We start from the raw sequence: 72,089 nt of genomic DNA, 5'->3' as shown, positions 1-72,089 counted from the left end.
ACTAGAAAAAAAAATAAGTATACATGCTATGCTAAGAAAAGAGAGAAAATGAAATCACCTAAAATAGCTGATTAAACCCACAAAAGGCCAAAAAAAAAAAAAAAAAGTTTGGAAGACAAAAATAAAAACGAGGGCAACAAACAAAAAACAGTAACAAATATAGTAGATGTTAATAAAACTACATCCATAATCACTATAAATGTCAAGGGTTTAAACGTACCAATTAATACACAGATTGCCAATGGATGAAAAATAAGACCCAACTATATGTTGACAAAAAATAACCCTTTTTATAAATACAATGACGCACATAGATTAAAGGTAAAGTGATGGAGAGAACTACACCACGCTAAAACTTATCAAAAGAAAGCAGGAGTAGCTATATTAATTTCAGACAGAATCAACTTCAGAGCAAGGAAAGTTCTCATGGATAAATAGGGGCACTGGATAAAGGAGTCTATTCTTTAAGACGACATAGCAATCCTTACTATGAACACAGCTAACAACACAGCATCAAATTGCATAAGGCAAAAACTGATACTTTTGCAAGGAGACATAGATGAAGCCACTATTATTGTTGGAGATTTCAACATCCCTATATCATAAACAGATCCAGCAGGCCGAAAAACAGTAAGTCATAGTTGAACTCAATAAAATCATCCATCAACTGCATGTAATTGGCATTTATAGATGACTTTACCCAACACCAGTAGAATACACATTCTTCTCAAGTTCACACGGAATATTCACTAAGACAGAACACTTTCTGGGCTATAAAGCACACCATGAAAAATTCGAAAGAATAGAAATGATTCATGCATTCAGATGACAATGAAATTACACTACAAATCAGTAACTTTTAAAAAGAGCTGAAAAAACAGCTACTGAGCGATGTTGATGGTGGGGGAGGCTGTGTATACTCAGAGCAGGGAGTATATGGGAACTCTGCTTTTGGTTCAGTTTTGCTGTGAACCTAAAACTGCTATAAAAAATAAAGTCTATTTAGGTAGAGTTAGAAATTAAGAGTCAGGAATTAACCAACACAGAGGCAAAAATTTAATAGAAACATTGTCAATAAAACCAATACTTTTAAAGTGGCAAGTGTGATCAGAAATTAGATGAAAAAAGACTTCTGAAACTTCTAAAAATGACTAACCTTATAAACATATTTATATCAAGCATGTCTGCCATTATTCAGTCCAGAAATAGTGCCATTTAAGCAAAGTAAGCAGAGAAAGAGCTGTAGTGCCAGATTCTGATGAAGAATACAATGACAGAATTGTCTTATAATTTGAAACATTTGGAGAAAAAAAAGCCTATTGGAATTAAATGTATTCAATATACTGGAGTCAAAATCATTGAACGATTTAGTTTTAAAAGTTTGGTGGAAAAATGAAGTGCAATTTAAAATTCTTTATTTTAACTGAGTGTTTCCAGAAACAGTTCTCTCTCTCCTCACAAAAAGAACTCTAAGATAATCTCATCTCTAAGCGCTAAAATGATTTTATAAGCAAAAATATAAAAATAAATAATTTTAAAGCCTTCACTCCGCCTCACAGACTTTTTGTGGCATCCTCACTTTATCTGTAATGCCTGTATTCGACTCCCCCGCCCCACAAAAAAACCACTTCTCTTTAAAAAAATAAAAGCATCTTTCAAAAGATAAAAACCTAACAGGAAGGAAGGAAGCAATCCTCCTCCAAAATGTGAAGTCAGTTTTGCTTCCATCTTCTCCACCTCCAGCCAAATCAACTTCTGTGGGTGCTGAACTATAATTTGGCCCTAGAGGACTGTTGTGAGGTCTGTTTGTTGACTTCAGTGTACATAGGGGCCGTTTCAGCACAGAAATGCTTGGCTCTAAAAAAAAGGTGAACTGTGGCTGAATTTTGCCAAAAAACAGAAAAAGAGATGGTGACAGAGAGATAGAAAGAGAAAGGAGAGGGGGAAGAGGAAGATGGCAGGCAAAACAAAACAAAACATAAACAAAACCCCCAAACCACAGCCTGTAAAAATTCTCAAAAAATTGGAGTGTCTTAACATTGAGCAGGATTTCTCCAATAACTGAGGAGTTGCTGCCCTCTCATGGAGAACCGAAAGATCTCATTTACAAGCACTGATTCTGTAATCACACCACATCCTGCCTCCTCTTTCTCCCTGGACTACTTTTTAAGTCTCGAATATTTTCTAGAAGATGCCTGCTCTTCTTGATACATAATAATTCTTTTAAAATAACTAATTTCATTTTTTATAACCATAGGATTATACAGCACATGCATATGAACGGAATAAAATACAGAATCAATCTCACTTTTAGCTTTTACTTGGATTTAGATGTAAACTCTTTTCCCCCAAACAGGATGGTGCAGAGAAGTCTGACGTGACAGGTTACAATTCTGCCCTGAACCCACATGACACAAATCTCAGGGCGAAATTTCAGAATTTAGAGAAAAGCAAAGTTGAAGGTGATCTTGATGCCCCATGCCTACCTTTCCTGCAAACATCCTGGCTCAAAAATCAAATCTTTTCTTATTTGTTGTAATATGTTATCTTTCCAATTTTAGATCTTGTCTCAAGCCATGTGATCCCAGCAATAGAAATGTGCAAGCTCAAAAACTAAAGTACAATAATAAATTCACTTCCAAGGAACTTTCACATCTTAGTGGCAGAGAAAAGCAATGAGAGGATAGTATGATATAGTGTGGGGGGTTTTTTGGTTTTGTTTTTGCCATACTTGCAGCATGCGGAAGCTCCTAGGCCAGGGACTGAACTTGAGCCATAGCACTAACAATGCCAAACCCTTAACTGCTAAGCCACCAGGAAACTCCCTGATTTTGATCCAGAAAAAAAAATGACCTCAAAATCTAATTTTTAAATTGTCTATCTTGCCCCACTAGACTATAAATCCCAGGAAAATAGGGAACTTGTCTGTCTTGTTATATAGGTGTAGGAAATTTAAAATATTTCTACACAAATGAGAAAATTAACACTGGTTTACACAATAACAACCACCATTATTTTCACTAGCACCCATATCTTTGTTGCATTTCTAAGTTTTTTGAAACATTTGATGCCATGTGGACAGAAATCTCTCCACCAAAATAAGATTGGTTTTCTTTTACACTTAAATTCAAGGAGGATAAAGTTTTAGAAACTACTGAATTTACTTCAGTCTCTATTTTCAAATACTAATCTAATACCTATCCTTTATAAATCAAGACCTATTCTTTTTTTAAAGTTTTTTATTTTTATTTTTTTATGGCCGCACTCACGGCATATGGAGGTTTCCGGTTCAGAACCGGTAAAGTGGGAACCTACGCCACAGCTGCAGCTACGTGGGATCCTTTAACCTTGCTGGGTGGGAGATTGAACCTGTGTCCTGGCACTGCAGAGACACCACTGATTCCTTTGTGCCACAGCAGGAACACCTGCGGTTGGATTAACCCACTGCACCACAGCAGAAATGCCAAAACCCATTCTTGAAAAAAAAGAAAACTTTCTTCCAGCTTTAATGGAAATATGTTAAATATTCTAAAACATTTAAAGTGTATATCATAATGTGATATAAATATACACTGGGAAAGATTTCCTCTCATCTGGTTAATTCAAGTAACTAAGGTGTAATTTACACAAATGATATTCATCACTGGAGCTTGAAATAGGATTTCCAATAAACTAAGTGAATTTTGGTATTTCCATATTCTCGTTGAATGCTTCAAAAAGGACCTCTTCTCCATCAAATCTGTGTAAAAAGTAAGGCTTTTACAATTTTCTTTACCTTCTTTTGACCCCACTCCAGCCCTGTACTCCTTTTTGTTTGGCCACCCCATGGCACACGGAGCTCCTGGGCCAGGGATTAGATTCAAGCTACAGTCCCGGATCCTTAATGAATTGTGCTGAACTGGGGATCAAACCCATGTCCCAGCACTCCCAAGTTGCTGCTGATCCCATTGCGGCAAAGTGGGAACTCCAGCCCTGTACTCTTTTTTGAGCTTGCACTTAAACAGACATTAACATGGTTTGAAAACAAATTTGAATTCTTGTATTTTGCATGTTGTTCAAATTTTTCCAAAGTTGGAACAGGAAATCTAAAGATAAATGTCTGATTTTATCAAGTTTGATTTGTATAGAAACTGGGGAAATCTCCAAAAATAAACTTCACAAACACACACACACACACACACACACACACACAAAGGACTTCAGCGAGTTCATCATATTATTCTTTACAACATACTGAAATTATCTATATTCTCTTAAAAAGATAAATTCATGAAATAAAAGAATACATGGTTGCAATATCATCAGATTAAGCAAAAAGGTCCACATGAATTTAAACAAGACACCCACTCCTGGGCATCTATCCAGAGAAAACCACGACTCGCAAAGATACATGTACTCCAATGTTCATTGCAGCACTATTTACAATAGCCAAGACATGGAAACAACCTAAATGTCCATCGACAGAGGAGTGGATCCAGAAGATGTGGTACATATACACAATGGAGTATTACTCAGCCACTAAAAAGAACGAAATACCAGCATTTTTAGCAACATGGATGGACCTAGAAACTATCATGCTAAGTGAAGTCACCCATACAATGAGACACCAACATCAAATGCTTTCACTGACATGTGGAATCTGCAAAAAGGACAGACTAAACTTCTTTGCAGAACAGATGCTGCCTCACAGACATTGAAAAACTTATGGTCTCCGGAGAAGACAGTTTGGGGGGTGGGGGGATGTGCCTGGGCTGTGGGATAGAAATCCTGTGAAATCAGATTGTTATGATCATTATACAACTACAGATGTGATAAATTCATTTGATTAATTTAAAAAAATGGAAAAAATAAAGAATTTAAACAAGACAAGCAGAGTACTCATTTAATGATAAAAGACACAATCATAAAGAATATATAGTTTCTTTATGAACTAAATGACATAAAGCTAAAACTTGTAGTGCTACATGAACTTGCTGAAATCATTTAGCATATCCTTTAATACAACGCATGTAGAATCTGACAACTCAAATACACAAAATAACAATGTTACAGCAGATGTGAATGATACGTTTTACTTAATAGATGTATCTGTGTAAAGCTTTGTTCTCCATAAGTAGTGTGTATTAAATTTCTAATATTCATCAATGAATATTAATGAATGAATCAAAATCCCAATTCTATTTATTAGCTGCGTGATTTTGGAAAAATTACCTTAGTTTGGAGTTCCCGTTGTGGCTCAGCGGTTAACGAATCCAGCTAGGAACGATGAGGTTGTGGGTTTGATCCCTGGCCTTGCTCAGTGGGTTAAGGATCCGGGGTGACTGTGAGGTGTGGTGTAGGTTGCAGATGCGGCTCGGATCCCGAGTTGCTGTGGCCCTGGTGTAGGCTGGTGGCTACAGCTCCGATTAGACTCCTAGCCTGGGAACCTCCATATGCCGCGGGAACAGCCCTAGAAATGGCAAAAAGACAAAAAAAAAAATTACTTATGTTTCTACTTCCTTTTTTGTAAAATAAAAACTGCCACACCCGCTCTGCGGATTGCTGTGACCATTAAATAATTTCTTCCTACCACTCTTAGAAACATCCTTAACACGTGTGCTTTTCCATGGTGTATTCCATGCAGTACGGCATGGTAAATGCATCTGAAGTTTTAATGATTAATATGGGTGAAAGCCAAGCATAGAAACCTGGGAGACAGTAAATAAGATTTTTTTTTTCTGTAATTTTATATCCTATTGGTCTCCATCTTCTCTGACTTGAGTACTAAGTACTTTTCAGTCCATCTTCATATCATAGCTTCTACTTTAAAAAGTTTTCGCTGGTCTAAAGTAAGCAACCCCAACATACTGCAAAAGCATGCCAGATAAATTACTCTTGCCCTTGGATGCCCTGGGCTATCCAATGGCTAATCTAAAATACATAATGATGAAGTATGAATAAACCAACCAGAAAAAAAAAAATCAAGTTCTTGGTCACCAAGAAAACCTTAAAGAATCCCTACAAGTACAGAAATTTTATGTTCCACATCCTCTAACCATAATTGAGTTGTAAACCAGAAGTTTACAATAAGAAGAAAAAAATAATCTAAAGAGCACAAAGTCTTTACAATATGAAATCAAGATACACTCTTCAAAGTAGGAGTTCCTGTTGTGGCTCAGCAGTTAATGAACCCAACTAGCATCCATGAGGATGTGGGTTCAATCCCTGACCTCTCTCAGTGGGTTAAGGATCTGGCATTGCTGTGAGTTGTAGTGTAGGTTGCAGAGATGCTGCTCAGATCCTGAGTTGCTATGGCTATGGCTTAGGCCAGTGGCTACAGCTCTGATTCAGTCCCAAGCCTGGAACCTCCATATGCCAGGGAGTGCAGCCCTAAAAAACAAAAAACAAACAACAACAACAAAAAACCAAAAAACAACAACAAAAAAAGAAGATACACTCTTCGAAGTAGTTCCTACCAAAAGACATAATCAAAATATATTACAAATAAAAGAATACTTGATAATGAAATATCTGGAACATAGCAAAACTATATACAATAGAAAATACTTAAATGTTACTGTTACTAAAAAAGACTGACAATAAACTATGCAACTAAAGAACACTTTATAAAATTATAGTAAATCAAAACAAGAATCAAGGATGATGAGCCAATCCCCACACCTCTTGTCACTGTTCATACAAAGTCTGTACGCAGTTGTTCACAGCAGCTTTATTTGTAATAGCCCCCAAACTGGACACAATTAAAATGTCCTATGATAGATGAATGAGTAAATGAACTCTGTACAGCCACATCATTGGTTACTATTCAGCAGTAAACATGAAAGAACTGTTGATAGATGCAATGACTTGGCTGTATCTGAAGGGCACTGTGCTGAGACAGAAAAGGGTAATCTTAAAAGATCACATCCTGTATTATTCCAGTTTTCTAACACTCTTGAAATGACAAACTGGTTGCTGGGGTTTAGCATGGTGGGGCGGGAGGGGGGGTGTGAGGTGGGTGGGAAGAGGGAGGCTTGGCTATGAAAGGATAGAACAAGACCGGTATTTGTGAACTGTTCTGTATCATGAATATGGTAGAAGTTAAACTAATCTATGTATGTGATAAAAAGTCACAGAAATATGTGCACGTATTAGACCAATGTCAATCTCCTGGCTTTGATATATTATAGTTACATAAGGCATAATCCACTGGGGGGGAAGTCGGTGAAGGGTACATAGGACTTCTGTTATCTTTGCAACTTCTTACAAATCTATAATAATGCCAAAATAAAAAGATTTTTTTTAAAAATTAAAAATTTTAAATATAATTATTATAAAATAAAATCTTGTTTTTTGAAAATACAAATAAAACAGATTAAAGCCCAACAAGTCTGACAAGGGGAATACAAGAGAAAAAGTGAAAATACATAGTTAAGGAGAAGAAAAAAAGGTATAACTCCAACTACAGAAGAAATTAGAAGACCTTACATGTTCAACGGCAATAAATTTGAAAATGTGGATCTACCATGGGCCACTTTTCTAGCTAGGGCTTCCCTAGATGGTCACACATTTGTGCTCACTAAATTCTTTCCTATAAAAGATGGTGAAATCCCCAGAAGTCTATAGGGCAGAGGGGGAGCACAATTCTATGTATGGCCAGCTCTTCCCTAGGTGCTGAGGACAGATCAACTTACAAGACTCACTTCACGCCTTCCCATAACTCACAAAGACAAAAGTTAGAGACGTAAGTTGAATCCAGTAGAATACTTAAAAAAGATGTACATTTTCAGACAAGTAAGATATATTCCAAGAATATAGGGATGGTTTTGCATTGAGAAATCTTCAATATGATTTCTTATGTTAAACCAAGCAATGAAACCATTTGCTTGTATCAATAAGCGACAAAAAAAATTTTTTTAATTCAGCTGCCACTTCAAACAAGACTGAAGTATGAAAATTATAGGCATAAATAATTTCTAAAATAGGCTATTTGTTGAAATAAAGAAAAAGCAAATAGTACACTAAAAGGCAAAATATTATCCTGTTGTGGCTCAGTGGAAATGAATCTGACTAGTATCCATGACGATGTGGATTCAATCCCTGGCCTCACTCAGTGGGTTAAGGATCCAGTGTTGCCATGAGCTGTAGTGTAGGTCACAGACACAGCTCAGATCTGGAGTTGCTGGACTGTGGTGTGTAGGCCAGCAGCTGTAGCTCCCATTTGACCCCTAGCCTGGGAACCTCCATATGCCACAGGTGCAACCCTAAAAAGACAAAAAAAAATAAATAACTAAAAAAAAAAAAAAACTATTTCTATAAAATCAAGATCAGGCAAAATTATCTTCACCCACACATGTTATGCACCCATAAAATAAATGCTAGCAATTAGCATTGTAATAAATTCAATAAGATGTTTATAAGAAACATATTTTTATTACAAAAAAATTAAGAGAAAAACCTTGATATAGTAATAGTAACAACAAAATGCCTAGGAATACATTAACAAATATAGCTAGAGGATGTATATGAAGGAGATTCTAAAATTTTATTGAAGGATACAAAAGCAAGGACTCAATAAATGGAAAGATATGCCATGTTTCTGGATGGGAAGACTTTTTAAAATATCAGTTTATAAGTTAATATACAATGAGGCTGTTGTCAGAATTTCAAATATTTTATCTTGTAACTGGATAAAATGACTGCCAACATAAGTTGTTTAAAAAATTAGGGGGAGAACTTGATTTATAAATATACTATAAATCAAATAAATATGATCTGATAGAGGACTACATTTGTAGAACAGAATAAAATCTAGAATTCAACTCTGTATCTATTAAGAAACATTATGATCCATCTAGAACCCTGGCCTCTTCACTTATGATTTCCACCCCATGTCAGGTACCTGTACATGTCTATAATCATGATTTACTCTCAAAAAAATCTCAATTATCAAGCATCACTCCACTGTTGCCTATCTTTCCAGTTCCCTTGCCTCAATACATCCATTCCAACACATCTGACTTTACGTGGGAGCAGCCGTCCTTTAGTTCCACCATTTTTCCCCCATTAATAATTTCCTGTTGCCGGTCACTAGTTTAAAAAAAGTGACTGATCACTTACATACAACAAACTAGTGGGTATAACAGAAAAGCAGCAGACTCGCAGATATACAAACAGTTTCTGTGGGGAGAGGGGAGAGGATAGGGGCAGTAATGTGTATGGTGGTGGGAGGACTAAGAAGTACAAACTGTTAGGTGTAAAGTAAGCTACAAGGGTATAATGTACAACATGGGGAATAGAGCCAATATTTTACAACTATAAATGGAGTATAAACTTTAAAAATTATGACTCCCTACATGGTATACAGTAAGTTACAGGTGTACAAACTATATTTCAATTTAAAAAAATGACTGCTCCAGCTTAGGAGGATACACTTGAGCACAAGGGTTTGTTGAAATGCCCTTCTTCCAAAATGTTAAAAACATATTAAAAGAATTGAAGAATAAGTCTTAATAGTGAAGGCAGTGAAGAATGTTATCATACATTTCTAAATTTATGCAAAATGAAGAAAAGATGGGTGGCTCTACTGGCTAAAAGAGGAGAAAAAGGACCTACAAATTATCATACTAAGTGAAGTTCCTCTGATATCGCTTACACGTGGAATCTAAAAAGAGGCTACAAATGAACTTATTTGCAGAACAGAAACAGACTTACAAACTTCAAAAAATTTATGGTTATTACCAAAGGGGATATGGGGTGGACTGGGGGTTTGGGATGGAAATGTTCTAAAATTAGGTTGTGATGACGCTTGTACAACTATAAATATAAAACTTCTGGAATGTCCCCGGTAACAGGAATGTTTCAGATCTTGTGATAGTGGTTATATTTATTATTAATTTATTAATGTTACTTAATATTTCATATAGCACATACATTTATTAAAACCCATCAATATAAAGTTCTAAAATGGGCATGTTTATTTAATGTAAAATGTACTTCAATAAAGACTTTAGGATCTTATCCTCCACAGACATGAAACAACACATACAGTTACTCACTGCCCACTCATGGGCAACTGGCTGAATAAGCTGTGCAATCTACAACAGACAGTTTGTAACCTTAAAAAAAGAATGAGGGAGGGCTCCACAAACTAATGATATATGGAGTGATTTTTCAGGTTACACTGTTAAGTGAAAAAGCAAGATTCAAGAGTAGCCATAGTATGCTACCTTTTGTATGGTTTATCAAAAAAAAAAAAAAAAAGAACATTGCATAATTTTTGCAAAAAGAAACATGGGGGGAATTACCAGAACCTAGTGATAATGACCATATGTGGAGAGAGCTTGAGATCAGGACAAAGTGAATAGATTTGGGAACATGACTTTCCCGATTCAGCTTTTTATAATATGGTATTGGCTTTTGAGCCGTGTGAAATGTTTCAATTATTCAAAAGATTAAAAGGGATGAAAAAAGTAAGCTCTAAAATTGAATATAAGCAGGAACAAATGAACTTATACCAAATAGATAATAAAACCTCATAAAAAATTTATTCAAGTAATTTGAACACTTGACTATATATCCATAGTGAGGTACACACCTAAGGTCAAAAAGAATGCAAGTGAACTTCGACATTTTCTTAGCAGGCTCATGGTTGGTAGTTCTACTGGTATTGCAAGAAATCATTTTGTAAGAGTGATTTGTTCGTGTTTCTATTAATGAACAGCGAACTGTGCAAGAGGCAAATGTAAACAGACATGTTTATTTGTACATGCCGTGCTCTCTATCCAGCACTGCAAGATTAGTGTTGTTTTTAGAGTAAACTTAGATGTGGATTGTGTGTTTATCCTAAAAATGGTGGTATGTGTGTGACACATGGGAATATACAGCTTAAAATTCCTAGCGAAGAAAACATGCCTGAAGGAATACAAAGCTAAAAAGGATAACTGTTTCAAGACCAGGAGCCTGTACTACCTCCTAACACGACAGCAGCTAGACTTCAGAGGCTGGGACACGCAGGAAGCCACAGAGCCTGACCTGAGGTTGGCAGTCAACACACAGGTCTTCACCCACTGGGAACCCAGCAGTACTCTCATCAGGCACCTCATTTGCATTTATCGGCTCTCCTTAGAAACCACTCTATCATTTATTTACAGATCACTGGTCTAGACCACTTTTTGCCTGTTAAAAAGACCACAAACTGCTTGTAGAAGAAAAAAGGAAAATACAAGAGTTCCCATCATGGCTCAGCTGAAACAAATCCAACTAATATCCATGAGGATGCGGGTTCAATCCCCGGCATTGCTATGAGCTGTGGTGAGGGTCACAAATGCGGCTTGGATCCTGTGTTGCTGTGGCTGTGGTGTAGGCTGGCTGGCAGCTGAGCTCTGATTCCACCCCTAGCCTGGAAACTTCCATGTGCCCCAGGTGCGCCCCTAAAAAGCAAAAAACAAAACAAAACAAAACAAAAACAACAAAAAACAAAAAACAGAAAAATACACATATACACACATGGAATGAGAAACTACAACTTTAGAAAAATACTTTTCAAATGGGTATATCCAATCTTATTCCAGAAAAATTTTAAACCTCAGAAGAAAAAAAACCACTTTGTTTTCTCTACGTGAATTTTTTGACTTTAGAAAAACTGAGACCAATAACCACAACATGCTAATTATAACAGCTAACACTTACTGAAGTGCACTCTGTCAAGCTTTACACTCCCTAACTCAATCAATGCTCAGAACCCTACAGTGTTGAGACCAGTATTACCCCATTTTCGAGAGGAAGAAACTGAGACTCAAGAAGGTTGAGTAACTCACCCAGGATCTTTTAGCAGTAAAATAACTGAGCTAAGGATATAAGCTCACTCTGATTCCAAAAGCCACACTCCTTCCTAACTTTATGCTATACTGACTTCTATGAAACTTGCAACAAACAGACAATATCCATTATTATTATTTTTCTTCTTTTCATGGCCACACCTGTGACACATGGGCATTCCCAGGGTAGGGGTTGAATGGGAACTGCAGTTGCGGGCCTACACCACAGCTACAGCAATACTGATCAAGCCACATCTGCGACCTTGCGGCAACACTGAATCCTTAACCCACTGACTGAAGCCACAGATCAAACCGCATCCTCATGGACACTACATCAGGTCCTTAACCCACTGAGCCACAATGGGAATTCCAATATCCATTTAAAAAAATAAGTATTCCAGCATATAAAAAAAGAATCTCAATTTTATGAGTCTTGCAAAACATGAAGTTAGCAAAAACAGAAAACAGCCCAGTCTCACTATGATTACATATGAAAAAAGCAGAAAGTGGCAGATCCTGGGGAGAGCTTGGCCTATGCAAATACAGGAGGCCTGGCCTTGGAAAGGGCTGGGAGGGCTGGCTGCATGTAATGGCCCTGGTCAAAGGCTGGGGTATGCAGGCCTTAGCAACAGTTGTGAAATAGGACGTTTCCTCTAAACACATTGTCAGGAAACAGATTCGAAACAATACAGAAACAAAACAGATAGCTGCAATTTCCTCTAAATAAATATATACATTAAAGTTACAAATGATATTTTTTTCTATTTTACCTAGAAAACTAAAGAAACCTTAGTTGAAACCAAAGTACCAAACTGATTAGTCAGTTGGACAGACAGAAGAAACAGTAGCTTTTTCTTCTTAGCATCAACTACATAGACTCTGAAATGAGAAGACTGATTCTATTCACACTAATGAAAAAAACAGTTCTTGGTAGGAATAGTTCTTAAAAAAGAAGCTTAAGGGCCTATGTAAAAAGAAACTATAAACATAAAAACAGTTTAAGAGCTGAATAGAAAGATATCTCTTTTCCTAATGGCAAGTCTTACCATTAAATTATGTTTTCTTATAATTAATGTAGAAATTTTTATCAAATGATTCCAATTGATAAAGTTTTAACAAACTGAATAAAATGATTACGTTTTTAGTTTAAAAATGTTTATTTATGCAATATTTCAAACAAATTCAAAAGACAGACCACTAATTGGGAAGAGTAATATACATTAGTGACGAAGGATTAGTATCCATATCACATTTTATAAAGAACTTCTCTCTTAAAAGAAAGATCTACACAAAGGAAAAAATGGGCAAAGAATAAGGTGAAAGACTCATATGCTTAAAAAAAAAACCACTGAAAAAGAGTCAGAAAGCATTTGCCTTATCAGCCACAAACATACACGACTAACAAAACTTTCATTCCGCCATGCCTCTGTGGAAGTCTGATGAAACCCAGAGAGCCCTTCCAAGACTGTTTTTAAAGCATAAACGAAACATACGGGATTACAGAAAGCCAATTACACTGAAATCCATAACCTTCCAAGGTGAAGAGACCCTAAAATATAAGGCCGAAGTAGATTCTAGTACTCTGGGAATTTTATCTAGGGCAAAATTGGTCCTTCAGCTCAGTGGGAAATTTATTTAATGCACACAACTGGCACACCACGTGAAGACCAAGATGGCACCTACCTTGTGTCATAAGCAGAAGTGAATTACAGTTAGTAAAGTGTTAAGAAAAAAATAAAAGTCTCAGAAAGGTTAAGGAGATTGCATGTACAGCCTAAGGGGTGAGGAACCCAAAAGGTATAAAATATTTAAAGATAAGTTGTAAGAAGAAACACAGTATAAGCAAACTGAAAAACAAACACTGCATTAGAAATAAATGCTTACAACACACACACACACACACACGTTAATATCTGTACTAACCAAACAGCTCATATAACAATAATAAAACCAGAAAAAAAGACTGAGCAGAAAAACTGACAAACTTCAAAAAAAGAGCAACTCTAAATAGCCTAAAAACATGGAAAAAAATGTTCTTCAGAAAACGCTAACATTATGTAACATAAATTAACACCATATAAATATCAAAGTGGCAAAAATGAAAATTTGAGAACACCTCATGCTGCTGATGGAGAATGCAGTGGAAAAATGATACCCTTCATATTTCTAAGGAGAAATGTAAATTTTTACGGATGTTTGGAAAGCAATTTATGAAATATATCAAAACTGAAAAACATATACATTTTGTTTTGCCCAGGAATCCAACCTAAATATCCATCCCATAGAAACAAAAAGATATGTGTATAAGGATATTTATTGAAGCACCACCTGCAGAGCCAAAAATGGAACCAATATAAATATTCATTACTAGAGGAACAGCTAAATAGACTGTGGTAATCCACACCATGGAATATAATACTGTACAATCACTAAAAGAGATGCTAGCTGTATCTAAGTTGGCTTGGAGGGATTTTTCACAATCTATTGTTGGGTAAAAACAGCAAAAGGCAGAAGTGAATACGTAGGCGATCTTGTTTTTGTAAAACAACAGAATTAAAACAACGTATAAATGCATTCTTGCATATGATTAAAGAGGCATGGAGAGATGCAGAAAAGTACACATGCCAGGTCCTAACAATGACTGTCTCAGGGAGGAGAGGTCAAGAGTGAGGGCTGGATGACAGAGGAGACTGAACCACAAAAACACGAGACCCTATACAATACGGCGTCCTTAAAATTACATGTATGGAGTTAACTCATATATATGTCCACAAAAAAAATATATGAAAGTAACCTCACTAAAATGTTAACAGTTACTTAAGAATTATGGCTTTGCAAGTGGCAGTCATCAACATACTGAAATCAATGTACAAAGAGCCCGTCCAAGTAAGATCATATATACTCACTCACCATGCATACATTTGTTTACAAGGAAAAAAAAAAAAAAATCCAACTCAAACTGGTTTAAACAAAAAAGGAATTTATTGGCTCACATAGGTGAAGAGTCCAGCAGTAGCACTAACTTCAGGTCCAGGTTGATCCAGAGGCTCCAGATTGCATCAAGACTCCAACTCAGACGCCCTTTCCCTTTCTTGGTAGTGTCCTCGGCCTGACTCCTTTGAATTAGAAAAATGGCTGCAGCATGTTTAGAATGTGAATCTTCATACCACGCTATCATCCGCAGTTCCTGAGGAAGCCCCAGTCAACATCTTTTAACGAAGTGGCCTGATCTGGGTCAGTTCCCTATCCCTGGGGGCAGTACGTGGGGCCGTGGTGGTGGTGGGGGGGGGGCAGCGGGGGCAGGGAGTGGCCCTGGTTAGATAACCAGGCCAGCTCTAGAGCTGATGGTGCGACAGTCCCATTCAAGCTGCGTGGGTGCTGATGGGGGGCAGTTATCCAAAGAGAAGGTAGGCTGTACCGTGAGAGAAGGAAGTGGATGCTGGGTGGGCAACCACAGCATACACGAATAAGGCATAAAAGAAAATAATACAAATATCCAATGAAATATTAAAAGTGCTCAACCCTGCTAGTAATCAGAGAAATACAAATAAAATTACATAATTTGTGGTTTATCAAGTTAATAAAAAAAAAGAAAAAGAAACATTGCTCCTGTGTGTGAGAGATGGTGAGGGGTCAGCTCCTGTGAATAGGTACTCACACCACCACTGGAAATGTCTGTGACAAAACAAAACAGTTGATAACTAAGAGGCACTGAAGCAAACTTTATACCACAATCAGAAAGGCTACTGATTCCTAAATAGGAAACAAAAAGCTAGCAACAAATAGTAAAATTTTAAGCCCCCCCCATAATATAACAGAAGTTGAGTACATTTTTTCCCCTCTGACCTGAGAGATGTTCCCTTAAAAAATAAATAAATAGAAATAAAAACGGAGATTCCTGGGTAAATCTATATTCCTTAGCTCCAAGTTTTCATTTAGTCCACTTTTTTCTATTCTCTTCTCTCAACATTTCTAAACAAAAATCAGGATGAAGTCTACAGTTGATTACCTTCAGCATAGCTGGGGTCAGAACTAGTGTAGTATCTTCTAACACCAAGTAAATGCTTTTACTCCTATCTAACAAGGGAAAATAAATGAAGGAAACAAAAACTTCCTAAGTACGGCTGGTGAAATGGACCCCAAGATAGATAGATAGATAGATAGATAGATAGATAGATAGATAGATAGATAGATGCTGAAAAGACCTACGATTGACAGTGCCTTAGAAGATAACCCAATTTACTTGAAAACCAATTGGAAAAAATATACAATAAATTGTATTTAAAGATACTGTACATATGCAGTAGGTCTGTGCCACCCCCACACTTAGAACAGAACCATGTAATCCCATGTATTTCTTGTGTATGAAAATTACAGTGAATCTAAATCAAGTCCAATTCCATTGCATTCAATCAGAAAGCCAACACCAAGTGCAAATTTGTAGGTGGCAATTCAGTGCTCAAAATGAAAATATCCCCTGGATTTGAATTTGAGCAAAAGGCTGTTCCCAGATTTAATAATGTTTCTCATATCCAATTACAAACAGGAAATTAAGGTGCCCTGGAGTTCTCTTGTGGCACAGTGGATTAAGGACTGGCATTGTCACTGCTGTGGCTCAGGTTACTGCTGTGGGTTCAATCCATGACCCAGCAACTTCCACATGCCACGGGCACAGCCAAAAAGAGAGGAAATTATGGTGCCCTAAGTGCCCTGACTTCATACCTTTTCCAAGTCAAGGATTTTCATTCCACTGTGAGTGAGAAGGTAAAAGAACTAAGAGACCACCTGCTCCACTACCAAAACTTTTAGATCAAATAAATGACTTACACAGTTGGTTTACATCCATGGGATCTACTCTATAACCAAAAAACCTGAAATATTTCTATTACACATAACAAAAGAATGACAAACCTGCTATGTAAGAAAACAAAAAGCTAGTAAATAGCCGTAGCATAGGGAGCACTGGTTAAGAGCATAGACTCGAGTGAAGATGCCCTGACTGGAATCCAGCTCTATCACTGATAGGCTTTGTAATCTTTGGGATGTTTCATTAGCCTCATCTTTAAAACGGGCATAGTAGCAGTACCAACAAATCACTTAAGGTTATTGTGAAGTTGAATGACATAATCCAGTGAACAGCACCTGACACCAAGGAAGCATTCAATAAATGCTAACTATGACTCTTAATATAAACTGAATAGTTATTTGTTTAGGTCTAAGTCAGTACTCCTACAACTCAAAACACTATATTCTACCATTGTTCTCATTTGCACCATATGGAAAAGGCGCTTTAAAATGACTTCAAATTAGTCAAGAATGAAGAACTAACAAAACTGTTATTTTTAAGTGGCTAATTTTAGTAGTAATTGCAACTACTTCACTTAGAAAACCTACATTATGAAACAAAAAGCTTGCAACAAAATAGTAACAATCTGAATAACATTATATTCAGGACTCCCTCAGCTGATGAGAGGAGTAGGAAAGATGTCATATTTCTTGCACAAAGGCATCTGGGGAAAGCAGGCTATATTTATTCAAAAACTATAAAAGGTTACAATATAAATTTATCAAACAAAATGAGTTTTTAAAAGTTAAGTGACGTATATATATCCAAATTCGGACCAAATCAAGACAACCCAATGCACAGAGAGATAATTATTATATAGCTCAAGGAGCAAAAGGTAATGAACAGAAATGTCTTAATACAGAAACTACATAAATACACAAATCTACATTTTTAATGTAACAACAAATCTTAAGTACATGTGTTAGCTATCTTTCTCCAATATTAAAGTAGTATACGTTTCATATTTAATAAAAACATACATACCATATAAAACCTTTAGTCATATGTAATGTAGTCTAACAAGTGTGAGGCACGTAGAATGTACTGTTTTCCTATGTGAAGATGTACATTCCAATCCATTAACACATGTACTGCAAAGGTGATCCATAAAAATGCTTATCATCTGCAATTGTATACAGAGAACAAACTGCCCAGAAATTAGTATTTCTTATTAATCTTACCAAGGGATGTTAGAATGACCTGCCTGAAAGCACAAATTTACTTCTTTGGAGGCTTAAAATAGCAGAAAGCAACATCAATTAAATAATATATGAGTGAAAAAATATACAATGTACAATAGCAAGAGGTTAGAAAACTGAATACTGTGGAAAAGATTTATTAGTCTGTACAAGTTGGTTCTGATAAACTATTGCCTACTTGTTACAGTAAATTACCAAGATTTTCATTGCAACAGTATTTTCCCACACACATCAAAATCTGGAAGCAATAAGCCTTTCTCAAATTATAATTTAGTGTTTTTTTTCCCCCAACCCGCAAAACACAGAAGTAGGTTTTTTGAATACCAACTAGCCATTTATGGAAGTCATAAGATACAGGAATTCATTAACATTACACAAACTACAACTGAGGTACCTGGACAAACATCACCAACATTTATGGGAAAAGGTGTTGGTTTTAAGAGTGGTAAGTACTACATGAATTACATAAACACACTATTCCTGTCCTTCCGAAACCAAAATGGGGAAAACCCTACTGCCATTCTGCCAAATACCACATAACCAAAAATGCTGCACAAAGGGTCATGAATCCCATATACATATCACAGAATTAAAACTCCAGTTAGGCAACTGAGCTACTCATTGAAGTAAATTAAAAGTAAGACCAAACTTCAACACATCAATGCTATTCTGGAAGCATCATCAGAACAAAGGTTTATAATTATAAATTGGCCTGGACTATATCCTATAAAGAGAATTTTGCTTAGTACTAAAAGAGAATCCGTCAGCAAATGTCCTAGAAAAGCTGTGGAATCATGCTCACTGTTATTTCTGAAGGGAAATTTGCCAGGTTTGATGATACCTGTCTATCTCCCAGTAGTTCTAGGAGTTCTACATACCAATTAATTCAATAATTGATAGGAGTATTTAAGCGAAAAGGAGACCAAAAGTAGACCTTTTACCAACATATACTAGAGGTGGATTTTTTTAAAATCACATGATGAATGTAAATCATAAAATCAAATGTACTTATAAAGGTACACCTATTTTATGTTACATAAAAAACTGCAGACTGCAAACTGTGCATGCTTACCATAACGCTTTACCTGGAAAAGTCAATGAGTGGGATTTCTCGCAATTATTCACTGCCATGATACAAAACAAATATGTGCAAACTGCAAGGTCCCTAAAACAGCAGTTAGAGTTTATATACAGAAAGATGACACTATCTGATCAAATATGCAAGAGATGGAGTTTCCCAGAGTTTATAACACAGAACAATAACCACCACAGGCTCCTCCTCCTTGACCTTCTTCCCTGTGTGTCAGTTTCACTCCTTTATTCTGGTTCTCACTTTCCCACAGTCCAGGTGTCTGAATGATCTTTTCAACAAGCTCCTCAAAAGCACACTGTACACCATCACAGGTTTTTGCACTTGCCTCTGAAATTCAAGGAAGATGGTCAGAGTATATTCTTTTCTGGTCATATTCCTATGTTTTTTCTGGCAAACCATGATGGCAGAAATATCGCCAATGATATATAAGGAGATAAATTTCTCCCCACAGGTTCAATATTAGTAAATTTCCCGAAACTCTCAAAGTCGAGCTATTTCAATTCTATCCATAAGATTTTGTGATAGAACTGTACACTCTAAAGCCCTGCTCAAATATTATGCCAAAGTTCTTTCCTTAGTTTTTAGTTTGTTCTTAAAATTAGCCCCCACAGCAGATAGTCCCATTTTAGAATAAGGAAATACAGGTTCCAAGTTAAAACAATCTGGTTGTTCTGTACCTGCAACCAAGCTACAACCATGAACACCGGTTTTAAATTTATGCTCACGAAACACAAGTGGACACTGAGCACTGTTCCCCAATTCTACATTTCCCCGGTTACCACCTTTTTCCTTGTCTGAGATGACTATTTTATGCCTTCATCTTAAAGCTCCTCTATCTCAGCTGATAAGCAACGTCTACATTAAGAAAAACAGAACAATCTGGCAAGAAACTACTGATCATTCTTAGATATGTCTCCTTAGGCTCTGCCTTCACTCCTGTCATGATGGGTGAACCTTCCTGGCTGCTGTCTGAGTCACCCTCACCACCCTCTGTCTAGTTCCCAAGACCCCATCTGTTCTTATTCACTGAATGATCATATACCCTGTCTACTACATTATAACAATCAGCTTAAAGGCCTACCAAAGTTATTGTCGATCTTATTAACCACTCGCCCACCCAGAGACCCAACCAACCAACCAACCAACCAACTTGCCTTCCAGCCCGCACATCTTTCTAATACCCATCCAATTTCTCTACTCTCTTTTAATACAAAACTGTCGTAACGAGTTATTCATATAAGCTGTTTCCACTATATCTCAAATTTTCCTTCAAACTATTCTAATGAGGCTTTTTTTCCACCATTCCACGGAAACTTTTTTTTTTTTTTTTGCCTTTCTGCCTCTTCTAGGGCCTCTCCCGTGGCATATGGAGGTTCCCAAGCTAGGGGTCTAATCGGAGCTGCAGCCACTGGCCTACGCCAGAGCCACAGCAATGCGGTATCCAAGCCATGTTTGCAACCTACACCACAGCTCACAGCAATGCCGTGTCCTTAACCCACTGAGCGAGGCCAGGGATCGAACCCGCAACCTCATGGTTCCTAGTTAGATTCAGTAACCACTGCTCCACAATGGGAACTCCATGGAAACTATTCTTTTAAAGACTATCAATACCCTCTAGCTTGTCAAAACCAATGTCCTCATCTTATCTGACATCTTGCAGCATTTGATACAGCTGATCACTTCTTCCTTTAAAGATGTTGTTCACGTGTCTTTTCCAGGACAGGGAACACTCCTGGTATTCCTCTCTCACTGGCCTATCATTCGCAGACTTACTTGCTGGTACCGCCTCTTCCTATTGACTTCTGTTTATTGGAGTAGCCCAGGGTTCCATCTTCAGCCCTTTTCTATCCATTTTTCCTGCAGTGACTGCTCCAATCCCATGACTTTAAATGCCACCTAAATGCCAATGACGAGGAGCCCACTGGCTGTCTGAAAGCCAGTTGATTCTTTTGTCTGAGCAGAATTCTAGATTCCCTGCTCCTCTGCCCCAACTTGTACTTAGCTCAGTCTTCCACATCCCATTTAATGGAAGCACCACCCACCAAGCTGCTGATACCAGAGACTTGAATTTGCCCTTGATGCTCTCTTTCCTTATCCTCCACACCTGATCTATCTGCCTGTCAGCTTTACCCCTAATGGTACCACCCACCACTGCCACTGCAGTCAATGCCACCAGCACCCCAGGTGCTGCCTTAAACTGCCTCCCAGGCTCTGTTTCAGATCTGTGATGAGCAAGACCCAAAAAGCTGTATTTCTAAAAGCTCCCAAGTGATATAGCCAGTTCACTTTGCCAGACAAGGGGGTCGACAAACTTTTTCTGTCAGTTGCTAGAGAGTAAATATTCTATGCTTGGGGCGTTGTGTTTCCAGGCAGATGGTGCGGCCAGATCTGGCCCCTCCTGTGGTTTATGATGAACCCCTGCTCTACCATGCTTCTCACATGACAACATGCATATAGATCATAGTAACAACTCGTTAAAATACAGATTCTAATTCAGGAAATCCAGGTTAGGGCCCAAATAAAGCATTTCTAACAATCTCTCAGGGGGTACCACTGCTGAGAGCACATGGGCCAGCAAGCACGTACTTTACGCAATGTCATTACACCCAAGGGGGATGACTGCACTGTGCGCTACATGACATCACATTACGTGATCCTATTCTTTTATTATAGAAGGAAAAATAAGGGACCTGGACCTCTAATAGTTAGTTCTATAGCACAAGAACTAAATACATACACTTATGGTTCATAAAGGGAAGAATGTAACAGAAACTCCATTTAGAAAGCTCTTCATTAGTAATGAAAGGATAAGTATTCACACACCTACCTATAAATAACATGGAATGCTTTCGTGCAAATTTCAGGCCTTCATTTCTGTCAACTTCACGATTTTCCTAAAAGATAAATGCAAAGGTTAAGAAAAGCTACCAAAACATAGAGTCAAAATGCCAGCTGCCTGACTCCTTACCTTATCAATTTTATTTCCAACTAGCATGTTTACTATGTCATTTCTTGTACAGTATGTTTCCAATTCATTTAACCAATTATCCAGCTTAACAAAGGTGTCTCTTCTTGTGACATCATAAACTGAAATTTAAAAAAAAAAGTTGTTTATTAAATAAATACTAAAAGAAAAAACAATGACATATTTCTGATATGTAGTAGCTAGGAGTTGATGTCACTATATAGACAAGTCTGTTTTTTAGGCCTTCAATGCATAAAAATCAGTGTCTACTGATTCAGATTGAAGAAATGAGTTATTGAAAATATGCATTTACATACACTTCAATTTTTTAACACACTGTGAGAGAAATGAAATTACATCCTGTGTGATAACTGAAAATTAATTTAAGCAAAACAACAGCTATTCCCATTCACAACAACAACAAAAAGATTTGTCTAAAAACCAAAAGGTACTGAGATTCAAATCTGTGGCAACATACCAAAAAATTTTACATGAATTTAAACATTTATGATCCTGTTCATTTGTTTCTTACAAGGATCAGAATTTGAAAATTTGAAAAAAAATATAAAGTTAGTGGGTGGAATCCCAATTGTCTTCCTCTGTTTTCACTGTCATCTCATGTCATTCTGCATTATACTAAATAATGAGCTTATTAACATAAAGAGTTTTCTAAACTTAGCAGGTGCCAAACCAAAACCATAAGAGTCACTGCCAAATGAACAGAAACAAAACCAAAGCCTCACAAATCATGATATAAAAAGATTTCTCCCTACGACGGATCAGTATTCATTTTAAACAATTTCCCAGGAATATGAAGAACAAGCACTTTTCAATAAATTACACAGAAAATCCACACTTGGTTTTTAAGGTTTGTGTGATTATATATCAATAGTATTAAGCGCTTTGTGCCATTTTTCAGGACTAATAAGGCAGATTTCATGATTCCTCCTTTTTTCTTTTTTCTTTTTGAGCTACAGCTGCTGGCCTACACACACAGTCACACCAGCTCTGAGCCGCATCTGCGATCTACACTGCAGCTTGTGGCAGTACCAGATCCTTAGCCCACTGAGCGAGGCCAGGGATCGAACCCGGTCCCTCATGGATACGACTGTGTTTTTAACCTGCTGATCCACAAAGGGAACTCTCACTCTTCCTCCTTTATAAACTGCAGGAAGTGTTAAAAAGCTATTGCCCAAAGCTCAGTCTCTGGTAACGCTCTACAACAGACCATGACATGAGGACCAGTCCTCAATTACGTCCTCATCAACGTGTGCTTTTAAACCAAGTAAATTAGTCTGATCTTCATTTTTTAATTGCTAGACAAATGGCTGAACTGAAATTTTGAAAGTTTAAATATTCATTAACATTACATATATCACTTCAAGTCACATAAAAGTAGCCTTAAAGAAAAATAAAACAAAAACTTAATGACCTTCACAAACAGGGAAAATCAGAAATTTCAGTAACAAAACAACAGTATTTTTTAAAAAGTATATTAAAATAAAACCTTACCTAATATAACACCCTGTGCACCTCTATAATAGCTGGGAGTTAATGTTCTGAACCTTTCTTGACCAGCAGTATCCTAAAAGTGACAATTATTATTAAACAAAACAAAGTATAAATAACACATCTTCAACATGCCAATTTAAAGAGTAGAAAGTCGAACAGCATTATTAAAATATCAATGCACGAGCTGGAGTTCCCGTCGTGGCGCAGTGGTTACCGAATCCGACTAGGAACCATGAGGTTGTGGGTTCGGTCCCTGCCCTTGCTCAGTGGGTTAACAATCCGGCGTTGCCGTGAGCCGTGGTGTAGGTTGCAGACACGGCTTGGATCCCGCGTTGCTGTGGCTCTGGCATAGGCCGGTGGCTACAGCTCCGATTCAACCCCTAGCCTGGGAACCTCCATATGCCGCAGGAGCGGCCCAAGAAATAGCAACAACAACAACAACAACAACAAAAAGACAAAAAAAAAAAGAATTACAGGGGTATTTTATATTAGGTATACAATTTTTAGTTTGTCCTTTTAAAAATATCTTCTGTGTATCTTGTTTCAGGAAAATGCATAAAACCAAACCACTCCTAATTACATGTTTCTGACTCATATTGGAGGTAATGAATGTAAGATGTATGCTGGTTAGGAAATGTAAATTTCATAAGGAAGGAGCTCATCTGCTTAATCACCAAGCCTCCGAGCCCAGAGCAATTCTTGCTATAGGACAAGTACTCAACTTTTCTTGGGGATTTACCAAAAAAAAAAAAAAAAAAGAATCAACTAATTAACAAGTCTCTATTTCTGGACCTAATTCCGTCTGTCTTCCTTCCACCATCCTTGGATTGTGGCTTCAAGTTCACCCAAGACTATGCAAAGCAGCAGTTTGCAAACTACTGCCTAAGCCCATTACCTGTTTCAAATATTATTTAAGTTTTATTAAATAAAGTTTCACTGGAATACAGCCAGGCCTATTCACTTATGTACTGCTGTATGGCCCACCTTAGGGTTAAACTAAGTATTTACTATCCATCCTTTTAAGAAAAAGCCTGCAATCTGCTAATGTAAAATAACCTGAAGGAAAGACATATATCAAACGTCAACTTCACTGCCACTCCTACAGTTGTAAATACAAGTTTAGCTGTGAGGTAAGCAGAAGCTCAGCTGGATCAGAATTTATAACTATAAAATTTATATGTTTAAATAGTCAGAAGTTAGATTTTCGCTTTTTTGTTTTCCTAACAGGAACCTGCAGTAGGAGTTAACAACATCTTTGTAAGATAAACCGATACAGAGCATTATGTGTAAAACCACATATTTTCTGATGGGAAAAGAGAGAAGAAATTATTAAAGACAGAAACAGACAAAGGCTAGAAAGGATCTAGAAAGGCTAACTAACAGAATGCAGGGAGTGAAAGTGGTGGAAGGATGCAGAGAAAAACCACCTTCGAGGTGGGTGCCAAGTAGGTCATGGTGTGCAGCACTTTCAAGCGGGGCAGAGGGGCAGGACTGTGCTTGAACATCCTAACTGAAAGACGCCGGGAGAAGCACCCAAGTGGGAGAGGAACTTATTCTATGTATATGAATAAAACTACAGAAGAATCAGAGGAAACAAAAGATTCATATACTTCTAATACTGAGGAAAAGGCATTTCTAAATATGACACAACACCCAGATGCATGAAGAAAGTAACTCATCTAAATCATACAGATACTAAAACCTTGGTAGGGCGAGAACCTTGGTATCTCTCCCCCAAAAGCTCACACCCCCCCCCGACTCACCCTAAACAATATCTGAAGGTAAATGACAAAACAGAAAAAAAAAAACAAAACTACAGTATATGACAGAATTGGTATTATACACAAAGAATAGTAACACTTTTTTTCTTTTTAGCGCCACATCTGCAGCATATGGAAGTTCCCAGGCTAGGGGTCGAATCAGAGTGCCAGCCTACACCACAGCCACACAGTGCAGGATCTGAGCCACGTCTGCAACCTACACCACAGCTCATGGCAACACCAGATCCTTAACCCACTGAGCAAGGCCAGGGATCAAACCCACATTCACAGATACTAGTGGGATTCCTTTCCAATGCTCTATAATGGGAATTCCCACACATATTCATTCTTAAATAAAATTTTAAAGACAAATGAGAGTGGGGAGAAATGTGGCATATAAAAAAGAGCTACTATTTCTACATATAAAGACTCTACTCATGAAAAAGATGAATGCTAATATAAAAAGGGAAAAGCATATAAAAGAAAATTCATTAAAAGATAACCAATAAATATATAAGAGAAAAAAATCTCACTAATCAAAAGCAATGCATATATAAGTGAAAAATTATGTCAGACAAAAATGAGAAAGATTAACAATATATACAGAAGACCTTTTTCCTATTTCCAATGTTAAGTCTTTCCATTCTTTGAGTCAACAACTCAACTTCCAAGTACACATTGTACAGTGAGCTGGATAAGTCACACAGATATATAAATCAGGATGCTCATTAGAGCACTGCTCATCTTTGTGAAAAACTACTAACAATGAAAGTATCTTTCACTAAGGGTTGACTAAAGTATAGCTGACAGATGGAATACAAGTGGTCATTTACATTGATGTACCTCTATATTCACTGACATAGAACAATGTGCAAATTGTGTGTGCAGGAGGGGGGAGGATGGGGCTGCAAGCCTGTGGAAAAAAGCATGATACAATCCTGTCTTCTGGAAAACTGCATATAAACATGCGTAACAATGTGCATGCATCTAACATACTTTAAAGTCTATTCACAAAAATGCAGACATTGGTTAAAGATGAAATTTTTCTATATTTATTTCATACTGTTCCAATTCTTTTTAGAATAAGCCTGTGTTATGTTTATAAGTCAGGAGGTGCCTATCTTATTTAAAAAAACATTTATAAGCCTATGATAAAGATGTCATTTCAGTAATTAGCGGGCAGCCTCTTTACTGAGCAGGAACTAGAAAGTAAATTTAAAACAAACAAAAACCCTCCTGTCTGTAAGAGTTCAGGGCCACCATGAAGCCTCAGATTCTACTCTAAGTTGTGTATTTCACAAAGCTGGAGCAAGGGCAGAAAGCCATAATAAATCAAGCAAGAAAAGCATATGGAAAATGAGGCCCCGCTTCAGTCCAGAAAGAAGCCAACATTCTGAAACTTCAATATATTTTATTCTGGTCTAGTCCAACAACTTTCCAAATTGTTTTCTGTTGCACATGACTGTTCTGATTGATAGTAAATATATTTCAGAGACAGGGCAAATAAGCCATCAATCATGTAAAGTATTATATGTTCAAAAAAAAAAAAACAGAAAAAACATGACACACAGTTACTTGTCATTTGTAGAAAATGTGGGTTAGAAATTGCATTCCACTCAGAGAACGTCCTTACCAGGAATGCGCTCATACAATGCATGGGCACTGCTGTGTCCATCTGTGACTGACAGCCAGTCAGCACTTGCCCTTTAACCACCATGATGAGGTACCTCTCCAGCTGATGCCTGCTGATCGGTTCTACTACTGTTTTATCATGTTATAAAAATATACTTAGATTTTTAATTATAGCATATGTGGGACTCAAATATATGAGTATATTTTTATAAAGGTTACACATACTTACTATATTATCAATCCTATTTAGACGGACAGAGATAGAAAGGAAGGAAGGAGAAGAGGGGGAGATGGGCAGAGAGACATGGACACTGAGACTCTTGGGTGTTTCTGACAGCTCATGCTACCTTACTCAGCACTACCACGAAGAGGTCTAGTTAGCAGAGAATGTGGATCAGAACAGCTAGGTTCACAGGCAAGTGAAAAGAAGTTGGTATGTAAACACTGGATACCAGTACTAAAAAACAAAAGTTGGAAAATTCAAATTTTACAAATATTTATACTAACAAAGATGAAAAATAATTTTGTTCTAAGTATTGCTTCATTCCCCTTACACCCAACAACTGCCTTTAGTGTTGAGCTCAGTCTAGGCCATCTTTATAAAAATTTAAAGAAACATATTCCATAACAATGATTCTCTCTGGCAGACAAGATGATTTTTTAAAATACTGTTTTCAAATATTCCAAAGAGAATGCATATTTTAAATTTTTCAGTAAATAAAACAAGTCTCTGCCTGATGACAGAATTATAAGATATAACTACTTATTGTTTATCCTTGAATCAACATCAGATCTCCCAAGTTATTTAATACAAATTGCTCATTTACCTCTAGAGCATCACACACACTCCACCACAACCTTGGCATGTGGAGGTTCCCAGGCTAGGGGTCAAACTGGAGCTGTAGCCGCTGGCCTACATCACAGCCACAGCAATGCCAGATCCTTAACCCACTGACCAGGCCAGGGATCGAACCTGTGTACTCATGGATACTACTCAGATTTGTTTCTGCTGAACCATGATGGAACTCCAATTTCTGCTTCTTAAAAAAGTACAAGTTTAATATTTATAGAAAATGCATTTTGAAAATTCTTACCCATATTGCAAGTTTAGCCTTATTTCCATCCACTGAAATTGTTTTCACCTTAAAGTCGACACCTTGAAAAAAGAAAAATTTTGTTAAGAATTACAGTAAAACATACTGTTAAAATCAATTACCAAGAAAACTAGGAAACAAACAAATAAACAAAATCCCACTTTATCAAATGCCCAAATTTGCACCCAGATTCTTAGAGTTATTGGTATGAAGAGAAAAGAAAAGGTGCACGCAAGTTCAGCAGCTTAGGATTTAATCAGGAAAAATGAAAACCAAATGCTTGTAGAATTCAAAAATTCACCCAACTGGACTTATGGAAAAAATAAAAACTGAATTGAAAAAATGAAATTCAGTGTAAGGTAGTGATTGACTCAGCACATTAAAGCCAAGAGCTAGAACTCACTGCGCTAATACAGAGTAGATGACTTCTGGACGACTGTGGATCGGGCCGTTTTCCAGGGGCTCCCTAGGCTTTTTTTTTTTTTTTTCTTTTTTTGGTGGTGCCTATGGCACATGGAAATTCCTGGACTACGGATCAAACATGTGCCACAGCAGCGACCCAAGCCACTGCAGTGACATCGTTGGATCCTTTAACTGCTAGGCCATCAGAGAACTCCTCTAAGAGCACTGTCCACAGCCAGCCAACACCTGAAATCAGATTCTGACTGAGGGCAGCTTGGATGACTGATAAATTTATAAAAGGGTCACTCACTCCTTGTCTTCATCTTTGCTTGTTTTTAATACTAAAACACAGCATTCATTTTATATAATTTATCAATAAACACTTACACGTGCACAACTGCAAAGACAATTTACACACAAAAACGTCTGTGCCCAATCCTCTAAGAATCTCCACAAGTGAAAGAGGACTGCTCAAAGTGCAGGGAAAATCTGCATGTACTGATTTATGTAAAGAGAAGACACGCTCCATGAGATCTCACATAAGGTTCTAGTATAGCAGCAGCACCCCTCTCCCCAACCTCTTCCTTTCCCGGAAAAGGAGCTGACACATACCATCTGGCTTAACTAACAGTAACGGCCAGCATGTCTTAAAAGAGTTTCAAAATTAATGTGCAGTCTATCCCCCTGGCCAGAGGGAAAACATTCGCTCAAGAAGCTTGGAAACAAACTTTCAAAAGACCTTACTAGCTTGTCACAGTTAATTCACAACAGCCCTAACTAAGACCAACAGCACCCTCCTCATATACCAATGGTTCCTAGAACACCTGTTACCAATAGGGAAATATATTAGTCATTCTCGGATGATTTCTGGTGATCCATTACACACACAAAGTAGGTAATAAAAATGCACTTCCAAATGTGCAGTATGTCAGGTCTTTCTCTATGCCAAAGACTAAGAAACACAGTTTGCTGCTTTGGGCTAAGGTGATAAAGGAATTGATATAAAGTCACGCCTAGAATGACAGACAACCATGAGTGGAAGGACAGTGCCAATAACACAGTCCAAGGAAACCCTAAGCATACGGTTTCTTTGCAGGGTAACAAACACAAATCCTGTATAGGAAATAACCCTGTATTCACCAGGTCTAGATAAAGAAATATGGCACACCATCTATACAAAAATATGGAATTATTTACATTTTGCTCATATGGCTTACAAAACCCCAAAACTGGAGAAGATGTGGCCGAGGGAAACGGTTGTGACTTGGGGCAGGTACTACATGAAGGGCATTGGTAGACGTGACTTAGAAATCGCTGTCATCCCCACTCTACGGATCCATTCTCAGGGTTCTTCAGGGAAAACAGAAAGAACGTGCTGTTTTTAAACACCTCAGACAACAGGCTCCAGGGCAGGCTGGCCTTTCTGCTAGCTACCAGCTAATCAGTCCACCCAGGCAAAGAACTCAATGTTCCCAGAACCTTTGTGTTCTCCTCCCCTCCTCCAATCTTTTTTCTGATTTTTGCCTATCTTTCTTGGCAATCTAAGGGTTATCTCTGCCACATGTGTGATCTGCATGTCACTGTCTCCAAGACACTCTTCTGAAATATTAGATCTGAAAGCTACAAGATAACACCCTCAGGAACACATCAAGGTCAAGAGACAGGCAGCCTGAAAAGGCATCTCTTCTGGATGCAGACCCCTCAGTTCCTACTTATCCTCCCTTGGTTCCTGGGGTGACTCTCATGTGTAGACTCATGCTTTAGAACTTAGATGCTCAAAACTTGGTTCTTCTGTTTTACAAGTGGCTGTTAATTTCCCTTTATTAGTGATAGCAGTAGGAATCTTTTTGATAAATTTGGTTTTTGCCAACTTCTCACTAAACTGGATTAACCTTTCTTTTCAACCTCCTCATATGGACGACAAGGAGCTCATAATAGAGGCAGTATGTTTAGGAAAAAAGCACTCCTGTGTTTCTTCCTCTAATCTGCAACACTGAACACTTCTGTGACCCAGTATGTAGAGTTTTTTCCACAGCATCCAGTTTTCTGACTCTTCAGCTGGGTGCTGTACAATTGAGTTCAGTTCTGAAACTATCAACCTGAAATCAAAGACACAGCTCACAGGGTAAAGGCACAGACCTACAAGATTGCCACACTTCCATTTCGGAGGCCAATCTCAACTCCAAATTGTGTTACCTGTGCTTCTGGCCAAGTTAGAAATGAGAGGTTCCCATAATCCTCTCCTAAATTTGATTAATTTGCAACAGGAGCTCACAGAACTTGGGAAATCAGTTTACTTACTCGATTATCATCTTATTAGAAAAAGGATCCAACCCAAGAACAGCCAGATGGAATAGATGCACAGGGCAAAACCTGGAAAGGGCCATGGAGCTCCCACGTCCTCCCCATTTTCCTCAACTTGTTACTCTCTGAACCTGCAGCTTAGAATTTCTGTGGGTGCTTCCTTCATGTACGCTTGACTGCTTAAATCATTTGTCTTGGTGATTAAACAAAATCTCCAGGAGTTCCTGTCGTGACTCAGTGGAAACGAATCTGACTAGTATCCAAGAGGACTCAGATCCGATCCCTGGCCTCACTCCATGGGTTAAGGATCCTGCATTGCCACAGGCACGGCTCACATCCCTTGCTGCTGTGGCTGCGGCGTAGGCTACAGCTCTGATTCGACCCCTAGCTTGGGAACTTCTATATGCTGTGGATGCAGCCCTAAAAAGACCAAACAAACAAACAAAAAAATTAAATAAATACATAAACAAAACCTCCAGCCCTCTCCCCTCCATGAAAGTGGGGGAGGTAGGGTAGGCCTAAAAGTTCCAATTCTCTTAATTACATGGTTGGTTCTGCAGGCTTTCCAGAAGTCTCAACATTAACAAACTCAGGAGTGGTTGAAAAAGACTCATTACGAGAAACAAAAGAGATCTTTATATCTCCTATAACTTAAGAAATCCAAGGGTTTTTAAGATCTCCATGCCAAATACATATTTCTCATTATAAACCACAATTCAGGCAGATCTGTCACTTCAGCTTTTCCTTAGTTGTTCATTTGGGCTGGTATTTTTAATACAATATTTAATTCTATTCCGTTACAGCAACCTTTTCTTAGGCACACTTGCCTATTTTATGAAGGTTAAATTAGTTAAAAATAGATAATACAATCAATAAAACCTTTGAAAAAAAGCAGTAAGTAAGACATGAAAATTTACCATACAGGAGTTCCCATCGTGGTGCAGTGGTTAATGAATCCGACTAGGAACCATGAGGTTGCAGGTTTGATCCCTGGCCTTGCTCAGTGGGTTAAGGATCCAGTGTTGCCGTGAGGTGTGGTGTAGGTCACGCAGACTCAGCTCAGATCTGGCGTGGCTGTGGCTGTGGCATAGGCCCGCAGCTACAGCTCTGATTAGACCCCTAGCCTGGGACCCTCCATATGCCATGGGTGCAGCCCTAGAAAAGGCAAAAAAAAAAAAAATTTTGCTGTACATAATATCAACTGTGCCTGTGAATGGGAAACCAGAGCATGTCAATGGAATCATCTGCCTTATCAAAAGAAGAAAAAGCAATCAAGTGAAACTGTCCTAGAACTAGCAAAGGTGGCTCTTAAAAACAATCATAACCATATACCACATGTTAAAAACATTAAGTAGGAGTTCCCGTCATGGCTCAGTGGTTAACGAATCCGACTAGGAACCATGAGGTTGCAGGTTCAATCCCTGGCCTTGCTCAGTGAGTTAAGGATCCAGCATTGCTGTGAGCTGTGGTGTATGAGGCAGATGCAGCTCAGATCCCGCGTTGCTGTGACTGTGGCATAGGCCAGCAGCTACAGCTCTGATTAAACCCCTAGCCTGGGAACCTCCGTATTCTGTGGGAGCAGCCCTAGAAAAGGCAAAAAGACCAAAAAAATAAAATAAAATAAAAACATGTGCATCAAAGGACATGAGCAAGAGTGGAAAAAAAAAAAACCTTGCAAAATGTGAGAAAATATTTGTAAATCAGGTACCTAATAAGAAATTAGTATCCAAAACATATAAAGAATTCCTATAACTCAACAATAGAAAATCTTATTCAAAAATGGAGAATAGACACATCTAATAATACACACAAATAGCCAATAAGCACATGAAAAGATACTCAACATCATTATCCATTAGAGAAATACAAATCACAACCACAATGAAATACTATTTCATATCCATTAAAAGAACTATTAAGAAAGAAAAAAAAAAGTGTTGACAAGGACATAAAGAAATTAGAAGAAATTAGAATACTAGTGCATTGCTGACAGGAATATAAAATGGTGTAGTCACAGTGAACAACAGTTTAACATTTTCTCAAGAAGCTAAAAATACAAATACCATATAATGCTGCAGTTCCACTCTCAGGCATATAGTCAAAACAACTGACAATAGGAACTCCAACGGATACTCGTACAACAATGTCCACAGCAGTATTATTCACAAAAGGCAAAAGCAACTCAAGTGTCCGTGGACAGATGAATGGATAAACAAAACGTGGTATACATACAATGGAACATTTTCAGCCATAAAATGAATGAAATTGCAATTCATTCATTCAGTTATAACATGGAATGAAATTCGGATATATTGCTACAACATGGATGAACCATAAACATGTTATGCTCACTGAAGTAAGCCAATCACAAGAGGACAAATATTGTATGATTCTAGAAATATGCAATATCTAAAATAGGCAAATTCACAGGTAGAAGGTAGAAAAGGTTACCAAGGATTGAGTGGAAATGTGGAGCAGGGGTGGAATTTCTGTTTGAAATGATGCAAAATTTCTGGAAATTAATAGTAGTGATGGTTGCAAAACAATGTGAACATACCTAGCACCACTGAATCATATACTTACAAGTGGCTAAAATGGTTAATTTTATATTATACATATTTTACCAGCATAAAAAATAAAGAAGAAATTGAGAATCCTATATCTATGAAAGAAACTACATCTGTGATTTAAAACTTTTCCATAAAAAAACTCCAGGCCCAAAATGAATTCTACTAAACATTTAAATAATCAATAAGCTCTCCTAGGAAACTGAAGAGGAATGAATACTTCCTCAGTCAATCTATGAGTTCTACAGTACCCTGATACCAAAACCAAAGACAATACAATTAAAGAAAACTAGAGACTAATGTCATTCATGAAAACCCTAGACAAAATTTTATCATAAGTAATACAACTGTGCATAAAAGAACCACCAAGGAGGTTATCTCAGAAATGAAAGGCTAAGAAATAGCAACAACAACAACAAAAAAGACAAAAGACAAAAAAAAAAAAAAAAAGGAGTTCCCGTCGTGGCGCAGTGGTTAACGAATCCGACTAGGAACCATGAGGTTGCGGGTTCGGTCCCTGCCCTTGCTCAGTGGGTTAACGATCCGACGTTGCCGCCGAGAGCCGTGGTGTAGGTTGCAGACGTGGCTCGGATCCCGCGTTGTTGTGGCTCTGGCGTAGGCCGGTGGCTACAGCTCCGATTCAACCCCTAGCCTGGGAACCTCCATATGCCGCGGGAGCGGCCCAAGAAATAGCAACAACAACAACAACAACAAGACAAAAAAAAAAAAAAAAAAGAAATGAAAGGCTGATTTAACACTGAAAAAAAATCAACGTGGACGATATTAAGTTAAAAAAGAAACATGATCATCTCAACAAATGTAGAAAATGCATTTAACAAAATCCAACATGCATTCCTAATAAAACCTTGCAGCAACCTATAAATAGAAGGAAACTTTCTCAACTTGAAAAACAGTATCTATGAGAGTTCCTGTCGTGGCTCAGGGGTTAACAAATCTGACTAGGAATCATGAGGTTTCGGGTTTGATCCCTAGCCTTGCTCAGTGGGTTAAGGATCCAGAGTTGTGGTCAGCTGTGGTGTAGGTCACAGACGAGGCTAGGATCCCAAGTTGCTGTGGCTCTGGTGTAGGCCGGTGGCCACAGCTCTGATTAGACCCCTAGCCTGGGAACCTCCATATGCTGCGGGAGCAGCCCTAGAAAAGGTAAAAGTACAAGAAAGAAAAGAAAAGAAAAGAAAAGAAAAGAAAAGAAAAGAAAAGAAAAGAAAAGAAAAGAAAAGAAAAGAAAAGAAAGAAAAGAAAGAAAGAAAGAAAGAAAAAGGGTATCTATGAAAACATAGAGCTAAATCATGTTTAATGGTAAAAGACTGAATGTTTTCCCCTTAATATCAGGAACAAAACAAGGATATCAGCTCTTATCACTTCTAGTCAATATTGCACTAGAGGTCTTTAGCCAGCACAATAAACCAAGAAATAAATAAAAGGCATTCAGACTGGAAAGGAAGAATGCAGAAATCCAATGGAATCTGTGAGATTAAAAAAAACTCCCAGAACTGGAGTTCCTGTCATGGCACAGTGGCTAACGAATCAGACTAGGAACCACGAGGTTGTGGGTTCAATCTCTGGCCTTGCTCAGTGGGTTAAGGATCCAGTGTCCACAGCCATGAGCTGTGGTGTAGGTCGAAGAGGCAGCTCAGATCCCGCATTGCTGTGGCTGTGGTATAGGCTGACGGCTACAGCTCCGATTAGACGCCTAAGCCTGGGAACCTCTATACGCCGCGGGAGCAGCCCAAGAAAAGGCAAAAAAAAAAAAAAAAACCTCCCAGAGCAAATAAGCAAGTTTTGCAAGGTTGGTGGACATAAAATAAACATCTTTAAAAAAAAAATCACTTGTATTTCTATATAACAGAAATGAACAGAGAAACTTAAAAAAATTTAATACCATCTTTAATAAAAACCTATGAAATACTTAGGGTATATCTGACAAAACATGTGCAAGTATATAACCACTCTGAGAGAAACTTTGGAAGAATTAAATGAATAGAGAGATATAAGTTGTTCAATGACTATAAAACTCAATATTGTTGAGGTCATTTCTCCCCAAAATGATCTACACAGATTCAGTGTAATCCTAATAAAAACGCTAGCAGGCTTTCGTTTTTAAATCAACAAGCTCATTCTCTAATTCACTGAAACCCAGAGAAACTCGAAAAGCCAAAACAACCTTCAAAAGTACAAAAGTGGGAAACTATATATTTGACTTCCTGATTTTTATAAAGCTACTGAAATCAAGAGGGAAGTACTGACATAAATAGCTAAATGGAGTAGAGCAGAGCCTAGAAATGGACTCAGCATACTTGGACAACTGACATTTTCATAAAAATGCAAAAGTTACTCAGTACAAAAAAGGCAATCTTGGGAGTTCCTGTTGTGGCACAGCAGAAACAAATCTGATTAGCATCCATGAGGATGTGGGTTCAATCCCTGGCCTCCCTCAGTGGGTCAGAGATCCAACGTTGCTGTGAGCTGTGGTGCAGGTCACAAACACAGCTCGGATCTCAAGTTGCTGTGGCTGTGGTGTAAGGCTGGTAGCTGTGGCTCTGATTTGATCCCTAGCCTTGGAAACTTCCATATGCCCCGGGTATGGCCCTAAAAAGAAAAAAAAAAAAAAAAAAAAGGATGGTTTTGAAACAACCGTATATCCATATGCAAAAAAAAAGGACTTTGATTCATTTACTCTACAGTGTACTTAAAAATTAATTCAAAATGAATCAGAGATCTAATGTAAAATATAAAACTAAAACTTCCAGAGGAAAACACAGGAAAAAATCATGGCAACCATCGCTGAGTAAAAGATATAACACTGAAATCATCATCCATAAAAGAAAAAACTGATAAGTTGGATTTCATCAAAATAAGTAACTTCTGCTCTTAGAAATAAACTATTAAGAGTATGACAAGAGGAGCCACAGACTAAAAATAAAAAAAATTTGCAAGCACATTTCATCTAGTAAAGGATTTTTACGAGAACACATAAAGAACTCAAAGTTGACCAATTAAAAAAAATTTTTTAAATGAACAAGATTTGGACACTTCACACACACATACAAAATATACACATGTAGACAGCAAATAACTTTAAAAGATATTCAATATCACGAGTCATTAGAGAATGCAAATTAAACCACAATGAGATCACCAATATTCACCTTTTAGGATGATTACAATTTAAAAGTCTGACCATACTAAGTATAATAAATGAGGCTATGGAAGAGCAGGAATTTTCATATACTGTTAGTGGGAATGTAAAATGACACACCACATTATAAAAAAAATGGACAAATTGTTTTCCAAAGTTAAACATGTATTTACCATGTGATCCAACAATCCCATTACTGGGTATTACTCTAGAGAAATGAAAAACTCAGCCATACTAGTAAAAAATACTGCTATCGACTCATGTGACAGGAATACAATAGATCAAAATATTCTCTGAAAGAATAAATTACCACTGAACATAACATTGTAAAAATCTCTGCTTCTTCTCAATTTAAGATTTACTTTGCTGCCAAGTCCAAGACTGATTTTGTAAACTGACCATGGGCTTTTAATGTTAGTCTTTATTCAAAATATTTGTTGATTCCAAACAATATGGTACTGGCACAAAAAAAAGAAATATACATAGTTCGGTGGAATAGGACAGAAAGGTGAGATAAATCCACGCACCTATGGTCAATTCATCTATGCCAAGGGAGGCAAGAATATACAATGGAGATAAGACAGTTTCTTCAATAAGTGGTGCTGGGAAAACTGGACAGCTACATATAAAATAATAAAACCAGAACATTTTCTAACACCATATACAAAATTAAACTCAAAATGGATTAAAGACCTAAATGTTAGACCAGATGCTAAAAAACTCTTTGAGTAAAACATAGGTAGGACACTCTTGACATAAATCAAATAAATATTTTTTTTGATTCATCTCCTAGAGTAATGGAAATAAAAATAAAAATAAAAAAATGGAAACTAATTAAACTTAAAAGCTTTCTGCACAGCAAAGGAAACAATAAACAAAACAAAAAGGTAATCTACAGAATGGGAGAAAACATTTGCAAACAATGCAGCTGACAAGGGATTAATCTCCAAAACATATTGAGCTCATACAGCTCAATATCAAAAAAAAAAAAAAACCACTCAATCAAAAAATGGGCAGAAGATCTAAATAGTTATTTCTCCAAAGAAGACATACATATGGTCAACAAAAGGCAGCACAGGAAAAGATGCTCCACATCACTAATTATTGGAAAAACACAAATTAAAACTACAGTAAGATATCACCTGGTCAGAATGGCCATCATCAAAAAGTGTACAAATAATATATGCTGGAGAGGGTGCAGAGAAAAGGGAACCCTTCTGCACTACTGGTAGGAATGTAAGCTCTTAAAACTACGTAGAAAGCAATGAAAAATAGCCTATCAAAACCTATGGGATGCAGTAAAACTTGTTCTTAAAGGCCCTCTTTATTAAAGAATAAAGATTAGGAGTTCCCATTGTGGCTCAGAGGTTAACAAATCCGACTAGGAACCATGAGGTTGTGGATTCAATCCCTGGCCTTGCTTAGTGGGTTAAGGATCTGATGTTGCCATGAGCTGTGGTGTAGGTCGCAGACTCGGCTCAGATCCCGAGTTGTTGTGGCTCTGGCTCTGGCGTAGGCTGGCAGCTACAGCTCCAATTAGACCCCTAGCCTGGAAACCTACCTCCACATGCCATGGGAGCGGCCCCAGAAAGGCAAAAAGACCAAAAAAAAAAAAAAAAGAATAAAGATTAGGAAGAAAAGAACTTTTCTTTCTTTCTTTTTTTTTTGCCATGCCCACAGCATGTGGAAGTTTCCAAGCCAGGGACCAAACCCATGCTCCAAGCGGCTGCAGTGACAACACCAGATCCTTAAGCCACTGTGCCACAAGAGAACTCCGAGAAGATACCTTAATACTTATTCATCTTAAGAAACTAACAAAATAAACCAAAATAAAAGTAGGAAGGAGAAAGAGGGAAGAAATAAAGCAATTCCTCAAACATTACTTGACTGTCCTAAGAAACTAGAAAATCTGAAGGGTTGAAATGGTAAAGAAAGTATCAGGATGAGACTGACCCAGAGGAAATGTAACCTTTACAGAATAACTGCAACAGTATTTAAGTGAGCAAAGACAATTTAAAAAGATGGAAAGCCCCTTCATTTAATAAACCAGTATAGCTATAATACAAAGCTCTGGTTTTTTAAAAATATAAAAAAGGAGAGACCATCTTATGTATAATAATAGATACAAAAACTCTATTAAATAGTCAAGAGAATCCAGAAATATGTCAGACAAGATGAGTGAAGACTTATCTAGGAAGGCAAGGACATCTCAGCATAAAAAGGTCTATTAGCATGAAAAGGCATATAAAATCACAACCTTTCCTAATAAAGCCTCTAAGTAAAATGGAAAAAAGAAACAATTTATATATGATGAAGACCATTTATCATTATTCTAAATAAAGAAATGCAGAGCCATTTTTATTGCTTTGTTCCATTTTAAATGTTTACTAGAATGAAATTATATGAGATAGTTCTACTTTTTTTTTGGTCTTTTTGTCTTTTCAGGGAGCACCCGTGGCATATGGAGGTTCCCAGGCTAGGGGTCTAATCAGAGCTACAGCTGCCAGCCTACACCACAGCCACAGCAAAGGGGGATCCAAGCCACATCTGCGACCCACACCACAGCTCATGGCAACATCGGATCCTTAACCCACTGAGCTAGGTCAGGGATCAAACCCGCAACCTCATGGTTCCTCGTCAGATTTGTTAACCACTGAGCCACAATGGGAATTCCAGTTCTACTTTTATTTGAATTATCTCACATTCCCAAATGTTTTAACAAGTTAATGTAATGGCATTGAAGATGTATAAACTACCTTCCATTTTAATTAAATTATCTTCTTGTGAAGGAAGACCAAACTATAAGGTAGCTTGTGGATGGAACAGATTTGATATCTGTCCTCTGAAGCCAAAGAGCCATTGGTATTTTTAAAAAACTTACCAAGGGAGTAACATGACTCAATGATCTAAGTCAACCAACAACAGCCTAACTTTAGTTGAAATGTATCAACCCTAAAAAAACACCTTCACATATTTTAAAAATTGTAAGTCTTGCAGATTAAGAAATATCTCGTGAGCCTGTCTTCATTTGAGAACCAGTTTTAAATTTTCTAATTTTTTACTTGGAAAAAGGTTTACTTAAAGCACTGTTTTATATTCAAAGGCTACTTAAAGAAGGTAAATTTAAAAAAACAAAAAGCATGAAGTAAATTTAGCCTATTTAATAAGACTATATAAAGTTAGTGTAACTACTTTCTATAAGGATTCTAACAACCATGCTTAAATTTTAACCAGTTGTATCTATGCAGCTGAGTAAGTACCTCAGACCTGATTGAGTACCATCATATGGCCTGGCTATAGCAAGAAGAGAAACCTAATGCCTTCCCCCCACCCCCACCCCAGCTACCCAACATTCCCATGTAACAAGTAAAAATATGGTCAAAATATTCTTACAATTTTGTATGTATTTATACATTTATTTTTGTCAGAAATGTTACCTTGGATCATATCATTAAATATTGGTTGTATTTCATTATGTTTCTTCTTCTGAAACCTCAAAAAGACATGTAATTCCTTTTCTGATTTCCCTAAATATCACTTTCTTGCTCTAAACTCTTTATTGTGTTTTCCAATCTTTACCGTCCCTTGTAACCAATTTCCCCTTCATTTCAGTGACGGTTTTGTTTTCTTATTTATTCTTCTTTCCACTCAATCAGTTCATACTGTGTCTTCTCATGTAGTCATACTATGTCTTTCCTGACCTCTTATGTCACTGTTTAGTGCTCTCAGTGCTAAATATTTCCACCAAGGGTCTTAAATTCATGGCAAAATGTTTGGTTCTATTTTCATCTTCTTTACAGCAATATTTTTTTTCTGATGAGTCTTCTTCACTTGTTCTTTTTCTGTTTCTTTCTTCCTTTTTGATTCTTGAATGGTGGTAGTGGCCTTGAGCTGGATTCTCTTTGCTGTCATTGTTGAAAGTGCTGAGCTGTTCCTGGACAAGGTATTTGCAGGAGGTTCATGCAGAAGGCCACAGTGGCTCAGTTCTGCACCAGCAAAATTTTGTCTTCATTCAGGATTTTACATGAGAATCATTTAGTTTTTTACTTCTCAACATCCAAAGGAGATAGGCAGCCTTGAGGTTTTTCACAAGGCAAAGACATCTCCTCCACTGCTACAGAGATGGATAAATTCAAAAATGCTTGTCTAGGAGTTCCCATCGTGGCTCAGTGGTTAACAAATCCAACAAGGAACCATGAGGTTGCAGGTTCAATCCCTGGCCTTGCTCAGTGGGTTAAGGATCTGGCGTTGTCATGAGCTGTGGTGTAGGTTGCAGATGCGGCTCAGATCCCGCATTGCTGTGACTCTGGTGTAGGCAGGTGGCTATAGCTCCAATTAGATCCCTAGCCTGGGAACCTCCATATGCTGAGGGAGTGGCCCTAGAAATGGCAAAAAAGACAAAAAAAAAAAAAAGCTTGTCTATGTGACTCCTTGTTTAGCTTCACTTCCCCAACTTCCTATGATCAAACCAGATGGAAGGAAACTCCTGCCATTAGCTTAGGAAACCTGCTTTACTTTTAAAAACAAGAGATCAGGTTGTGCATTTCAGAGGGGGCCTCTGAGTTCCACAAAGCATCTCTTGCTGGCTCCAAGCTCTGCAGCTGTGGCATCCTCTCCACTTCTTTCCACGGGAAGTCTGCTTAGTCTCCACTGCTCTGGCAGCCATTCCACATATTCTTCGGCTTGGTGTTTAGCTGCCTTCTAGTACAGTGATCATCGGGTTTGTGATTTAATTTCCCCCCTTTTTATTAGTCAACTGCCAGAAGCGAAAGAAGAAAATGTCAACTTTATATGGTACCATCTTTGAACTCAAAATCCAACAATTACCTTAAAAGAACATTTCACGGAGTTCCCATTGTGGCTCAGCAGCCACAAACCCGACTAGTATCCATGAGGTTGCAGGTTCAATCCCTGGCCTCGATCAGTGTTACCATGAGCTGTGGTGTAGGTTGCAGACTTGGCTCAGATTCCGAGATGCTGTGGCTGTGGTGTAGGCCAGCAGCTACAGCTCAGATTCCACCCCTAGCCTGTGAACTTCCATATGGCATGGGTGTAGCCATAAAAAGTCAAAAAAATAAAGATTATTTTATACACGACAGAAACTTGAGTGTCTCACTATATTACTTAAAGATAAAGGTGTGCTTTCCTTACTATTACACTGCAAGGTAAATGCTAATTTCCCACAAACCACTAATTTTCATAAGGCCATAAAGAACTGAGCTAATTATTTTTCTTTCAAAAACTCATGTGTATACTGGTTATAACCTAGGGCAGAAAACTGTCTGATGCCAAAATGTAAAAGATTCTAAGACCCAGGGCCCACTGGGGGAACAAATTACGTATATTCTCATCAGTATGCTGCAATCTTAGTATTTGCTCTTAAGGCAAAGTCTTTTCAGGAATAAAGACAACACATGATCTGACATTCTGCAAGTCCTCAACTACATTTGGTTTCAAATGAAGACAGTTTATATTATATATAAGGCCATTCCCTTAGTAAAAATATTACTTCTAGACAAGCTTATTTTTCTGCCAGTTACTGTTCTATTCCCTGCTTATCCAATACCAGGTATGTTCTGAGCAAAATCAAGTTTTAATAATTGTTTTAAAGAAGCAAATAGGAGTTTCCGTTGTGGCGCAGCAGTTAACGAATCCGACTAGGAACCATGAGGTTGTGGGTTCGACTCCTGGCCTCACTCAGTGAGTTAAGGATCTGGCATTGGCACGAGCTGTGGTGTAGGTTACAGATGTGGCTTGGATCTGCCATTGCTGTGACTGTGGCGTAGGCCAGTGGCTACAGTTCTGATTAGAGCCCTAGCCTGGAACCTGCATATGCCACAGGTACCCGCACTATAAAGACAAAAGACAAAAAAAAAAAAAAAAGGCAGCAAATAATATAGATGCACAACCAAATTAAAACAGATTTTTGAATTACTAGTGTTTTAAATGATTCCCTTTTACACATAAATCTGTAGATATTAATATATTGTAGAAAAGCTAACACCTAATATAGTTTATTGAACAATTAGAGGCACCATGAGTTCATAGTAACAGGAAGTAACAGAGAAGAGCTCGTACTTACAGAATTCTAAATAAAAAAAAAAAATGGAAATGGAAGGATGGAATTTAAAAAACCACCTCTTGACAATCACCACAGCTGGAATGACAGGATGACCCTTCACAGTGGAGAAGCTTGGTGTACGTCACCTTAGGAGCCAAAGTCCCACTACCAGTACTGGTACCAATACACACTATGCTCTGATAAGCACTTCTGAGGAATCCCTGCCCAAAATGCACAACCTGAATCTAACCATGAGGACACACTGGACAAATGCAAAATAATGGACCTGTATATGCTCTTCAAAAATGTCAAGACCAATAAATAAACAAATTTTTAAATAAACAACCAAACACGTCAAGGCCATTAAAGACAAAGAAAGGATGAAAAACTGTTCAGATTAAAAGAGACTAAAGAAAAAGGACAACCACATTCAATGTGTGATCCTGGGCCAGAAACATTAAGACATCAGTGGGACAACTGATGAAATCTGTCTGTACACAGGAGAACTGCATCTATGTATATTTAGGAAATACACATTAAAGAACTTAGGGGTTAAAGACATCAAAGATATTGTCTGCAATTTTTTCTCAAGCAATATTAAAAAAACAAGAATACTGCATATACGTACATATAGAGAGAATGATAAAGCATATGTCATAAATATTAACATGTAGGGGATTTGAGTAAGATATACAAGAATCTTTGAACTAATTTTACAATTTTTCTTTTGGTGTGAAATTATTTAACAATAAAAAGGGGAAAAGTCAAGCCAGTTAATAGAAACACTTTCTTTTTCCTAATAATAATACCGGAATCAGCTGTCTACATTCTACTCATCAGCCATGTAATTTTAGAGCTGGAAGAAAAATGTATTCTCTCACCCAAATTCCTAACTTGCAGATGAAGACAATGGAGTTAGAGACTTGCTCAAGATGACAACATTCAAGGCAGAGCCAAGACTATCATCCCGCTCTGACTCAGCTCCTTCTATTACTGCAAGCTGTCTCTTGTATCTGTACATTGTCATCTGCTCCCTAAACACGTGATATCCAAATATTTAGCTCTGTCTTCCCATATATGCTAATAAGCTGGTGTGTCAAACCACTTTCAGGCAATCTAAACTACATTTTTAAAAGGCATTTAGGTATTAATCTTCTAACAATCTTTAATAACTAATATCAATAAATATGTTGAGTTCAGAATACATGCCAGATCCTTCATAGAATCCTTAAAATACAAAGTTAACACACTCCATTGTTGGTGATACTGCTGGTCCAGTACGATGGAGACAAAGTCTGTATTACTGATCATTATAACCCACCTCTCAGGACAGTGCCTGTTACACAATAAACATTCAAATAACTGTATGCTGCTAAATAAAATACAATCCATAGACAGGAATGCATATACAGATAATTATAATACCTACGGAGTTAACAAAATACTATGACACAACAGAAAAGGAAGCTATTTTCACTTGGTTAGCTCTACAAAGGCTTCAGAAATTTAATGATAATGAAGTTAAGACTTGGAAAGACAAATAAGATTTCAACAGGCATAGAAGCAATGGGGTGGTGAGAGGATAGGTAGGGGGAGTTAGACAAAATAGCCCAAAGGCAAGAAAATACTCGAATTTTCTTTTTAAACACAGGCTTACCTATTGTTGCTGCAAGTTCTGGATCAAAAGTATCATCTGTGAACCTCAAGAGCAGGCTAAAAGAGATTTAAAAAGACAGATTAGGAATTTGGCTTTTTCTTCTAATCATTTGCTAAATGTTCATGATTGTCATATTTTTGTTACAAGTTAGATGCAGGTAAGAACAGCTGATGTAGGGAGTTCCCGTCATGGCACAGTGGTTAACGAATCTGACTAGGAACCATGAGGATGTGGGTTCGATCCCTGGCCTTGCTTAGTGGGTTAAGGATCCAGCGTTGCCGTGAGCTGTGGTGTAGGCCGGCAGGTGTAGGCCGGCAGCTGCAGCTTCGACTGGACCCCTAGCCTGGGAACCTCCATATGCCACAAGAACGGCCCTAGAAATGGCAAAAAGACCAAAAAAAAAAAAAAAAACCCCCCAAAAAACAGCTGATGCAGTCTGCTCCTGGAAATACTGCCCCAATGCAGGTATATACAGAGGAATTAAATTTTTGGAAAGGCAATTAAAGAATCCCAAGAGCAAAGCAGTTTACTAGAAAATATATTCCCCATGCTCCCTGCTCAATTTCCCAAGTGTGAAAATAATTGTGTGGGTTTTTTAAAACTGAATTGGTATGCCCTCCTGAGAAAATGATATTAGCAACATGTCACACTTTAACTGACATGGACTAAAGGGGCAAAAACAAGTCTCTTGGAATGCAACAAATTAATTTTTTTAAAAATTCTGATGCAAAATCCACTGTGAATTGAAGTCAAAACAGGAAAGTGTGGAGTTCAGCATCCTGAAACAAGTAGTAAAACCATTGCCTAAGTGGAAAGAAGAGACACAGTAAAGAGTGAAGACAGAAAGGTGATGGGATGGCCAGAGTAGGTATCCTCTGGCAAATGCCCAGTAAGGTATACGAAATCAAGCAGCCAACAGGTAGCTACCCAAAGCTTTCAAAGAAAGGAATGGCAGGAACTGCTTTGCATTTTGAAAAGTTAACGCTAGCAAAAAAAAAAAAAAAAAGGCAAGAAAATCAACAAAAGACAACTGCCATGATTATAGTTAGGAGATAATGAAGGACTAAGACTAGAAAATGGTAAAGAAATTAGAAAGGAAGGCGTGAAATGCAAGGAAAATACACCATAAGAGTATTCCAAGATTTTGGCTCCCAGGATTATTTTAATATAAGGCAGAAGCGTCAATTACTAAAAGCTCTTCAGAAATAAAATCTAAGCTTTTGTTAAAGCCCAGGATTTGTAAAATTAATCAATCTCCTTCCCATTATCTCCTAAGGAGGACAAAACTGTTCTACTGACCTGTCTGCATTAATAAAAATCAAGGCAATAGCTATCACACATCTTAATTGCAGGAAAGAAATGTATGAAAACTCCCATACATTGTAATTACTGCTTCTAAAGATTTCTTTTTTTTGTCCAGAGGGTATATACTGCAAAACATAATGACCTCTTAATGGTTTCCAAACCCAGTGTCATTAATTCTGTTTGAAGGATTAACTCTCCCTTTTCTAGTTTTGCTTTTTGTTTATCATAAAACCAGCCACCACAAAAGCAAAGTAAAACATAAGCAAAATAAAATTGTAGATTTTTCTACTTAACACTGAACCCTCTTGCCTATAATTTTACTTAGCTCCAACATGCAATTACGTGACATGCAATTAGGTGACAGCACTAATAAACAACTTAAAAGACAACTCATAAAGATTTTCTTGGAGTTCCTGTCATGGCACAGCAGAAATGAATCCAACTAAGAACCATGAGGTTGTGGCTTCCATCCCTGTCCTTGCTCAGCGGGTTAAGGATCTGGTGTTGCCATAAGCGGTGGTGTCGGTTGCAGACACAGCTCAGATCCCAAGTTGCTGCGGCTGTGGTGTAGGCCAGCAGCTATACCTCCGATTGGACCCCTAGCCTGGGAACCTCCATATGCCAGGGGTGCAGCCCTAAAAAGCAAAAAATAAAACAAAGACTTTCATCTCTCCCCAACATTAAACTTTAAATTCATGAAAGTGAAGATTTCACTAAAAATCTCAGTGGCCCACAAATGAATAGAAAAGGTATGTATATACTTGATCACCTGAGAAAATATTATTACACAACTATGTAGTAATAACAGCATAATAATAATGTAAATAATACCAATGGTACTGGCTATCACTTACTGAATGTCAGCAACATGCCAGACAGTGGGCCAAGGGTTTTCTTACATAATTGCTAATCCTTACAACATCGCTTGTCTTTAATGGTATTTTGTCAGGAAAGGCAAGGGAATTGGTCTGGCGGAAAGGAACAAATTTTAACACAGGCCCTGGGTATTAGGCAGCAGATCTTAGCCAGTGGTGCACTGTTAGCTGGAAATCTAGTCTAAATTCTATGTATGCGTTTTTCCAGGCAGGGAGTCTATTTCTCTATTAGATTTTGAAAGGAATCCACAACCTGAAAATGACTAAGAACCATGCTCTAATGGACGTATGTTTAAGTTTTCATATTTTCAAAGTTAAAACAGCAAAATATTCTCTATGCAGAGCAATAGATGGAGGGAGTAACTACCACCATTCCACTTGGAGACCAAATTTATAACTCATCAGTGTCATTATGACAAATCTTCATTTCTTAATTTACAAATGAAACTGGCCGAAAGGATGGGGATATAAGGGGCACAGGAGGGACAGCAATTTAGGTAGCAGAAGGTCTCTTATAATCCCTTCCAGTTTCTGAAACACCATGCTACTTCTTTACTCGTCTAGATTCAAAGAAACAATCTTATAAATTTAAAACTAGATAGGGGCTGAGAGATTTCTTCTTCAACCTCACTTTTCAAATGAAGAAATGAAGGCCTAGAGAATTCCAGTGTCACACACAAGGTCACACAAGTAGCGGCAACAAGTTTCATAATTCTGATCTCCTGGCTGTTCTCACACATGCTTGTTATACTCCAAGTACAAAATAAACTTGAAAAATAACCCACTAACTTGAATGAGTTAGGACATTCTTTGCTATGCAATGATTTTTCAACACAAGTAATATCTCACTTCCACTAAGTCTAGATCAAAAACGAAAAAGAAACAGGAGTTCTCTTAGTGGCCCAGCAGTTAACAAACCCAACTAGTATCCATGAGGATTAGGGTTCCATCCCTGGCCTCACTCAGTGGGTTAAGGATCTGGCATTGCTGTGAGCTGTGGTGTAGGTCCCAGACTCGGCTCTGATCCTATGCTGCTGTGGCTGTGGCGGAGGCCAGCAGCTGTAGCTCCAAGTGGACCCTAGCCTGGGAACTTCCATATGCTGTGGTGTGACCCTAAAAAGAGAAAGAGAGAAAGAGAGAGAAAGAGAAAGAGAGAAAGAAAGAGAGAAAGAAAGAAAGAAGGAAAATAGAAACAATAGGTTAGATCAACCCTGTAAGATTATATCCGTAACAAATGTTTTCGTTTTTGTATTAACTCGCCTTAAAAAGCACAGGCTTCTAAAGTCATTTATTTTCACCTTATCCAAAAAGGTAAGTGGTTAATGTTGTTTTTCCAGAGCCTATCACATATACCAATAATATATATCTACCTAGAAAAATGAGCCAACTTTCTCCCTAAATGCAACCCTTTCTTCAAAGAGGTAATGGTGTTAAAATTTTGTCATAATAAGTCTCCACCAAGTTTTGAGAAAAAGTTTGGAGCAGATTAGATCCAAGTATGTTTTTTTGAGGGGAGGGAATCATGGAAACAAATAAATCCACTTAACAGATCTTACTCTAGAGGGAGAACTTGAATTATGTAAACACGGCACCTCCAGTTAACCTTTACCTAACTTTTTAAACCCTCAAACACAATACACAGAGGTTATGAAAATGATTTTACTCAGCCCTTTCATATACACAGACATACAGAAATCATACTATTTTGTTAACCCATGGTGTTTCATATCCTTTGCTATGTACAAATTCCTCACTCTTAATATTGTGTACATTAAATGAGGAAAACCATGAAAATGTATTGCCATGTTTTAAAAGTTTATAAAGTTCAGAACATATTACAGAAAAGATTTCAAATCTTCAAATATCTAAAAAAGTAAGACTTTACGAAGTGGTCTGAAAGTTGTTTATCAGGAAGTACAGCTAAAATACGAAATTGCTTACAGCTTCTGGAATTTGAATATTATTTAAAGATCAAAGCCGCCTACAACACAACTTACTCTTTTATCAGATGGCAAGGATTTTAACTTCACCTGGAGAACTGTTCTAAGACCAGGGTGATATCACAACTGTCTCCTGCAACACCCACGAGGCTCCAGATCTCCAGGGGCTTCTTATACTCAACTCTAACTATAGCCAACATTACTTTCCCCCAAGAAAGGGACGAGAAAGAAAACACACATAGTCTTGTGTTGTTTTATCTCTTTATGATGTGGCAGAAGGAGAAGTAACAAGAACACTCGATGTTTAGAAGTGGCCCACAGTTTACGCTCTAGCATCTTAGCCTAAAGTGAATTACTCAAGTAGTCAGAAGACAGATGAGTTCTTTCACAGCTGACTCATTTAACAAAAAAAAAAAAAAAAAAAGCGGCCGCGGAATGTCACCTACGGCGTCACGAAACTTCCTGTGTAGAACACTACGTATTCAGAGAAAGCCCGACAGAAATCTCACCGTGGTTTAGTGACAACTCTCCACTCGCGCGGTGACAGGCAGCCTGAGCCCGGACGGGCCGAGCGAGGCCTCGGCCTCGGCCGGACTCGGGCCCACACCCGCCCGCCACGCCCTGGGCGCCTCGGCAGCAAACCCGCCGGCCGAGTGGCGCCGTCCGAATTGCTTTCCTCTGGGTGCACAGGAAGAGAAGCGACCCAGAAGCCGGCCCGGCGGAGGCCGCGGACCCGGCGGGCGCGGGGGTGCGGGGAGCAGGGCCGCAGGCGCGAGGCCAGGCCGCCCAGCCCGACCAACGCCCGGTCGCCGCCGTTTACCGTTCCCGCCGCGGCCCAGCAGACAGCGACGACCCAAGCAGAAAGAGCCCCGCCGCCCTCACCACGGCCGCAGACCCGCCTCACCTGGACTTGCCCACGCCACTCTCGCCGATGATGAGGATCTTCAGCGTAGTCAGCACGTCCTCGTCCATCCTGACCCCGCTCCGCGCCCGCCTGGCCGCGCCGGTCCGACTCTCTCAACCCTTCGTGGGGGAGCTGCCCGCGCATGCGCAGCGCCCAGCCCCGCCGCTGCCTCCTTCCTTTCACACCGGGTGTTTAGGTTGCAGGAGCCCGGGACGCCCCAGATCCGCCTGGACGTAGCTCTGCGTCTGCGCAAAACCAGAGTCCCAGGCGTCTTTCTGGAAGGTAAGCCCTCACTTGCGCAAGCGCAGAAGGAGAGAGCCGGATGTGATTTCACCTACCTTGCAGGCTCTTGCTCCTCCTCAGCCGTAGCTTGACCCTCAACCTGTGGCTTGGGTACCTAAGAAAGAACTGAGTTAGGTCAGGGTCGATTAGTGCTCTTTTATTTCAGCAGCTGGTCCCAACAGCTGCATTGTTTGTGCTTGAAGGCAGATTGCCTTAATTTTAGGTATAATGCTTTATGTTATGTAGACTTTGAGCCTGTTTCCTAGTCAGCGGCAATAATACTTAGAATAATACTTAGAATAATTCCAGCTTCTTAGGATTGTGGGGAAGATTAAAGGATTGCGATGGCTCTTTGTAAACTGAAGTGTTTTATAAAAGGTGTGATCGGGTATTAACTTCCTGGCTTACCGTCTGTTAGATTGATGAGGACCTTTCGCTACATCAATTCATCTTCAAAGAGAGACATAACCTCAGGTAGATCAAGTACATGCAGACCCTCTGGTGGTGCAACTTCATCTATTCCTCATAAGAACTACTACACTGCAGCTGCAGGAATTGTGAGTACATGCTTTGTCTTAAGTTATAAATCTTAGTGAAGGCATCAAACCTCATGTATGGTAACTAGTAAAGTGCCTGGTACACGATAGACACTAAATAAACACTTTTTTGTATCTAATTATACTTGCAGCTAGTGCCAGGTACAATAGGTGTGTATTAAAGAATATATATGAATAAAATTTAAAATAAATTAATTTTTGTTAAATCCCTGGAAAAGCTCTTTCATCAGATATTCAAGTGGCTCCTTCACCTCCTTCAGGTCTTTGCTTGAATGTTGCCTTTTTAATGAGGCCTTCCATGTACAAAATTCAAAATTTGCAAATCCTTCCCACATTCCCTATACCTCTTTCCATTGTCTTTCTACATATCACTTACTGTCCTCCAATATATTATATATTTTACTAGTTTATCTTTCCACTGGCTAGTCTTCCCCAAGGAAAAGGGAAGCTTTATGAAGACAAGGATCTTTTTTCTGTTTTGTTATGCCTTCTGTGTCTAGAGTAGTTTCTGGCATCTAATATGCGCCAACTAAATATTTGTTGAATGAATTAATTGAATGAACATTCTGGAGTCCATTTCTAACTTTGGAAGGTGATGTCAATTGGACAACCTCAACCTCTCTTAAAATAGCCCTTGAACCTCAATCAAGTCTATCCAGCCTACTTTGGCTGTGGTATCAAGAGCTTATTAGTGAGACTCACAATATAGTCAAGCTCTTCTGCTCTAGGGCAGTGATTCTGCAAGTGTTGTCCCCAAATCCCTGGAGATCCCCTTCAGGGAAGTACACAAGATCAAAGTATGTTCATAATGATTCAAGATATTGTTTACTTTTTTCACTATTGTTCTTTAATACAACAGTGGCATTTTTGCAGAGGCTATGTAAAGTGTGATAGTAAAAGAGATTGAAGGCAGAACCAAACCTGAGAATTCAGCTACTTTCTATGAAGCCAGACATTAAAGATATTTGCAAAAATGTAAAATATGACCACTTTTTCAATATTTTTTGTTGTAAAATAGTTATTTTCATAAACATTTGTCTTAAGCGGTAATAGGTTTATTATTTTTGTAATGGAGTAATACATGTTTAAAATTCTTCAGTTCTAATTTCTGATAGAGTAAATATGAATAGTCATAGCCACATAATCAGCTCTTTCAAGTTCTCAATCATTTGTAAGAGTTTATATTAATATGTACAACCCAAACGTTTGAGAACTGTTGCATAATACTATTCATACCAAGATAAAAAAATTTAAATACCAAGCCTGGAGTTATTGATGCTGCTAGTAACACTGTTGACCTACTTTGGCAACACCATATCCTTTTGGATTTCCTCCTACCTCTTGGCTATGTCTCAGATTTTTGTGCAGTCCTCTTGCTCATTTTTAAACCTTTGTGTTTCTTGAATTTTGACCTAGTTTTATCGTCTTACTCTATACACTGCACACACATCATCTTCTTACATTTTCATGGTTTCCACATCCCACTAATGTTGAGTAATCCCAGAGTTATGTCTCTGATTGAGATTTCTCTCCTGAGGTTGAGACCAAGGTACCCACCTGCTAAGATATCTCCATGTGGGTGTGCCCAGGTGCAGAAAACCAAGCTCAACATGAATCGCACTGAACCCATTGTCTTCCCCTCTATACTAGCTTTTTCCTCCCAATTCATTTTTAAGGAATGGCATTCACACCCATTCAACTTCCCCAGCCTCACCACCTACAGCCAAACAGTTCTACTCCTTAGCATCCCTGAAATGCATCCACCTTCTTCACCACTACCACCACTGCCCACATCAGGTCATCACCATCATTCTTTTGCTGGATCACTTACCTTATCTGCTGGCCTTCCTGCCTCCATTCTCCATTTTTCTCTCCCCTCAGGCTCTTCCCTACACCTCAGCCAAAGAGCTATTCCTAAAAGGCAAACCTAGTCCTGCCATGCCACCTTTCACATGCGGCTCACTGCCCTTCCAGGTGTTTATTATCACAAGTCCTGATTATCCACCCAAGCTCATCTCTTGCATCCCATGCCTTGTACTCTGCGTACTGGACTAATTAAATTCCTTTCATGTTTTCAATGACCCAGGTTTTGTCTTGTCTCCAGGACCTTGCTGGTCTTTCCTCCTGGAGTCCTCTTCTGTCCCCTGTCCCCCACCCCATCTCTGTACAGACTCACACACACTTTAGCTTGAGCATCTCCTACTCATCCTCCATGTTCCAGCTATGGAGGTCGTTCCTCTGGAACCATTGCCCTGGCCTCCCAGGTCAGCCTTACATGTTCATCTTAGGTGTTCTGATGGGCCTATTGTGGTATGTACGCCACAGTATTATTACTGCATATTTAGTTGTTCATCCTCCTACCAGAATGTATGCTGCTGCTGTTGCTTTCTTTTTTTCTTTTTGGTCTTTTTAGGGCCATACCCACGGCATATGGAAGTTCCCAGGCTAGGGTAGAATCAGAGCTGCAGCTGCTGACCTGTGCCACAGCCACAGCAACACCAGCTCTGAGCCATGTCTGCGGCCTACACTATAGCTCGCTGCATCGCTAGAGCCTTAACCCACTGATTGAGGCCAGGGGTTGAACCCACATCTGCATGGACGCTAGTCAGGTTCTGAACCTGCTGAGCTACAGCAGGAGTTCCCAGAATGTGTGCTCCTGGAAAGCAGAATTGATTACTGCCCTGTTCATTGTTCCACCTGCAGCATGTAGTACAATGCCAAACATAGAGTTGTTGCTAAAATGTTTTTGGGTGAATATAAAAAACTCAAGTCAACCTCAGGAATTTGGAATAGCAAGATCTTCTTGTTTATTTGTACATACGTTGGGGTGTCTCTTGAATCTCTCTCTTGAACATTAGTGGAAGAAACTATTAAGGTACAACCATTAGGTACTTCTAAAAAGGAAGCAAGCATTGGTGCACAGAGAAGTCAGGATAGTATTTTGTTGTTCTAAATAGGTGATATAGACGATAAATGCTCTAGAAATTCATACTGGAGTAATTGGGTCACTGAAGCTTAGGGCCACCAGAAAAAGCTTCACCAGGAAGCAGGACTTGAACGGGGTACAGTTTAGACAAATATAAAAAGGGGGCAAGTCTTCAAGCAGAATGCATTTAGTATAAACAAAGGCATCAGGACTACATGTAAAAATATAATCTTTTAGGTGGATAAATCTGTCTATAGAGAGGAAGTATTAAGGAGCAGGCGGGAGTAAAGTCATTGTGGACACAGAATATTGCCTGCCCTATCAGCAAACAAAGGCTATTGCTGCCACCAAGCCCTCAGCCAGTGCAGCCACCCACAGAGAGTGTCCCCTGAGGGCACTCGGATGGGAAAGAACAAGGCACTGGCCCCAGATAGTTAGGGTGCACTATCATTCAAAGGAATGATTTCAATAAGCCTAGACTCTTACATCTTTTCATACATAGAAAAGCACTAAAGCACTAACCTTTTGGTGTTTGATCACCTGTTTTGGTTTTTTTGTTTTGTTTTGTATTTACGCTATTTTTTTATTGTAATCAATTGTTATTTCCCTAATACATTTTCTTTCTACTGTACAGCTGGCTGACCCAGTTACAAATACATGTATACATTCTTTTTTCTCACATTATGCTCCATCATAAGTGACTAGACATAGTTCCCAGTGCTACAGGATTTTTTTGTTTTTTGTCTTTTTAGGGCCTCACTTGTGGCATATAGAGGTTCCCAGGCTAGGGATCGAATTGGAGCTGCAGCTGCCAGCCTACACCACAGCTCACGGCAACGCCAGATCTTTAACCCACTGAGCAAGGCCAGGAATTGAACCCGCAGTCCTCATGGATTCTAGTCAGGTTCGTCACCGTCGGGCCATGACAGGAACTCCTGGATCCATCCTCTAATATTAATTCTTTCTGTCAAAAAAGATATAATCAGCTCAGAAGGTAACATCTAAGGAAATAATTTTAAGACCTGAAGTTTGGGATGCCCTGTGGGCAAGCACAGTATGTGGAAGGGATAGTAATTAAGAAATGACTTGGGAGTTCCCGTCGTGGCGCAGTGGTTAACGAATCCGGCTAGGAACCATGAGGTTGCGGGTTCGGTCCCTGCCCTTGCTCAGTGGATTAACGATCTGGCAGTTGCCGTGAGCTGTGGTGTAGGTTGCAGACGTGGCTCGGATCCTGCATTGCTGTGGCTCTGGTGCAGGCCAGCAGCTACAGCTCCGATTCGATCCCTAGCCTGGGAACCTCCATATGCCGCGGGAGCGGCCCAAGAAATGGCAAAAAGACAAAAAAAAAAAAGAAATGACTTGGAGGGGAGTTCCCATTGTGGCTCAGCTGGTTACAAACCGGATGTAGCAGTTCCTATTGACCTCTAGCTTAGGAACTTCCATATGCCACAAGTGTGGCCTTAAAAAGCAAAAAAGAAAGAAAGAGAGAGTGAGAAAGATAGAAAGAAAGATGGAAGGAAGGAAGAGAGAGAGAGAGAAAAGAAAAGAGAAGAAAAGAGGAACTTGGTGGTGTGATGGGAGGTGTTCACAGTATGCCCCCGGCAGCCAGCCCAGAAAGGGACAGAGAGGCAGATGAAAGATCAGATTTGGGCCATTGCCTTTTTTTTTGCATCTTTTTGCTGTTCCTCTCAGCCTCAGTGAAGAGACACCTAGAAACGCTGCTTGCAGAGTTCACCTGCTCTGAACAGGTACCAACACGAGCATTGTGACTCACTGCTTATATATGTATAGGGCTGCGTGCATCCCAAGTGCAGCAGGCCTTTGTGGCTACAGTTCAGGCGCTTCTGGTGAGAAGAGTCCTACTGCATTCCTCTCCTCCCTTCCCCTAAATTCCATTTGCCCCAGAGCAGAGATTCCCAACAACACCCCGCCTTCCAGATATCTCCCAGCCTCCATTGATATGCACAGGAACTTTAGTTTGCTGTCAAGGAGGAGTTCATTTCCTTGTTTAGTTTTTTGATAAGGCCCTGGGGACTTAGGAGAGATGGGTGAGAGAGAAGGTCCCTAAAGAAGGTAACTGGCCTCCCCTTTGGGCCCCTTGATGGGATTTCAGCCCCTAAGACAAGAGAGGTCGGGATCAAGAGCTGGAGTAGCCAGATTAGGCTTTGTTGCTTGATACAAACAATGCTGTCTCAAGGCCCATGGGACAGGAGAGCTCAGACTGGGAAGAGGGCCTTGAGTGTAATTCCACATTTGACCCCAGAACTGTGTTATAACTCACACAGTACTGCTTCCTACCAGGGGATTTATTTTACTGGAAAAAGGTGTGCTCATGCCTGCCCTCGGACTTCAGTGCTGTTATCTCCACACCCCACCATCCAGAAGCAGCTGGTCTGATGGGCTATGGTGTGATGGTGCCAACAGGATGACATCCTGTAAGGTTGGGGTGCTGTCCTACAGGATGCAGTACAAACTTTATAAACCAGCAACCTGCAAATGCTGCTTTGCTAAGAGAATTCATGTTCCAGAGGGAGCGTCTGACCTTCCGAGTTTAGATTTCTTGTTCCTCCTGCATGGCTGCTACCCCAGCCGCAGGTCTCACTGGGCCCTTCCCCTTCAGGTCTAGAGTAGAGAAGACTTTATTAGTCCCTTAATTATAGTGTCTTGAGATGCCTGAGTTGGATTGTTCCCTGCTGGGATCCTGATGAATGCAGCCATTCTCTTCACCTCTTCATGGAACTCAGCACCTAATGTTATTCCCATTTTATAATTAAAGAGACAGAGCCACACAAGGTTGAAGTGATTTGCCCTAGATGCTAAGGCCAAGAGGTGGAGATTGAACCCAGCTGTTCTAATAGACTTCCCTTCCTCCACATCCTCACCGTAAAACATGCACACTTTACCTAGGGCTGGAAGAGGCTATTTGCCCAAATCAGTGCCCAGTGGTAGGAATGGGAGTCCCAACTCATCTGGTTATTTTCTAGTTTCATCTTTTAACCACCAAGAAGCGAGAAAGGAAGAGAAACTAACTTCAGAGAACACTGATTAAGTGGATATGAGTCTGTGCTATTAAAATCTTCGTGTTGTGCTTATTTTCACCATTCCCTAGGGCTTCTTAGACATTTCATATTGGTGATAATATTTTCAGTTCAAAAGGACCTGTGGAGTTCCTGTCGTGGCGCAGGTGGTTAACGAATCCGACTAGGAACCATGAGGTTGCGGGTTCGGTCCCTGCCCTTGCTCAGTGGGTTAACCATCCGGCGTTGCCGTGAGCTGTGGTGTAGGTTGCAGGCGCGGCTCGGATCCCGCGTTGCTGTGGCTCTGGTGTAGGCCGGTGGCTACAGCTCTGATTTGACCCCCAGCCTGGGAACCTCCATATGCCGCGGGAGCGGCCCAAGAAATAGCAACAACAACAACAACAACAACAACAACAAAAAAAAAAAAAAAGGACCTGTGATCTGTCTGATATTTGAACATGGGGCATAAAGGATGGGCCACAACTCAAGGTAGGCAGGAGATTTTCTTGAAGACATACTAAGTCAATAGTTAACATTTGGAGTAAATAATAAGATGACAACCATGGTGCCAATGGTTAACAGCTTAGATTACCAAAAGCCAGCAAGAGAATAAACTAGCAAAGTACCTCAACAGAGAATATACTGTTAGAGGTAAGTTTTTTGTTTGTTTTTTGTTTTTTTTTCTTTTTTTCTTTTTAATGCTTTTACCTGGGGAATATGGAAGTTCCCTGGCTAGGGGTTGAATAAGAGCCGCAGCTGCAGGCCTATACCACAGCCACAGCAACACCAGATCTAAGCCACCGCTGCAACCTATGCTGCAGCTTGTGGCAATGCTGGATCCTTACCCACTGAGCAAGGCCAGGGATCAAACCCGCATCCTCACGGACAATATATCTGGTTCTTAACCCACTGAGCCACAGTGGGAACTCCTCCAGCTCCCTTTTAAATGATGTTTGCACAATATAGCATTGTATTTAAAGTTAGTTTCTTCTAGACAGTATAGAGTTAGTTCAAGATATTTTAAATCCATTCTGACAACCTCCTTTTTAAAAATAGTGTATTTAGATGATTGAATTTGATGTGATTATTGATATGTTTGGACTTAGGCCTACAATGTTTTTCACTCCCTCTGTTTTTCATCCCTCTATTCCCCTTTCCTGACTCATTTTTGAGTTACTGAACATTTCTTAGTATCCCATCTTAATTTAATTGCTTTTTTTTTTTTGTCTTTTTGCCTTTTCTAGGGCTGCTTCCTGTGGCATATGGAGGCTCCCAGGCTAGGGGTTGAATTGGAGCTGTGGCCGCCAGCCTACACCACAGCTCACGGCAACACCAGATCCTTAACCCACTGAGCAAGGCCAGGGACCGAACCCACAACCTCATGGTTCCTAGTCAGATTCGTTGAACACTGCACCACGACGGGAATTCCAATTGCATTTTTATATTGTATATTTTTGCATAGTTTTTAAATGGTTTCTCTGAGGTGACAGTATACATACTTAACTTCTCACAGCGTAGTCAGCATTTCTCCTCTTCAGTGGGAATGTGGAAATCTTTACAAACATATAGATCTCCATTACCGCTCTCTTTTGTTCTAGTCATCTTATACGTTACCTCTGTATACACTGCAATCCCCATCAACCACTGTTAAAATTTTTGCTTTCAAACATATTTCAGAGAACTCAAGAGGAAAATAGTAATCTATTGCATTTATCCAGATATGTATCATTTCTATTGCTTTTCCTTAATTCATGGTATTTCAAGTGTCCTTATGGCATCATTTCTCTTGTCTGAAAAACTGCCTTTAGCAGCATCTTCATATCAAGTCTTCTGGTAATGAATACTCTTAGTTTTCCCAATCTAAGATTGTATATCTTTCATCTTCATTCCTGAGGTATATACATATATATGTATATATTTTTGTCTGTTTGTTTTGTTTTGTTTTTACCAGATATGCCTTCTTGAGTTGACAGTTCTCTTATCTCAGCACTTGAAAATTGTTTTACTTTTTTCTGGCCACTATGGTTTCTGATGAGAAATTCATAGTCATTTGAATCATTGTTCTTCTGTAGCCAATGAGCCATTTTTCTCTGGCTGTTTTCAAGATTTTTTTCTTTGTCTTCCGTTTGTATGATTAATATCATAGTGGTTATAAAGTGTCTGGGGTTGTATTTACTTGGATTTATCCCATTCAGGGTGTGCTGATTTTCTTAAATCTGTAGGTTTATGTCTTTTGCCAAATTTCAGAATTTTTAGCCAGTTTTTTTCTTTAATTTTTCTGTACCACTCTTTCTCCTCTCCTTTCAGGACTTTGTTGGCATGAATGTTAAACATTTTGCTATTGTCCCAAAGGTTCCTGAGTCTACACTCTTTTTTCTTTTCTATCTTTTTTCTCTCTTCCTACCTCTGTCCTTCTTCTGTCCTTCTCTCCAGAGAGAGCCACTTGTCTTTTTTTCTTTCTGACACCTATTCTGAATAACATGCATATATTGCTATTTCTAAGCTTGACTGTTTTAGACATTATCTGTTGACTTTTCTATCTTTTTTCTGTCTTCCTACCTCTGTCCTACCTCTGTCCTTCTCTCCAGAGAGATAAGTTGCTCAGATTGTTCAGATATATCATTTCTTCATGTATACTGGGTTTTTCCTCTGACATCTCTGCTCTGCTACTCATCCTAGCCAATGAGCTTATCATTTCACTTACTGTGTTTTCCCAAGCTCCTCCCTCTTGGTAATTTGACTAATACTTTCTAATTCCCCATAGATCCTTCTCAGTCCTCCAGCCAGAAAGTTAGGACTTTAGTTACTGGAATGCTGTACATTTTCATAACTGAGCCCATGTCCATGGTCAAATGATGGGAGGGCAGAGGGAGAGAAAAAGCATTTGGCCCTGATATCTTGAAAACTCCACTGAGTGGAAAGGATGGTTTTTCTCCCCGAGAATTCTGCCTGCTGCAGGCTTCTGCTGCCTCTGGCTGCTTTTGAATGCTTGGAGGCTGGGACGTGGGAGAACAATGAGAAGAAATCAAGGGAGCTAGATTTCCATATTCTCTCCGAGCTTAGAAGTTACATTTTCCACTCCTCACATCACCACCAGAGGATTTCTCCTGAAACTCTCTCTTTTTGTGCTCCCCTGCCCACTTTTAGTGCAATGAGCTAAGACAGGGAGATGTCAGAGTGGAAAAAAATGGTAAACTCACAGCTGGTTTAGTGGTATTTCAAATTCTGGTCTTCTTTTCGAAGCCATATGCTACCATTTACTTTGCAGAGCCCGCAAATAGCTGCTCTGTACATTCTTTCCAGGTTGAATAACTTCATTCAGTGGGAGAGGCAGGTAGAACATATTTTTTCCCTCTTAACTGAAACTGGACCCTTTGACCAGTGGCCTCTGGGTTTTGGAATTCCTGGCTCTCTCATTTACTCACAGGCAGGGCTAGAACTATTGAGGAACAAAAGATGATCAACCATGTCAAAAGCTCAAACTTCAATAGTACATTTTTCGTTAATACACTTAAGACATATGGATTGATTTTATGATATGCCCTTCACAATTCTTGATACACATGGAGGACATTGTCAGAATTAGTCCCATGCTATTCTCAACCCAATTAAGTTGTCAATAGAATGTCCACATAAGAATAGGCTGCCAGCCCAGTACCACATCAGAATCTCTTGCCCTTGGCTCTAACCTAACTGTACTTACATTAAGTAAGCCTATAGTTTCAGTTTATCAAGAGGCATTGACAAATGCGGAACATGGCAAGTCTGGGCCCCTCCTGACTCTCTTCTACCTGGAAACCCTGCGGAACTCAGGTCCTCTCTGCTCTCAGGTCAGTGTCTTCTGAGTATCCAGCCAGCTGGCCCCAGCCTGCATCCAGCTTCAGCCCTGCCAGCCCTGCTTCCTGGAGTCTGGGTCTTGTTCTTCTTTTTCTCTAGTTCTGAGATAATTCTGAGAACACCCTGGCTCTGGATCTATACTCCTGCTGTCCTCATCCAAAGCAAGCTTGTGTCCTTGTCCTTTAGATCAGGTTTTCCTGGTTAATTAACTGGACAGAATCTGTCTGCTTTGGTTGGTTTTGTTCTTTTATCACTAGAACAATTCTCCCACCTTCTGTTTGTGATACTTTTTGTATCTACTTTGTCCTTCGATACACTGAGTAGCATTTCAGAAAAGAATATTGAATAATAATAATACTGAGAATTGCTTTTTTCTAATTCCTGATTTTATAGGTGTATCTATAGTTTCACCTATTGTTTGTTATTTCTCATAACTTATCAACGTAATATATTATAATAATGGATTTTGTTACATTATTCTATGCTGAGATAAATCTTGATTGATTTTGGTAAATTATTCCTTTATAAACCATTCGGTTATATTTTCTGGCATTTCATTTATGTTTGCATATATAAATATATTCCTAAGTGAGACTGATTTATATTTTCCTATGTCACTTTCACTTAGAGATGAAAGAACACAACCATCATTGTTCGAAGATCATCATAGATATAGTATAGAGGCAATTCTTTGTGGAAGGGCTTGTTTTTGTACATATCTGCTATTTCTTCTTACCCCCAAACTACTACCCCTTCTTTTTGCTAGCACTCTCCTAATTTCCTTGGGAAATACCTCTTTTAATGTCATTGGGAAAAGTTGATGTCCATACCACCAGGTCTAGGAGGTGGCACATAACCAAGGCTGGGCTCATCAGCTCATTCCCTTGTTAAAGTGATTTCAGTCTTGGGTGGACACTTGACTCACGGGATGCAATCCTAGAATTCTTACTGACACTGTCAGAGGAGAGGATTCTCGTTTATAAGAGAGGCTGAAAGGTTAGGACATGGGCATGGAGTTACTGGGAGCCACCTAGCTACCATGAATACGGAAGCCGAATAAAAAGAGAAGCCAGGACCCAAAAGAAGAAAGCAGAGCCAAGATACGGAGACAGAGAGCTCCTCACCAACTGGATCAAGCCAATTACTCCCAGATCTGTTACAATGAGCCAGGAGTTTCCCCTTTTAAAGAAGATGATGATGTATTTTAAACATACAGATCATAGCAGAGAATATGATGAAATTCAGTTTTATCAAACTGTTAAGCATCCACAGTTTAGATTTCTTTAAAAAAAATCTTTTTAGGGCCACACCTGAGGCATATGGACGTTCCCAGGCTAGGGCTGAATTGGAGCTGCAGCTGCTGGCTTACACTACAGCCACAGCAGATGCCAGATCTGAGTTGTGTCTGCAACCTACACTGCAGCTCACAGCAACACTAGATGCTTAACTCACTGAACGAGGCCAGGGATTGAACCTGTGTCCTCATGGATTCTAGTCAGGTTTTTTACCACTGAGCCACAACAGGAACTCCTAGGTGTTCTTAAAGGATTAAAGACAGACTTGAGACACCCTGTGATCTTCTTACGGCCCCTCCCTCTCACCTCAGAGACAATTCCTCTCATAAATTCAGAGTTTATCATGGCAATGCATGACATTATATTTTTACTGCCCATTTATATCTTTAAACCTTTAACTTTTTTACAGGTTTTTTTTAACTTTATAATTTTATCAAATTATACAGATACGTCTTCTAATTGACTTTTTTATTCAATGTCATGTTTTGGAGATTAAGCTGCAGAGTTTAGTTCACTTAAAGTGCTGAGTCTCAAATTCCATAAAGCTAGGTATTCCTCATTCTTGCTCTGGTGTTTCTGGTATTTTGCTAGTTTATCTTCTTTTCCCTGAAGCCAGGCTGGGTTTGGGTTTCCCTTCCTTATCAGCCAAAGAGTCCTGACTGATCCATTCAGGAGGCATCTTAAAGTCCCCCGTGTTTTTCTCTCCTCAACGTGATAAAATCCCAACCATCAGCATCAATCTTGGTTAAGGCATTGTTTTTGAAAGGCTCTCATAAAATAAAGGTATATCCAAGAAGAGCCAAAGACGAACTTATCACATTTTGCATTGAGCCTAGAACTGTTGCTACTTTGATTAGCTATCTCCTGAAAAAAGATAGGACCCTGGGTTGAGCTCAGTAAGCAGCCAACTTCACAGGAGACTCTGAAGGAGAAAGGCTGACCTGGGGGAGATTCCGGGGATACAGGGTTGGCCAGAGGAGCACTGGGCTCCTGAGATGGGTTAGCAGCTTTGCCTTAGAGGAGGAGACAACTTTTTTATGAAAGACAAGAAGGTCTACGGGAGTTCCCATTGCAGCTCAGTGGTAATGAACCTGACTAGTATCCATGAGGATGTAGGTTCAATTCCTGGCCTCGCTCAGTGGGTTAAGGATCCAGCATTGCTGTGGCTGTGATTGTGGCCAGCAGCTGCAGCTCTGATTTGATCCCTAGCCTGGGAACTTCCATATGCTACAGGTTCAGTCCTAAAAAGGAAGAAAAAAATAAATAAATAAAAGGCAAGAGGATCTAATTAGACAGACCTGGTTTCAAAGCTTCATTCAGGCACTTATGGTCTGTGTGGATGAAAGCAAGCCATTCATTTGTGAGCTCTGATTTCTCCATTTGTAAAATGAGATGAATTATACCTACCTTTAAGGGGTGATTATACTATATGACATGATGAATATACAGTGTCTGGTGAAGAGCGGATCATCAATAGCGATACTATTATTTTTTCAACAGGGTCCATTAGGACCGATGTCAGTGTGAGTGGTTCTATTGCGGTTTCACCACGGAAGGATTACTTGAGAATTGTTTGCTTTGGGTCCAGTTTCAAAGCTGGGGTTTAAAGGTAAGTTTATCAGGAACCTTACTTTTGTGTGTGTGTGTGTGTGTCTTTCTGCCTTTTCTAGGGCGGCTCCCGCGGCATATGGAGGTTCCCAGGCTAGGGATCTAATTGGAGCTATGGCCACTGGCCTACGCCAGAGCCACAGCAACACGGGATCCGAGCCGCATCTGCAACCTACACCACAGCTCACGGCAACGCCGGATCCTTAGCCCACTGAGCAAGGCCAGGGATTGAACCTGCAACCTCATGGTTCCTAGTCGGATTCGTTAACCACTGAGCCACGATGGGAACTCCAGGAACTTTACTTTTACTTCCAGCAAAGATGAATCTTGAAAACCTGGCAAGTTGGAGCAAATCACTCAGTGTGACATCCATGCTCCTAGCCTATAACACAGGAAAATATTAGGGTAAAAAAGGAACATGAAGAGCAACTGAAATGGGGGAGGGGCAGGCAGAGAAGGGGACAGAAGGCAAAGGTGGACACTATCCCTTAAAAGGTTCTGAGGCTCTTGGTTTAGGGTAGGCATGAGTTTTTGTGTTTGTTGTGGTGTGATGAGGGGTATAGTCCTTCAGACCTTCTCTTGGGTTGACAGAGATGACCTCCACTGGGGTAGAGAATTCTACGAGTCAGGGTCTCACATGTATTGAGATGGTGTAAAGTGATGGTGTTTGTGATTCCAGGAGCAATCATTTCGCATGCAATACGTGTGTGAGCCCTGCTGGGAGAGTATATTCCTTTCTCAGGATAGATAGTGCCCATGGCACTCAAAGAAACTTGAGAGTTCTTGGGTGACTAGGAGAGACCCCCCCACCCAGGAAAATTGCCAGGCTCTGGGAAATCCCAGAAAGAGGACTTGCGGGGTGGGGGGGTGTCCCTCTCCCCTCTTGGACCCTTTAAACCACAACATGAACACAGTCACTCCACATTCAATGACTTGCGTCCAAATCATAGGAGCCATTCTGATTCATGTGTGAACTTCCCATTGAATGCAACGCAGTAATAAAACCAAGTTACTCACTGAAAGGCTCTTGGTTCAGAGAGCATATGCTGGGATGTACAAACACTGTCATTAGAAAAAAAATTACCCTGATTGGTAGGGGGAACAAAGAGGCTTCTGGAAAGCTTGTGATGTTCTGTTTCTTGTTCTGGCTGCTGGTGAAGAATGTGTATAAAAATGAATAGAGATGTACACCTATGAATTTTGTACTTCTTTTCAGGATGTATTTTATGCTGTGACATAAAGGGGTTTTTTTGGGGGGGGGTTGTTTTTTTGTTTCTTTTGTTTGTTTGTTTTTAGGGCTACACCAGCAGCATATGGAAATTCCCATGCTAGGGGTCAAATCAGAGCTGCAGCCACCACCCTGCATCCAACAGCCACATCTGAGCCAAGATCTGAGCCACATCTGAGCCAAGTCTGTGTCCTAGACCACAGTTCACGGCAGCACTGGATCCTTAACCCACTGAGCAAGGCCAGAGATCGAACCCAAACCCTCATGGATCCTAGTCTGGTTCGTTTCCGCTGAGCCACAGTGGGAAGTCCCACTAAGAACTTTAATGAAAAAACGAACCCTAGTGAGCAACAGCTTTCTGTGTGATGAGGGTGGGCATGGTTACTCTTCCCCTTTACAAGTGCTGTTCCAAAGCTGTGGAAATAAGCCCAAGTGTGTTTGACCCAGCTTCTCTTTTGTTCTAGTTTTTTTATTTGCTTGTTTGCTTATGTTTTTAAGGGCTATACCCACAACATATGGAAGTTCCCAGGCTAGGGGTCTGCTAGGAGCTGCAGCTTCTCACCTACCCTACAGCTATAGCAATGCCAGATCCAAGCCATGTCTGCAACCTGAACCACAGCTCATGGCAACACCAGATCCATAACCAACTGATCAAGGCCCGGGGATTGAAACTCCATCCTCAGGGATACTAGTTGGGTTGGTTACCACTGAGCCACAATGGGAACTCTGATACAAAGTATTTAAAAAAATATCTGAACTGACTAAACACTGCTTCCTTTCAAGACACGTATGGGGGTGGCTAGATAATTCTTATCAATGGGAAAACAAATTATGTTGAACTCTTCTCTTACACAGCTGGGGAGGAAGACAATGGGGGTGGTGTTGACACAGGAAAGACAGAAACTTCAGTGTCTGCCAGTTCTTCTGAGTTACACAGGGGTGAGCTCCCACGGAGATGGATTTTCTTTTTTTCCTTATTTTTTTTTCTTTTTTTGCGTTTTACTCCTGCGGGTGCGGCATATGGAGGTTGTCAAGCTAGGGTCAAACTGGAGCTACAGCTCTCGACCTGTACCACAGCCACAGCAATGCAGGATCTGAGCTGTGTCTGCGGCCTACACTGCAGCTCACAGCAATGCCAGATCCTTGACCCACTGAGCGAGGCCAGGGATCTAATCTGCAACCTCATTGTTCCTAGTCGGATTTGTTTCTGCTGAGCCATGATGGGAATTCTGTCGGATTTGTTTCTGCTGAGCCATGATGGGAATTCTGGAGATGGATTTTCATTCAGAAGAACGATAGATGCCTCTTTGAATTCACAGAGGTGGACCCCAACCCGAGGAAGGAGTGAAGAGCTAATCATTCTGCCCTGTAAATGAAGGGACTCTAGTTTAGGGGAGTGCTAAGGGTGAATGAATCTAGAGTATTAGGGAATAAGAGGTGATGGCTGAAGGACAGGACTGAGTAAGCCGATGACAGAGTGAAGCCTGGGGAACGATGGCCAGAAAGAATGGGATGCATTCTAAGATGCTGTAGTCAAAGAACTTCTAAGAAGAGAGGTAAATGAGAGTTCCCATTGTGGCTCAGCAGAAACGAAGCCAGCTGGTATCCATGAGGATGCAGGTATGATCCCTCGCCTTGCTCAGTGGGTTAAGGATCTGTCGTGGCACAAGCTGTGGTGTAGGTTACAGACGCGGTTCAGATCCCAAGTTGCTGTGGCTGTGGCGTTCGCTGGCAGCTGCAGCTCCCATTCCAACCCAAGCCTGGGAATTTCCATATGCTGCACCTATACCCCTCCCCTGCCCCGAAAGAAAGAAAGAGAAGGAAGGAAGGAAGGAAGAGAGAAAGAGAGAGAGAGAGAGAGAGAGAGAGAGAGAGAGAGAGAGAGAGAAAGGAAGGAAGGAAGAAAGAAAAGAAAAGAAGTGTCTTATATTTAATGTTCAATTGTCCATGTGGCTGCGATGAAGCCTGCGATGAAGCCTCTCCATTGCTGCAAATCGCCACTAACATCTGCTACCTCAGCTACCCCATTACTCACCTGCCCTCTAATATTACAGACCAGCCAGAGAGATAATGTAAGTTACTGACCCAGAGAGAGTGTCTGTTGATCTGTCTGTTGATGTGGCAGAACACTGAAATGACTTTCTTTTAACAATGCGACGTGTCTGCAACTTGGTGATTTGGGCACAGTCTCTTAAACTGTAAAGTGGCAAAGTGTGGCACCCCCATAAAAAAATGATCGGGGGGGGGGTTCCCTGGTGGACAGTGGTTGTCACTCCTGTGCTTGGGAACTTCCACATGCCAAGGGCGTGGCCCAAAAAATGACCTAGGCCTCTAAGGAGATAGCTAATCCTGACTCATGGAATGTAATTGCTGTTTTCGTCTTCAAGTGCAGAAGATCAGTGGCTCACTGGCAGCTTTGGTGTGGGACAAAGAGCAGTAAAACTTGAAGTCAAGGTGGTAAACTATATTTCTTGGGAAAGCTACCTAGCATCTATACGCTTGTTTCCTCATCTATAAATAGAGGAAAATAACTCTCCTGTGGAGATTCTCCAAGATCTAAATGGACGAATGCATTTGAGGTAAATCCCTTGGCAAATGGCATGTAGTAAATACTCAATAAATATTACTTCCTTTCCTTCTTTCACGTCCATAATGTTGTATGTAGAAGTATTCTGTAACTTGTAAAGCCATTAAAAAAATTAGTGGTGGAGTTCCTGTCGTGGCACAGTGGAAATTAATCCGACTAGGAACCATGAGGTTGTGGGTTCGATCCCTGGCCTTGCTCCTTGGGTTAAGGATCTGGCATTGCCGTGAGCTGTGGTGTAGGTCGCAGATGCGGCTCAGATCTGGTGTGGCTGGCTGTGGTGTAGGCTGGTGGCTACAGTTCCGATTGGACCCCTAGCCTTGGAACCTCCATGTGCCATGGGTGAGGCCCTCACAAAGACAAAAAGACAAAAAAAAAAATTGGCGCTAAGGTTAGTAAGAATGAAAACATTTGTAGATGATTTGAAAAGCGTATTCATTCATAAGAGCAAATTTTCAGGAGTAGAAACAGTATTTTTATTACAGTTTCTATTATAGTACTGGAAACAGTATTATAGTTAATTTACAAGGTTCTGCCAATTTCTGCTCTATAGCAAAGTGACCCAGTTATGCATATACATACATTCTTTGTCTCACATTATCTCCATCCTGATCCATCACAAATGATTGGATATAGTTCCGTGTGCTATACAACAGGATCCCATTGGGAAACAGTATTTTTAAGCAATAAATTAAATTAATGATTTCGATGCAATGCAGGAATTTTTAGGCAGGATTGGTTTTGCTCCCAGGAGACCTTTGGCAATGTCTGGAGTCATTTTTGGTGTCACAAGTGAGAGAGGGCTACCAGCATCTAGTGAGTTGAGGCCAAGGGTGCTGCTAAAATCCTACCACACACAGGACACTGCCCTACAGCAAAGAATTATTCAGCTCACTATGTGGAGAGCATCTTTGTTGAGAAACCCTGTTTTGGTGGTAAGGCTAGTTAGTCTGGTTAGGCTTGGTTTCAATTTTGTTGACACTCACATACATATTAACATTATTAACATTCCCTAACCTTAGGTTTAATTCCTTAACCTTCCTTAACCTGTCAACTGTCATGAAGAATGGGAAGTTCCTTTCTAAACTGACCCCTGTGATGATGCGTTAAGGCAAATAAATTACGTACCTCTACTATGAATGCGAAGCTTATGTCCTGCTCCTGAAAAGTCTAGGAAACCATGTCACTAGACATTGTTCTCCACACCCCACTAAAAGGTGGATTTTAGGAGTTCCCGTCGTGGTGCAGTGGTTAACGAATCCGACTAGGAACCATGAGGTTGCGGGTTCGGTCCCTGCCCTTGCTCAGTGGGTTAACGATCCGGCGTTGCCGTGAGCTGTGGTGTAGGTTGCAGATGCGGCTCGGATCCCGTGTTGCTGTGGCTCTGGCGTAGGCCGGTGACTACAGCTCCGATTCAACCCCTAGCCTGGGAACCTCCATATGCTGCAGGAGCGGCCCAAGAAATAGCAAAAAAAAATAAATAAATAAAAAAGGTGGGTTTTACCTTATGAAGTGTCACCATTTTTTCAACCTGTACCATCCCACCGGTCTCCAGCAAAACTTAAAAAACCAAACCAAACTCCACCATCCCTACTCATTTCCTGATTCGATACTGAGGATACAGCTTGTGGAGAAGGTGAGAGCTTCAGTGTAAGGGCCCTCTTTCAGACCAATCCCAGATCTTCATTTTAGAGATCAGAATGAGAGGATTCTGAGCCAGAAAAAAAATTGTTCAGAAACATTTCCAGAATGTTGGAGAGTAACTCTCAGAATTGTTCTTTCCTTGGGACTTCCCGTGGTGGCTCCGTGGTAATGAGCTCCCCAACTAGTATCTGTGAGGACGCAGGTTCAATCCTTGGCCTCGCTCAGTAGGTTAAGAATCCGGCATTAGTGTGAGCTATGGTGTAGGTCGCAGATGTGGCTCAGATCCCCTGTTGCTACGGCTATGGTGTAGGCTGGCAGCTGCAGCTCCAATTTGACCCCTAGCCTGGGAACTTCCATGTGCTGCACATATGGCTTTAAAAAGCAAATAAAATAAAATAAAATAAAATAAAATAAAATAAAATAAAATAAAATAAAATAAATAAAAGAAATGTTCTCTCTGGCTATGAATCTAACAGGGTCTGTAGCTCGTGACCTGTGGCGGCTGACCATTAGGACTGCTCTGTGTAGCGCCTTTGTACCCTGCTGTCCAAACCACGACTGGTCCACAACAGCAAGACCAGAGCTGGGGCAGGGCAAAGGAGGCGGGGAAGGTGGAGTGTGGAGTTGTTCTAGAGTAACGATGACGCTCTTCTTGACTTTGTACGTACACGGCACATTATTTATTGGATCCTTTTAACAACCCAATGATGTAGGCAGCATAAGTGATCTTATCCGGAGCTTTCCAATCAAAGCAGCAAACCTATCAAGTTTTTGAGTGTCTTTGCTCTAAATCATGCAGCTAGGGTTCAGACCTGCAGCATATGGAAGTTCCCAGGAGGCTGGGGGCTAGGAGTCGAACTGGAGCTGGAGCTGAGACCTATACCACAGCCACAGCAACATGGGCTCTGAGCCACATCTAAGCCTTATGCTGCAGCTTGTGACAATGCTGGATCCTTAACCCACTGAGCGAGGCCAGGGATTAAACCCCCATCCTCTGGATACTAGTTGGGTTCTTAACCTGCTGAGCCACAATGGGAACTCCCCTTCCTGTTCTCTTGATTCCATTTGCTTGTCCCAGTTGCAGAGGAGAACTGGAGTTACCAGCCTAGTGTAACAGGGCCTGCAGGCTGCAGAAAGGGGCAGAAATCCTTCACCAGAACAATCTAACTCGCTGATATTCTCCAAACCAAAAAAGGATTGGCCCTACATCAATCTTTGGGAAAAATCATTTGTTTCCTAAAAAGTCATTTTTGTATCATAATCAATCATCCTGAAAGGATTTTTCAAAATTAGCTTTTAAATAAAATAATTATTTTGTTTTTGCCTAATTTTACCCCATTCTATATTTTAAACCTTATTACTGTGATTTAATGTGTTTTTTTCTTCTGGATGATTATCTATTTAGTGAATTTTTTGTGTCCTTTTTTTTTTTTTTTTTTTGTCTTTTTAGGGCCGCACCCAGGGCATATAGAAGTTCCCAGGCCAGGGGTCGAATTGGTGCTCTAGCTGACAGCCTATATCACAGCCACAGCAAGGTGGGACTCAAGCCTTGTCTGCGACCTATGCCATAGCTCATGGCCATGTCAGATCCTTAACCCACTGAGTGAGGCCAGGGATCAAACCCGAGCCCTCATGGATCCTAGTCAGGTTCGTTACCAGTGAGCCATTGTGTGAACTCCCAGGATGATTACTTTAAATGCTTGAAGACAGCTTGTTCTAATTAGCAAGGCCATGGCCTGAATGGCCTTATTCCTTCACTAACTCTCTTAGCTATTCATTCTCCCTTGAAAGGATCTTTTAGTTCCCTTAATTTCCTCTTACTTGAAAGCTCAATGTGACTGTTTCCATACAGAACAGACAGATCTGTTTTTCTTTCTGAGAATGTGGAGTCACACTTGTTCCAGTTATAGGACGTCATTTTGATGAGAGGTTTTGTGTGTTTCAGTGTTGGAAGGTAGTTTTAGCTTTGATATTTGCTTGTTTTCAGAGGAGTTAGAAGTCTCACAGTGAACTCTTGATGCTATTTAAAGTTAGGATTTTTTTTATACTTAGTTACAAAATTATAGGTTGTCTTTATAATATGAAGGATAAAACCAAGAAGGTAGTATTCCTGCAGCAGTGGAGAGACATTGATTAAGACTGTGTACCTTCTAACTTCTAGAAACACAACTCAGAGTTATCCTGTTCCTCTTTTGGCTGCCTTACTTTGAAAATTCGTAACTTCAAGGACATGGGAAAAGTCTGAGTGACTAAATACAATTCACTCACTTCTCCCACAGAGAGGGGCTTCAGCTGAAGAAAAAACCATGTGCTTCTAGGGAAAACAGGGAGACCGTTATTTTAGGAGTCACTGAAATGGAAAAATTCAGCACAGATCAAGAGGGGCAAGAACGTCGCTGGATGAAACTGATTTGCTGAAGTTCATCAGCTCTTTAGCACTTCAGTTCTTGTCTCTCTTTAAAAGGAACCACACACTAATGACTGGTTTTCTTGTAACCAAATGTTTCCTTTCTCATCTTCAATCCATTTTTTAACACAGCAAAAATTTATGGTTGCTGAAAATGCCTGCTTCAGTGAATGGTAAGTTTATTGGGACCACAGAAAGCAAATCACGAATCTCTCTCCCTCTCTCTCTCCCTCTCTCTCTTTCTCCCCCCTCTTTTCTTCTCCCTCCCCCTTCCTCCCTCTCTCTCTCTCTGTCTCTCTCTCACACACACACAAACACACACACAAGCACACATTTTTGTGCGAAGTATAACCTACCATATAAAATGTACAAGTACAGTTTAAGGAATAGTTGAGAACTGTATGCCAGTGCAACCATCATACATGTCACAATATAGAAATTTTCTAACACATCAACAACCCCTCTGGGCAGTCTTTCTTACCCCAGTCCCCCTGCTGTCCATGACAGGTCCCCCCTTATCAAGACTTTTATGAGAATCACTTCCTGCTTTCCATTATACTATTATCACACATGCATTTATTATCATACATATACATATGTTATCATATCACACAAGTAATATGTGTACTTTTGCTTGTTTTTAAATATAAGTGAGATGATATATTTTGTCTTGCTTTTTTCTTTTCTTTTTTTATTTATTTTATTTTATTTTCCCACTGTACAGAAAGGGGGTCAGGTTATCCTTACATGTATACGTTACAATTACATTTTTCCCCCACCCTTTCTTCTGTTGCAACATGAGTATCTAGACAAAGTTCTCAATGCTATTCAGCAGGATCTCCTTGTAAATCTATTCTAAGTTGTGTCTGATAAGCCCAAGCTCCCGATCCCTCCCACTCCCTCCCCCTCCCATCAGGCAGCCACAAGTCTCTTCTCCAAGTCCATGATTTTCTTTTCTGAGGAGATGTTCATTTGTGCTGGATGTTAGGTTCCAGTTATAAGTGATATCATGTGGTATTTGTCTTTGTCTTTCTGGCTCATTTCACTCAGGATGAGATTCTCTAGTTCCATCCATGTTTCTGCAAATGGCATTATGTCATTCTTTTTTTATGGCTGAGTAGTATTCCATTGTGTATATATACCACATCTTCCGAATCCAATCATCTGTCGATGGACATTTGGGTTGTTTCCATGTCTTGGCTATTGTGAATAGTGCTGCAATGAACATGCGGGTGCACATGTCTCTTATAAGTAGAGTTTTGTCCGGATAGATGCCCAAGAGTGGGATTGTGGGGTCATATGGAAGTTCTATGTATAGATTTCTAAGGTATCTCCAAACTGTTCTCCATAGTGGCTGTACCAGTTGACATTCCCACCAACAGTGCAGGAGGGTTCCCTTTTCTCCACAGCCCCTCCAGCACTTGTTATTTGTGGATTTATTAATGATGGCCATTCTGACTGGTGTGAGGTGATATCTCATGGTAGTTTTGATTTGCATTTCTCTTATAATCAGTGATTTTGAGCATTTTTTCATGTGTTTGTTGGCCATCTGTATATCTTCTGTGGAGAAATGTCTATTCAGGTCTTTTGCCCATTTTTCCATTGATTGATTGGCTTTTTTGCTGTTGGGTTG

The 72,089-nt window shown here is 39.6% G+C and overlaps 1 protein-coding gene across 1 annotated transcript; it reads right to left on the bottom strand.

The window, feature by feature from the left end:
* Nucleotides 1-14,761: 14,761 nt before the first annotated feature.
* On the bottom strand, nucleotides 14,762-49,315 carry RAB18 (RAB18, member RAS oncogene family). The gene is made up of 7 exons (XM_047754527.1): nucleotides 49,072-49,315; nucleotides 44,048-44,103; nucleotides 27,900-27,961; nucleotides 23,414-23,486; nucleotides 21,905-22,023; nucleotides 21,764-21,830; nucleotides 14,762-19,263 (listed from the first exon to the last, which is right to left on the bottom strand). The coding sequence occupies exons 1-7, from the start codon at nucleotides 49,137-49,139 to the stop codon at nucleotides 19,088-19,090; spliced, it is 621 nt and encodes a 206-aa protein (XP_047610483.1). The 5' UTR covers nucleotides 49,140-49,315; the 3' UTR covers nucleotides 14,762-19,087.
* Between the last annotated feature and the right edge of the window lie 22,774 nt (nucleotides 49,316-72,089).

Source organism: Phacochoerus africanus, chromosome 12, assembly GCF_016906955.1.
Source record: "Phacochoerus africanus isolate WHEZ1 chromosome 12, ROS_Pafr_v1, whole genome shotgun sequence".
NCBI classification, from domain to species: domain Eukaryota; kingdom Metazoa; phylum Chordata; class Mammalia; order Artiodactyla; family Suidae; genus Phacochoerus; species Phacochoerus africanus.
This window is presented reverse-complemented; position numbering and strand designations above follow the sequence as displayed.

Coding starts and splice junctions, on each gene's coding strand:
- RAB18 (XM_047754527.1), bottom strand. CDS start 49,139: ATGGACGAGGACGTGCTGACTACGCTGAAGATCCTCATCATCGGCGAG. Junction 27,962..44,047: donor AGAACTTGCAGCAACAATAG/GTAAGCCTGTGT, acceptor TCTTTTTTCAAG/GTGTCGACTTTAAGGTGAAA. Junction 22,024..23,413: donor TGCACAGGGTGTTATATTAG/GTAAGGTTTTAT, acceptor TTTAAATTTCAG/TTTATGATGTCACAAGAAGA.